The 71,114-nt window shown below is 39.4% G+C and overlaps 5 protein-coding genes across 8 annotated transcripts; 2 read left to right on the forward strand and 3 right to left on the reverse strand.

Moving 5' to 3' along the window:
- Positions 1-22,281: 22,281 nt before the first annotated feature.
- Positions 22,282-23,154, forward strand: LOC122043834 (rac-like GTP-binding protein 2). The gene is made up of 5 exons (XM_042604408.1): positions 22,282-22,372; positions 22,464-22,531; positions 22,615-22,680; positions 22,834-22,940; positions 23,050-23,154. The coding sequence occupies exons 1-5, from the start codon at positions 22,282-22,284 to the stop codon at positions 23,084-23,086; spliced, it is 369 nt and encodes a 122-aa protein (XP_042460342.1). The 3' UTR covers positions 23,087-23,154.
- A 3,681-nt stretch (positions 23,155-26,835) lies between these two features.
- LOC122041670 (transcription repressor OFP13-like) lies at positions 26,836-27,659 on the reverse strand. Its single transcript, XM_042601436.1, has one exon. The coding sequence runs from the start codon at positions 27,652-27,654 to the stop codon at positions 27,028-27,030; it is 627 nt and encodes a 208-aa protein (XP_042457370.1). The 5' UTR covers positions 27,655-27,659; the 3' UTR covers positions 26,836-27,027.
- A 171-nt stretch (positions 27,660-27,830) lies between these two features.
- On the reverse strand, positions 27,831-32,094 carry LOC122041669 (uncharacterized protein At2g39795, mitochondrial-like). Of its 4 annotated transcripts, none has more exons than XR_006129035.1 (4): positions 31,519-32,094; positions 31,280-31,438; positions 28,320-28,443; positions 27,865-28,034 (listed from the first exon to the last, which is right to left on the reverse strand). XR_006129035.1 is itself a non-coding variant. In XM_042601434.1 (3 exons), exons 1-3 carry the CDS (start codon positions 32,034-32,036, stop codon positions 27,846-27,848), a joined length of 840 nt encoding a protein of 279 aa, XP_042457368.1. In that variant the 5' UTR covers positions 32,037-32,094; the 3' UTR covers positions 27,831-27,845. The 4 variants fall into 4 exon arrangements, 2 of the variants coding, with proteins under 2 accessions (XP_042457368.1, XP_042457369.1); XR_006129036.1 differs by having other exon boundaries at positions 27,868-28,008; XM_042601434.1 differs by lacking the exon at positions 28,320-28,443 and having other exon boundaries at positions 27,831-28,008.
- Positions 32,095-32,389: 295 nt separating this feature from the next.
- LOC122041671 (pescadillo homolog) lies at positions 32,390-44,451 on the forward strand. The gene is made up of 14 exons (XM_042601437.1): positions 32,390-32,521; positions 32,610-32,695; positions 32,775-32,903; positions 33,302-33,421; positions 33,499-33,624; positions 34,860-34,944; positions 35,034-35,144; positions 35,547-35,640; positions 35,827-36,116; positions 36,343-36,450; positions 40,841-40,962; positions 42,790-43,009; positions 43,103-43,303; positions 44,147-44,451. The coding sequence occupies exons 1-14, from the start codon at positions 32,498-32,500 to the stop codon at positions 44,225-44,227; spliced, it is 1,797 nt and encodes a 598-aa protein (XP_042457371.1). The 5' UTR covers positions 32,390-32,497; the 3' UTR covers positions 44,228-44,451.
- A 394-nt stretch (positions 44,452-44,845) lies between these two features.
- LOC122039827 (transcription factor MYB83-like) lies at positions 44,846-45,983 on the reverse strand. The gene is made up of 2 exons (XM_042599261.1): positions 45,647-45,983; positions 44,846-45,568 (listed from the first exon to the last, which is right to left on the reverse strand). Exons 1-2 carry the CDS (start codon positions 45,964-45,966, stop codon positions 44,947-44,949), a joined length of 942 nt encoding a protein of 313 aa, XP_042455195.1. The 5' UTR covers positions 45,967-45,983; the 3' UTR covers positions 44,846-44,946.
- Positions 45,984-71,114: the final 25,131 nt, after the last annotated feature.

The following is a 71,114-nucleotide window of genomic DNA, read 5'->3' on the forward strand; positions in this document are numbered from 1 at the left end:
CATCTTGGCTCGAGTTGGAGAATTTCAAGATGCCAAGGAGCTTTGGAGCAAATTGGCAAGCTTCATGAGATCCCCTCCACTGTACAAGATCATGAAGAATCCAAAGAGGGTGACTCTTTGGAGCAAGACCAAAAGGAGGATTCCGAGGTTGATAGATGCTCAACCTCCGAAGAAGAGGAAATCCAAGAAGCTTCATCCTCAAGGGAATGCACCGAAGGGAACAAGGAGGGAGCATACTCCTTGTTTCACATTCAAGATGATGAAGCCTCCACCTCTAGGATTGAGGGGGAGCAATCCTTGGTGACACCGGAGCAAGAAGAAGAAGAAGCTTCTACATCCGGGTCAAGAGAAGAAGAGGAGGAAGAAGCTTCTACCTCCACAAGTCAAGAAAAATCAAATGGAGGAGAATCAAGGTCCGATCAAGAGGAAGCTTCTACCTCCGGATCCAAAGAAAAAGATGCCACCCCTGCAAGCAAAGGTATAAATATTTCAATTAATAATAAAAATCATATAATATGTTTTGAGTGTAGGGAACATGGGCACTATAAGAGCAAGTGTCCCAACTTGGCCAAGAAGAAGGGCCAAGTGGCACAAAAGGGCAAGGCGAAGCTCAAGGAGACCACCCCCGGGACAAAGAAGAGTAAGGAGCACATTGTGTGCTTCTTGTGCAATCAAAAGGGGCATTACCGAAGTCAATGCCCTAAGGGGAAGAAGGTGGTCAAGGCTCATGGAGGAAGCACTAGTCAAGGGGGAGCCTCCAAGGTAAAGAAGAAGGTAACATTTATTGAGCCTACCCCTTTACATTATGGTAAAAAGCATGATAGTTCAAATTTTTATCATTTTAATGCTATTTACCATGAAAATAGAAAGCATGATAGCGTTAAAGAAAAACATATAGCTTTTCATGCTAAAACCACTACTATCCCTAAGGCTAGGAATGTGGGTAAAAACCTAGGCAAGAACACTAAGGATAATAGATACAAGCCCAAGAATAAAAATGCTCATGGATCAAATGAAAAACCAAAAACTAAGGACTTAGTGATAGAAAATCAAGTCTTGAGATCAAGGCTTGATAAAATGGAAAAGACCCTAAAAAGGATGGAAAATATCCTTTTAGGGCAAAATGAGCATAACCTAGGTTTAGGGGTACAAAAGCCATCCAATGGCCATAGAGGTTTGGGATACAAACCAAAGGCTAAGAAGGATGTGCCCTCTTACCATAGAGTTCCATATAGTTATGGAACAAACCCTAGGTCTAGTGGTCAAGCCAAAAATAATAGGGAAGTCATCCCTAAGAGTATTTTTGCAATAAATATGACTAAGACTTCTAAGAAGTCTAAGAAAGTCACAAACAAGGTCACAAGAAAGGTTATCCCTAGAGTTGACCTAGAAAATGTGACCAAGGCTTCTAAGAAGCCCAACAAGGTCACTAGGAAGGTATCTAGGGAAGTTATCCTAGTGAGTACCTAGAGCATCCAAGGAGCACCAATAGGTGTTGGGTTCCTAGGAGCATCTTCTCTACCCCATAGATGGGTTAGAGAGTGTCAACTCCGATTAGAAGGGTAGTTAACCCAACTTTGAGGAAATTGACACTCAAGGAGCATTTTCAAGGTTTTAGTTAACCTTTGAAAATGAAATGGAATTATTATTTACTCCTTGAAAGAGTAAAATGTGCCAAATTGGAGAAGTATTGATTTTATTTTAAAGTGGCACAAATTTGAGAAAACACAAGAACTACCAAGTTGGGATTTTGGTATGTTCTTAGGAAATTAAAGGCAAACTAAGCCTTAATTTAAAAGTGCTACTTTTGAGGAAAAATGGAATATGCCAACATTTGAGGACATGTTTACTTTCAATTGGCATACATTAAATCAAGGAAATTAGAAATGCCAATTTAGGTTTTGGCACTCTCTTGAAGCACTTTAGGGCAATCTAGGTTTAAGTTGTAAGTTTAGCTAAGACTTTAAGGATACTTAGATAGTTAATCTAGGTATATTTTATTTATGCTAAACCTTGCCATGATTGTTTGCCCATCATATGCCATGACATCATGTCTATTTTTGCATTCATGTTTTATTATGAAAAATCCAAAAATACCATGTCATGACATTCATACATCATGTAGTGATAGGATATTTTCTTTTGAAAATTATTTTCTTTTGATGTATGCCATAACATAATCATGCATTTAGTTTAATTTCTTGTAATTAAGGACGAATGGCATTTAACGACACTTATTAACAAGTGACATCCTGGGTGGATGTCTAATATCTCTAAAATGCCTAGATAAATATGCATGATCCCTAGATTAGGGCAAAAACCAAAATCTACATCTCACAAAGACTATAAGGTGACTTTTATGTGTGTTAGTGCATATTATATACAAGTGAGATGTTAGGATGATGAACAAAGCTCAAGATGTTGATTTAGTGCATTCCTTTGAGTTTTAAAATTCATCAAAACACATAGTTATGTGTTTTCCCATCATTGGGAAAGCTAATGTACAAGTCATGTGCATTATGCCCAAGGAACATGATGGGATATTGGTTTTGAAAATGTTTTTAAAATGTTTTTGGAAAACCTTGGTGAAGGCTATCTTTTGATAGTAATCACCATTGAATAGTTAGACACAAACTTGAAGAAAAACACTAAAGTTTTTGCAAGTTTTCAAGTTTGTGTCAATCTTTGAAAATATGATGTATTTTTATAGAAAGCTATTTTTCCATGATTAAGTATGCCCTAAATAATGTCTACACGAAATTTCATAATTTTTGGATTTTTGTAGAATTTTCTAGGGGTTTCTGAAGTTGACTGAAATAGAATTTCAGCAACTATCAGAGCTCCAATCGATCCATGGATCGATTGGAGTTCTGAATCGATCCATGGATCGATTCAAACGGCAATTTCCCGCGAGCAGAAGCTCACTGGATCGATCAGCCGATCGATCCAGGGAGTCTGAATCGATCCGTGGATCGATTCAGAAAGGTTCAATCGATTGGAACCCAACTCAATCGATCCAAGTTGCTGATTTTGGCTGGGAAGGCTGATTTCAGCATCTTTGAACCTCTTTGAGTCTAGGTAACCATTCCAAACCCCTTAAATACATTTGTATACATACAAAGGGTGTTTTCATGTTGAAAACAAGGATGGATTGGTTAACGAAGACTAAGTAGAAGTTTAGGTTGAGGTTGTTTCAAATTTTGAATATTTGAACCTCAAAACTTCCAAATTTGGGTTTCCTAATGTTTTAGGGATTCCAAGTCATTGTTGGTGCAATGACAGAAGTTACCACCATGTCTTTAGGGGGAGGGACTCTTTAAAGACATGAAAATTATTTTTCATGAACCTTGGAAGGTGGTTAACCTTCTGTTGTGAACTTGCTCAAGGTTGAGCATTTAAACTTGAAATGGGGAGAAATGGGGAGTGGATATCCTCATTATTTCAAGTGGACACTCAAGTAGTAGATAATGCTCAAGGTTGGGTAGTTGTCTACATTGAGGGAGAAGTTAAGGATAAATGAAGGGTATGGGACCTTCATTATCGTGTTGATCACAACGAGTGAGCGATGAGCAACTCTTCAGGGGGAGAGTCTTCAACAAATGGATTTGTTGAAGTGTGCCCAGAATTGGAGCATAGGTTGATGTGTGTCCAACGATGGGTTGATGTGTGCCAATAGGGGGAGAATGTATGGTTAAGCTTAGTCCTTCATTACCTATGGGAAGGTCATAGGGGGAGAATGAAAGGACTCATGAAAGGGAGTAAGTTAGGCTTTCATTACCTAGAGGGAGTTTGCCCTCTTAGGGGGAGAATGAAGAGCTTAATTTATGCTTTCATTACCTAGTGGCATGAAGAAGGAGGCTATGGGATTAGCCTAACTTACATATGGGATTGTAAGTGTTATTGTGGTATTGTCAAACATCAAAAAGGGGGAGATTGTTGGTGCAATATCCCTCAGGTCAAGGTTGACCTGGGTAACCAAGCTGAGTCTTGGTTTGGGTTTAGATGTTTGACAATAAGATATTGATTGAAGAAGAGTCAAGTAGGTCAAGGTTGACTGGATACTTGACTGGGAAGTCCTAACTGGGATGTTAGGCAAAATGAAAGTCCTGGTGAGTGAAGCCAGGCAGAAGGAAGTCCTAGTGAGTGAAGCTAGGCAGATGGAAATCCTGGTGAGTGAAGCCAGGTGAAAGTCCTAGTGAGTGAAGCTAGGCAGATGGAAATCCTGGTGAGTGAAGCCAGGTGAAAGTCCTAGTGAGTGAAGCTAGGCAGAGTGAAAACCCTAGTGAGTGAAGCTAGGTGAAAGTCCTAGTGAGTGAAGCTAGGCAGATGGAAAACCCTAGTGAGTGAAGCTAGGTGAAAGCCCCGGTGAGTGAAGCCAGGGAAAATCCAGATGGATCAAGGATGATCGGACATCTGGTGCTGGGAAGTCCAAGTAGGTCAAAGGATTGACTGGATACTTGGCATGAAAGAAAAGTCCAAGTAGGTCAAAGGGAGTGACCGGATACTTGGCACAGAGAAAAGTCCAAGTGGGTTAAAGGGATTGACCGGACACTTGGTAAGGGAGTCCTAGCAGATCAAGGGAGTGACTAGATGCTAGGCATGACATACCAACAGGTCAAGGTTGACCGGATGTTGGTTTGGGAGGTTTAGGACTTGGTTTTGGACAAAAACCAAGTGCTGGATCGATCAGTGGATCGATCCAAACCTGTCCCAGCGAACAGAGAGCTTCTGGATCGATCCGTGGATCGATCCAGAGGTCCCAATCGATCAGTGGATCGATTGGGACGCGGCTGCTTCGCGCGATAAGCGCTGGATCGATCCAGGCGCGTTTCCAGAGCACAGAGGTGCTCTGGATCGATCCGTGGATCGATCCAAAGCCTCCCCGATCGATTGGGAACATTCGAATCGATCGGGATCCGACCGTTGACATCGTTTATAGCTGCAGGCGTTCGATGGCTGCGGCAGAATTTTACCGATTCACTCCAGATTACTCGCCTACTCCTCCACAGCGCTCTCAAAGATCAGGTCGCCAGTTCTTGAAGGATCTTGGAAGCTTTCCAAGTCAAGAGGCGGATCAAAGGCAAGAAGAGAAGCTAGGGTTAGGGTTTTCTGTACTCATTGTAAGCTTTGCGCTTGTATTTTGTTTCCCTTTCCTTTCTTCTTGTACTGAGAGTCTTGTAGGGCTTCTCCGCCCTCGGTAGTTACCGAAAAGGAGTGTTTTCATAGTGGAGGGTGCGTGCGTGGTGTGGATCCTTGGACTAGTCACCTCTTGTGAGGTGGATACCAAGTAAACCAACCGTGTTAGCGTTGTTGCATTTGTTTCTGTATTTTCCGCTGCATATTCTTGAAGAAACAAGCAACGCCAAGCAACGCCGAGCACCGAGAGAACGCGACGAGCTATTCCCCCCCCCCCCCCCCCTCTAGCTACTTTTGGTCCTAACAAAGCCAGGCAAGGGAAATCCAGATAGGTCAAGGTTGACCAGACATCTGGTGAAAAGTCCAAGTATGGAGACTTGGCACGGGAAAAGTCCAAGTATGGAGACTTGGCACGGAAAAGTCCAAGCAGGGAGCTTGGCACGGGAAAAGTCCAAGTATGGAGACTTGGCATGGAAAAGTCCAAGCAGGGAGCTTGGCACGGGAAAAGTCCAAGTAAAGTCCAAGTATGGAGACTTGGCACGGAAAAGTCCAAGCAGGGAGCTTGGCACGGGAAAAGTCCAAGTATGGAGACTTGGCACGGGAGAAGTCCAAGTATGGAAGCTTGGCATGGGAAGTCGGAGAGGGCTCGGCAGCTCGTTCTCCGGACTAGGTCAGAGAGAGCTCGGGAGCTCGTTCTCTGGACCATACGAAGTCGGAGAGGGCTCGGCAGCTCGTTCTCCGGACTAGGTCAGAGAGGGCTCGGTAGCTCGTTCTCTGGACCGGACGAAGTCGGAGAGGGCTCGGTAGCTCGTTCTCCGGACTAGGTAGGGTTTAGGGCTGGGAGCTCTAAACCTGGATCGGTTTGGTGACCGATCCAGTGATACGCTGGTTGACTGATCGGTCTGGTGACCGATTAGTAACTAAACAGTGTGTTTCTATGAATTACCTGATCGGTCTGGTGACCGATCAGAAGCGAAGAAGATCGGGAGAAGAAAGAGGGGGGATCGGTCTGTGGACTGATCCACCTGAGTCCTGATCGGTCCACAGACCGATCAGAGACGAGGCCAACTCTCACAGAGAGTTGGCTGATCGGTCTGGGGACCGATCAGAACACTCCTGGACCGATCAGGAGTGTGCCTGATCGGTCCAGGCCCTAGCCGTTGCGACACAACGGCTAGTTTATCTGTCTTCTTCTTCGCAGGTTATATATCAAGGTCGAGGGCCTCTACAAGAACATCCTCTTCTTCCTCCTAACTGCGACTTGAGCTTTGCTGAGCTCTCGGTTTGCTGAAGCTTCGCGTGAGCTTCGTGCTGGTTTTCTAGCTGCTGGAGCCGTGAAGCTGCTGCTTCATCAACGGACTCTGACGAGAAGGCAAGCAAGTGTGTTTACAATTTCTATTGTTCTTGTTTGTTTCCTCTATTGTTGTACTCCTCTGTTTTGCTGTTGCAAAGACTTTGTGGTGAGGTTTCTCCGCCCAGAAGGAGTTCATATTGTTAGGGTGTATACTAAAAGCCTAGCTTTTGGTATAAACATTTATCTAGTAATAAGAATCACATTGGTCAAATGTCTACATTTATGATAAATGTAGTTGTTCAATTAATTTATATTGTAGATAACATGGTGTGTGGTGTCACACATAGAGGATCATGTTATCAGTACCTTATAAATTATAAACAGTAGCTCACGACCAAAATGGAAAGGAACAAACCATTAGAAGGTCGTAGTGTAATTAGGTATCAGTTTATCTTGACTGTATAATTATACTAGTACACTTAGAGTGTATTGAGTAGGACCATTTGAGGTCGTTTCTTTTATACTGATTTTATAAAGAAACAAAGACCTCGGTTATTATGGAAGTGTGTGCTCTTAATCCTAATATAATAACAAGCACATATATTTGATATTTATTTCTTTAATTTATCAATGGGTGAGATTTAGTTCGATGAATCAATAAGTCCGATAAGTTGGGAAATTGTATCACTTATAGTGTGTGTTGTTGATTATAGAAGAAAATTGTGTCCTAGAGATACTAGGTTGATCATGTCCTCAAGAGGAGCTCATAAGGATTGTCATGTTAAACCCTGCAGGTGGACCTAGTCCGACATGATGATAAGGTTGAGTGGTACTACTCTTGGACTAAGATATTAATTAAATGAGTTGTCAGTAACTCACTTAATTAGTGGACATTCGATATCTTAAACACAGGGAGACTAACACACTCATGATAAGAAGGAGCCCAAAATGTAATTTGGGATTGGTGCGGTAGTTCAATAATAGTTCTCTAGTGGAATGAATTATTATTGATAAAATTAAGTTGTGTGTTCGGGGCGAGCACGGGATGCTTAATTTTATCGGGAGACCAAAACCAATTCCTCCTCTCGGTCCCTATCGTAGCCTCTTGTATATAGAGATTTATACCCACCACATACCCACCTTCTTACCCAACCAATAGGGGCCGGCCAAGCCTAAAGGTTGGCCTTAAGGTGGCCGGCCAATAGCTTGGAGCCCAAGCTTAGGTGGCCGGCCACATCATATTAAAAAGGATTTTTTATTAAAATTATTTCTTATGTGGATATCATAGTTTTAAAAGAGAGTTTAAAAATTAAATCTTTCCTTTTAAAAGCTTTCTACAAAAGATTAAGAAAAGATTTGAAATCTTTCCTTATTTGTAGATTGAAAGGAGATTTTATTTTAAGAAAAACTTTCCTTTTTAACCATGATAATAATTTAAAAGAGAAGTTTAAAAATTAAATATTCTCTTTTATTATTTTCTACAAAATATTAAGAAAAGATTTGATATCTTTCCTTATTTGTAGATTGAAAAGAGATTTTAATTTTTAGAGATAACTTTCCTTTTGGAAATTATCCACATGTTTAAAAGAAGAATTTTAATTTATAAAATTTCCTTTTATTAAACCATGAAAAAATTATTGGAGAAATTTTTATAAATTTCTGGAGACAAATTAGGAAGTTTTAATTAATTAAAACTCTCCTTGTTTATAGCTTGATGGTGGCCGGTCATGTAAATTGAGAATAGGAAAATTGTTTTTAATTAAATAAAATTTTCTTTTTCATGGCAAAAGGGTTAAGGAAGTTTTTAATCTAGTTTCCTTATGTGCCAAGGCCAAGGGTTATAAAAGAGGGGGTGCCTTCATGGGTGATCAACTCTATTATTCTTCTCCTCTCTTTTCCTCCTTGGTGGCCGGCCCTAGCTTCTTCCTTCTCTTCTTCTTATGGCGGCGGCAACCTCTCTTGGAGCTCTTGATGGTGGCGGTTCTAGCTAGGAGAAGAAGGAGAGAAAGGTGGTTTTGTTTCTTGCCACCCTGGGACTTTGGTGGTGGTGGCCGGACCTCTACTTCTCTTGGAGAATTGTGGTGGCCGAAACTTGTAAGGAAGAAGAAGGTGCTTGGTGGTTCTCATCTCGGAAGATCGTTGTCCACACAACGTCCGAGGTTAGAAGAGGAATACGGTAGAAGATCAAGAGGTCTTTTAGAAGGTATAACTAGTAATTTTTCCTTTCCGCATCATGTTAGTTATTTATGGAAATAATACCAAATACAAGAGGCTTACGATTCTAGAATTTCGAATATGTTTTTCGATGTTGTGTTCTTTTGTTTTTTCTTTTCCTTGTGATTTGATTGTTTTTTTCGGTTAACCTAAAGTTATTTTAGGAAATTAAATATTACCTTTCTATAAAAGGTTTTGTCTAGTCGGTGGTGGTTGCTCCCATATCCAAGAAGGTCATGTGCCTCGCCACGTCAGTACTGGGAACCAATTATGGAAATTAATATTTAATGGAATTAATAACTTAAGGTGATTTGGGTCGAATGTGTTAAGTTCCGCAGGAGACCCAAGTCAAAACCTAAAAGAACGAATAGATTAAGTTTTGGATCAAACATGTTAAGTTCCGCAGGCGATCCAAAAATTTAATTTAAAAGAACACATGGTAGCTAGGAAAAGTTTCAGACCTTTGTACAAAATTTTTGTACAGTGGAACCTCTAGGTTTTCCGAGTAGCAACCAACAATTGGTATCAGAGCTAGGGTTTTGCCTCTGTGTATTTGGTATTAGTTTAATTATGCACATGTCATACATAATTTAGGCAGGATAATAGTAGGATGTGCTAACTTTGTGGATGCAGGATCCAACTATTATGGCTTATAATTTTATGTGTGTGATTGGACCCTTGGACATGTCAAGGGCATTTATATGTGTGTGCATGATTGTATTATAAAATACAGCAGGAGCTGTATTTAGTTTTATTAGGATTTTATTTTTGATCTAGATACATGTACATTCCTTTTATGGAATATAGGATCAAAATTGTAAAATTCTATTTATGTCATGGATCAAATCTTGCAAAGCGTTGAACCTTCTAAGGACCAGAGGCGCAGCAGATGGACAGCTAGACCCGGTGGCGGTGGCCAAATATGGCAGCAGCTTGGGATGACAACACACGGAGGACGACTAGAGATAAAAGCCATAATAGTTGAAAATTAGATTTTCTATTTATTGCTTTTATATTGTGCTGTGTGTGCATGTTAGTTTACAAGTTTAGTAGGCTAGCATAGTTAAAATTCCTCATTAATAAATAACTAAGTGGGAGAGGGATTTTAAGTAAATCCCATGGTCTCCATTACTGGTTTGTAAGTGATGCAAACAAGCTTGCGCGTTGGCTCTCAGTGCCTTCCTCCATAACGGATGAGCTTGTTTGCGGATCACTAGAACAGACTTCCATTTTTGGATGACTATAGGAAGTTAATTAAGAGCGTGTGATCTTCCCCAACGGAAGGGGCATAATCTTATTAATGGACTTAGTGTCAAGTAATGGTATACACTTAGACACATCTAATAGTATCCTCCCCATCGGAGTCACTGCTATTATTTGTGTGACCAAATGAAACCAACTATTAATTTGTCATAAAACTAGGTTGACAAGATAATAAAATTAAAGGGTTAAAACCCCTCTTACAAATGATTGATTTTGTATACGTCCACACTAACGTGGCATACAAAATTAACGGTGTTTGAGATAATTTTATTTGTCATAAAGTTACGTTGACAAGATAGTTAATGGGTAAAACCCTCCTCTTACAAATGTTCATTTTGTATACGTCCATACTAACGTGGCATGCAAAATTCACGGTGTTTTGAGGTGTTGGTAAATTTAAATAGTATTGTTAGAGGAATCAATATTATTTTAAATTTAGAGTCTTGACCAAATATTTGATTAAAGATAGACCAACTATTAATTTTATTCGTCATAAAGTAAGGTTGACGAGATAATAAAATTAAATGATAAAATTTCCTCTTTGAATTTGTATACGTCCACACTAACGTGGCATACAAAATTCATGGGGATTTTTAAGGAGTTGGTCTTAACCAAATATTTTTGTGATTCTTAGGAAGATGGTCAATCCCTAGCTGATATACTTTAGGATAGACTTAGTGGTCCCAATTATAATTGATTGGAAATAGAATTTGGACATTAAGGTAGACTGTCCTCTTAGAACTAAGAACAATATAGGTGTATTTTATTCATTAGTTGATACATGTTTAGTGGAGTTATCTACCAGTACCTGGTGTGTAGATATGGGAGCCACTGATCATGTCTGCAATTCATTGCAGGGTTCCAGGAAACCCGACAACTAAATGAAAATAAAAAACATCGTCCACATGGGCACTACTGCAAAAGTAGCAGCTGTTGCAGTGGGAGAGGTTTATTCTCTAATAGGAATAAAATTTGGATTATTAGGAATTGTCTTTGCATACTAAGTTTAGAAAGAACCTGATTTCAGTTTCTAAACTATTATAGAATAGATATTGTGTCTATTTTGATAACAAAGTTGTTATCAAGATAAATAGGCAAGTTATCTATTCTGGTATGTTGGTTGACAATTTATAATCCAATAACTCCCATGATGCAACAAATGGAAATTAATAACACATCTTCTAACTTAAGAGAAAGCAACCTTCGAAAATGAACCAATTATATCTTTGACATCTAAGGCTAGGTTATATTAACTTAAGTAGGATTCATTGGTAGCTGATGAACTTTTGGGTTCATTAGTAGTGGAAATCTTTCCAACCTGCGAGTCTTACTTGGAAGGAAAATAACTAAGAAGCTTTTAAGTCCAAGGGGTATGGAGTCAAAGATATGTTGAAATCGGTTCATTCTGATTTGTGTGATCCTATGACTATCCAGACAAGAGGTAGTATTGAATATTTCATCTATTTTATAGACAACTATTCAAGATACAAATAAATTTACTTAATGTACCGCAAGACTAAGTACTTTGATTAGTTCAAAGAGTACAAGGCTGATGCGGAGAAATGTTAAAATAAATGTCACTATGGTAAGATCGTAGTGGCAAGTACCTCTTGGGAGAATTTAGGAGTCACTTATCAAAAGTAGGGATTCAATCCCAACTAACTGCACCTGGTACACCCCAACAGAATGGTGTAATAGAAAGAAGGTAAAGGACTCTTATGAAATAATTAGATAGATGATGAGTTATTTAGAAAATTACCAAATTTGTTTTAAGGATAAACTCTGATAACGAAAGTGAACATAGTACCTTCCAAGTTAGAACTCTCTACTCATATAGAATTGCTGAATAGGTGAAAACCTATTTTGAAGCATATTCGGATTCGGGTAATCCAGCACATATGTTAAAGAGAGACAATGATAAGTTGGATAGGAGTTCACTTGTTTGTAAGTTATCCTAGATAAACAAAAGGAGGTTTATAGTCTTAAAAATCAGAAGGTCATTGTTAGCATCAATGACTGATTTTTAGAAAAGGACTATATAATGAACCACGTGCTCATAAGTAAATTTGTTCTTAAGGAAATAATAAAGGACATGTCTAACCTAGTACCAACTGTACAAGATGAGATACCACAAGAAAACTGCAACACGTATCACAAATTGATACACAATTACAGAAAGTGTCTTATTGTAGTGGGAGGGTTGTTATGCAACCTAAATAGGTTCATATTTTGGGAGAGTTTTTGGACTCGATCCCTGGAGGGCATGAACCTGATCTCCGGTCATATGATGAAGCACTCCAAGATAAAGATGCAGCATCTTGGCAAAGAGTAATGAATAAAAGAATTAGAATATATGTATTCTAATAAAATCTGGAAGCTTGTAGAATCACCAAATGGTGTAAAAGCCGTTGGGTATAAAAAGGTCTATAATAGGAAAAGAGGGATAGACAGGAAGGTAGTAACTTTCAAAGCAAGGCTTGATGAAAAAGGAAACTTTTTCACTGGTAGTCATGCTTAAGTTTATCCGGATTCTTTTATCTATTTGGCAAGAGGATGTCAAGACAGCATTCCTTAATGGAAGTTTTGAAGAAAGCATCCATATAAAGCAACCAGAAGGGTTCATTGCAAAGGGCTAAGAGCATCTTGTGTGCAAGCTCAATCAGTCTATGGACTGAGGTAAAGCTTCAAGGTCTTGGAACATCCAGTTTATCAAAGTAATCCAGACCTATGGATTTATTGAGTAAATGGATAAGTCTTGTGTATACAAAAGGTGTGATGGAAACGTGGTGGTATTTCTTGTACTATACGTAGATAACATTTTTGGTAGTTGGAAACAATATCAAAATGTTGTCAGAAGTAAGGGTATGGTTGTCCAAATAATTCGATATAAAGGACTTGGGAGAATGTATATATTTTTGAGATCAAAGTAATAAGGGATCGAAAGAAAAAATATATTTTACTTATCCCAAGCTTGATACATCGGAAAATCCTTGCTCGTTTTAAGCATGCAAAACTCCTCGAAAGGTTTCTTACTTTTTAAGGATGGAGTAACTTTATCTAAAGATATGTCTCTGTAGACATCAAAGGAGATAAAGGAAATAAAGGCGGTTCTTCTGCTGTTGGAAGCCTAATGTATGCTATGTACGAGATCAGAAATCTGTTTTGCCAAAGGCATAGTTAGCAGATATCAAAGTAACCCTGGACAAGGACAGTGGACTGCAGTAAAGCATATATTGTAGTACCTTAGAGGCACTAGAGATTATATGCTAGCTTACAAGACAGTTAATTTGGTCCTTGTGGGTTGCATGGATTTTGACTTCCAATCGGATAGGGACAATAATAAGTTAACCTCGGGGTTTTGTGTTTACTTTAGGAGGTAAAATCATAACTATGGAAGAGTGATAAGCATAGGTGTTTTTCTGGACTCCACCATAGAAGCTTAGTATATGGCAAGCCTCTGAGGTAGCTATAAAAGATGAATGACTCAATAATCTCAAGATAGACTTAGATATGATTTCTGGTTTATCCAATATTATTACAATTTATTGTAATAATATTGGTGCAGTAGCAAACTCGAAGAAACCATAAGTCTATAAAGGCAAGTAAACACAATAGAGCGCAAGTACCACCCAATACGAGAAATCGTATAAACGAGGAGAAGTTGTTGCTGCCTAGATTGCATCAGGTGATGACCTATAGATCCTTCCACCGAGGTCCTTAAGGCAAGAGCTTTTGATGGACATGTTGAAGGGTTATGAATCAGATATATGGCAGCAGATATGGCAGCTTAGTCTTTTAGTATAAGTGGGAGATTGTTAGGGTGTATACTAAAAGCCTAGCTTTTGGTATAAACATTTATCTAGTAATAAGAATCACATTGGTCAAATGTCTACATTTATGATAAATGTAGTTGTTCAATTAATTTATATTGTAGATAACATGGTGTGTGGTGTCACACATAGAGGATCATGTTATCAGTACCTTATAAATTATAAACAGTAGCTCACGACCAAAATGGAAAGGAACAAACCATTAGAAGGTCGTAGTGTAATTAGGTATCAGTTTATCTTGACTGTATAATTACACTAGTACACTTAGAGTGTATTGAGTAGGACCATTTGAGGTCGTTTCTTTTATACTGATTTTATAAAGAAACAAAGACCTCGGTTATTATGGAAGTGTGTGCTCTTAATCCTAATATAAAACAAGCACATATATTTGATATTTATTTCTTTAATTTATCAATGGGTGAGATTTAGTTCGATGAATCAATAAGCCCGATAAGTTGGGAAATGGTATCACTTATAGTGTGTGTTGTTGATTATAGAAGGAAACTGTGTCCTAGAGATACTAGGTTGATAATGTCCTCAAGAGGAGCTCATAAGGATTGTCATGTTAAACCCTACAGGTGGACCTAGTCCGACATGATGATAAGGTTGAGTGGTACTACTCTTGGACTAAGATATTAATTAAATGAGTTGTCAGTAACTCACTTAATTAGTGGACATTCGATATCTTAAACACAGGGAGACTAACACACTCATGATAAGAAGGAGCCCAAAATGTAATTTGGGATTGGTGCGGTAGTTCAATAATAGTTCTCTAGTGGAATGAATTATTATTGATAAAATTAAGTTGTGTGTTAGGGGAGCACGGGATGCTTAATTTTATCGGGAGACCAAACCAATTCCTCCTCTCGGTCCCTATCGTAGCCTCTTGTATATAGAGATTTATACCCACCACATACCCACCTTCTTACCCAACCAATAGGGGTCGGCCAAGCTAAGCTTGAAGCTCAAGCTTAGGGCCGGCCAAGCCTAAAGGTTGGCCTTAAGGTGGCCGGCCAATAGCTTAGGTGGCCGGCCACATCATATTAAAAAGGATTTTTTATTAAAATTATTTCTTATGTGGATATCATAGTTTTAAAAGAGAGTTTAAAAATTAAATCTTTCCTTTTAAAAGCTTTCTACAAAAGATTAAGAAAAGATTTGAAATCTTTCCTTATTTGTAGATTGAAAGGAGATTTTATTTTAAGAAAAACTTTCCTTTTTAACCATGATAATAATTTAAAAGAGAAGTTTAAAATTAAATATTCTCTTTTATTAGTTTCTATAAAAGATTAAGAAAAGATTTGATATCTTTCCTTATTTGTAGATTGAAAGAGATTTTAATTTTAAGAGATAACTTTCCTTTTGGAAATTATCCACATGTTTAAAAGAAGAATTTTAATTTATAAAATTTCCTTTTATTAACTCATGAAAAAATTATTGGAGAAATTTTTATAAATTTCTGGAGACAAATTAGGAAGTTTTAATTAATTAAAACTCTCCTTGTTTATAACTTGATGGTGGCCAGCCATGTAAATTGAGAATAGGAAAATTGTTTTAATTAAATAAATTTTTCCTTTTCATGGCAAAAGAATTAAGGAAGTTTTAATTAAATTTCCTTATTTGCCAAGACCAAGGATTATAAAAGAGGGAGGTGCCTTCATGGGTGATCAACTCTATTATTCTTCTCCTCTCTTTTCCTCCTTGGTGGCAGCCTAGCTTCTTCCTCTTCTCTTCTTCTTATGGCCGGCGACAACCTCTCTTGGAGCTCTTGATGGTGGCCGGTTCTAGCTAGGAGAAGAAGGAGAGAAAGGTGGTTTTGTTTCTTGCATCCCTTGGAGCTTGGTGGTGGTGGCCGGACCTCTACTTCTCTTGGAGAATTGTGGTGGCCGAAACTTGTAAGGAAGAAGAAGGTGCTTGGTGGTTCTCATCTCAGAAGATCGTTGTCCACACAACGTCCGAGGTTAGAAGAGGAATACGGTAGAAGATCAAGAGGTCTTTTAGAAGGTATAACTAGTAATTTTTCCTTTCCGCATCATGTTAGTTATTTATGGAAATAATACCAAATACAAGAGGCTTACGATTCTAGAATTTCGAATATGTTTTTCGATGTTGTGTTCTTTTGTTTTTTCTTTTCCTTGTGATTTGATTGTTCTTTTCGGTTAACCTAAAGTTATTTTAGGAAATTAAATATTACCTTTCTATAAAAGGTTTTGTCTAGTCGGTGGTGGTTGCTCCCATATCCAAGAAGGCCATGTGCCTCGCCACGTCAGTACTGGGAACCAATTATGGAAATTAATATTTAATGGAATTAATAACTTAAGGTGATTTGGGTCGAACGTGTTAAGTTCCGCAGGAGACCCAAGTCAAAACCTAAAAGAACGAATAGATTAAGTTTTGGATCAAACGTGTTAAGTTCCGCAGGCGATCCAAAAATTTAATTTAAAAGAACACATGGTAGCTAGGAAAAGGTTCAGACCTTTGTACAAAATTTTTGTACAGTGGAACCTCTAGGTTTTCCGAGTAGCAACCAACACATATTAGCCGGTTATCCGGGGTCTCATCCACCGACGGATTGATAGGCTTCGTCCACCTTACGGACACGCTGAGGAGTAGGAGTATCATCTCCGAACCTCGTTACATCGCTGTGCTTGAGGTTTGATTTCTCCATTTACGTTTCTGTTGTTATTTTTCCGCTGCGCTAACTTGATTTGTAGAAAGAAACGAGAATTTGGGGTCGGCTATTTACACCCCCCCCTCTCTAGCCGCTATCCGAAGGTCCTAACAAGTGGTATCAGAGCAAGGTTGCTTTTCGTCGGATTAACACCCGGGGGAGCACAAGCTAGAGAATGGATCGACTCGGAGAAGACATCACGATTCCACCCTTCTACGAGTGTTGTGACTTCGCGTATTGGAATGTTAGAATGAAGTATTTTCTTATGACTAACCTAGCAAATTGGAATTGTGTACAAGTAGGTTTTATTCCTCCGGTGGATAGAAAGGGAGAACTTCTCAAGGAAAAGAAGTGGACGAAAGAACAAATCCACCAATCCACAATCAACGACGAGGTAACGAAAATCCTTGAATTTTCATTACCTAGTGATATCTTGTGTAAGATAGGTAGATACAACAATGCCAAGGAGTTGTGGAACAACTTGGCTAAGTTCCATGAGGAGAGCTCCAATTCAAGTCATGAAGAGGAGTCAAGTGAGCCAAGTAGCTCACATCATGGAGGTAAGGAATTAGAAGTTGAGGGCTACTCAACATCTATGGAAGAAGAGGAGGAGAGTTCTTCTTCAAGATTGGTGCAAGAAGAAGCTTCTACCTCCGGAAGGGATGAAGAAGAGAGATTACATCCATCCTCAACCCTAGGTAACTCAAGCGATTTAATTTCAAGTAAATTACATATAATGCGCTTTGAGTGTAGGGAATATGGGCATTACAAGAGTAAATGTCCAAAGAGGATTAGGAAGACTCCACCGGCACCAAAGGTCAAGGAAGCCGGAGTCCCGAAATGCAAGGGCAAGGAGCACGTGGTGTGCTTCCAATGCAAGCAAAGGGGACATTATAGAAGTCAATGTCCGAGGGGGAGGCAACCTCACAAGGACAAGAGACCAAGTACATCTATAGGGGGAGCTAAGGCAAACCCTAAGGTATCCTCTAAGGTACATTTTTGCAATTCTAGTAGGATGCATGCTAGTAGCCTTATTGCTATTGTCAATAATAATAAGCATGATAACGATAGTAACCGATACACGTGCTTAGGTGCCAAACATGTTAGCCTAGATAAGGACAATACTAGGAAAACCAACCCTAGAATTAACTCATCTAAGGTTAAGGAAAACCTAGGTAGGAATCCCAAAACAACTAGACATATGCCTAGGTATACCTCAAAGAAAAATGACAAATTAAAACTTGAGGTATTAGAAAAGGAAAATCAAGTCTTGAGGTCAAGACTTGACACCTTAGAAAAGACCCTTAAGAATTTGGAGAAGTCAACTCTAGGGTCTAAGGGTCAAAAGCAAAAGCCCAAGGACATGAGAGGTTTGAGTCACAAACCTAAGTCTCAAGTGGTCAAGCCCACTTATCATAATGTTCCATTCGATTATGGAACAAGACCTAGGGTTAGGAAGACCATCACTAAGGTCACAAGGGAAGTCACCCCTAGAGTTGATCTTGATGAGTCCCAAATGGCCAAGGCTTTAAAGCCTAAGAGGGTCATTAGGAGGGTTGCTAGGGAAGTCATCCCTAGTGAATATTTAGTGAACCCAATGAGCTCAAATAGGTATTGGGTTCCTAAGAGCGTGATTCCATCACGCTAGATGGTTTAGGGTGTGCCAACCTTACTTGAATACGTAGTTAACCTAATCATGGCAAAAGGTGGCACTTTAGGAATTTTCAAGGTGTAATCAAGCCTTGAAAATGAAATTAAAAGTTATTCCTAAGGTGATTAGGATGTGCCAATCACATTTGAGGAGTTTCCTAGAGTCAATCTAATTGGCACATAGTGATCTAAAAATCTTTAGTATATGATTTTAGGTCTATTACACTTAGGAATATGGAATTTATGGCAAAATGATCAAAATTATCAAAAATGGCAACTAAGGCTAGAATTAGGTATTTTCTATACCTTTATATATTATTTGTCATGTATTGTTTGCCATATGCCATGTCATGACATCATATTTAATTTATTATCATTTGAAATGTCATGATAATACTTAGGTTAGCTATATGTCATGCTTTATTTAAGTTTCATACTTTATGACATGACATCATGACATTGGCACATGTTTTCACTTATGATATTATTGTATGCCATGTCATCATCTCTTGCATTAATGATCAATTAAATTGATTTAAGGATAAAAACTCAATTTGATATGGAGATCAAATTGTTGTTTAGAAAATGCATGAGAACTTAGATTAAGATGACCTAAACCATATCTCTTATCAAAATTGACTTGGATGTGTTTGATACATCTTAGATGTGTGTGAGATATTAGGATCATGAGTTAGGATCAAGGTGCATAGTTCTTGTACCTAGATGAGCCTAATTCAAAATGGAGGATCATAGGGAAAGCTTGTGTACAAGTCATGTACACTTAGCCCTAAGATTGTGGTCCTAAATTAAATGGTTTAAAATCATTTCAAAATTGATTTGAAAAACCTTGATGAAGCATTTCTCATTGAGCAAGTTGATACAAAGTTTTTGAAACTTTGAGCTATTTCAAAACTTTTCGAACTTTGTATCAAGATTTGAAAATGGAAGTTATTTTCATAGAAAACTATTTTTCCATGATAGTATATGTTATGAGGAATGTATCCTCAAAATTTTATAATTTTTGGAATTTTCTGTAATTTTGTAGGGGTTTCTGAATTTCGGGAGGAAGAAATTCAGAAATCAGATATGTGACCGATCAAGAGGTTCCCTGATCGGTCCAGGGGATGCTGGATCGGTCACTGGACCGATCCAGGGAGCTCCTGATCGGTCTGGTGACCGATCGGGCGTGCCAAAATGCTGATTTTCGACTGTGTTGTCTGAAATTTCAGCTGTAAGTTAAAACACAGTTTGTGTTTTGGATTTCTAAAGGTTTGAAACTCTCCAAGACATTGTTGGTGCAATGGTCAAGGGGGAGTTGACCTTTAGGGGGAGATTTACCTATTAGTCAAGGGGGAGTTTTTACTCTAAAGACTTGAGTGATATGGGATTATCACTAAGTTGATTGTTGACTTTAGTATCAAGGTGGAAATTAAGGGTTTCAATGAAAGGTATGAGACTTTCATTAGGAATAAACTCTTGACCTTGATTCACTCTTTTTGATGTGTGTCAAAAAGGGGGAGAATGGGAGAATATCCAAAGAATGTTCAAGGAAGAACATTAGAGTTTGGGGAGAATGTTCAAGGAAGAATATTGGGAAACCTAAGTTAGGTTAACCTAACTTGTTTATGGTTTTGTCAAACATCAAAAAGGGGGAGATTGTTGGTGCAACCTTAGGTCAAGGTTGACCTGGTTGACCTGACTCGAGTTGACCTGACTCGAGTTGTATTTTGATATTTGACGAGAATAGAAAAGCTCTATTCTGATGTTTGACGAGAGTAGAAAAGTTGTATTCTGATGTTTGACAGAATACAAACTTGGGAGATTGTGGGTGTAATCTTTGGTCAAGGTTGACCTGGTTGACCCGAGGTGAGTCGACCTGATTCAGAAAATCCTGGTGAGTGAAGCCAGGTGAAAGTCCTGGTGAGTGAAGTCAGGCAAGGGAAATCCAGATAGGTCAAGGTTGACCAGACATCTGGTGAAAATTCCAAGTATGGAGACTTGGCACGGAAAAGTCAAAGCAGGGAGCTTGGCACGGGAAAAGTCCAAGTATGGAGACTTGGCACGGAAAAGTCCAAGCAGGGAGCTTGGCACGGGAAAAGTCCAAGTATGGAGACTTGGCACGGGAGAAGTCCAAGTATGGAAGCTTGGCATGGGAAGTCGGAGAGGGCTCGGCAGCTCGTTCTCCGGACTAGGTCAGAGAGGGCTCGGGAGCTCGTTCTCTGGACCAGACGAAGTCGGAGAGGGCTCGGCAGCTCGTTCTCCGGACTAGGTCAGAGAGGGCTCGGTAGCTCGTTCTCTGGACCGGACGAAGTCGGAGAGGGCTCGGTAGCTCGTTCTCTTGACCGGACGAAGTCGGAGAGGGCTCGGTAGCTCGTTCTCCGGACTAGGTAGGGTTTAGGGCCGGGAGCTCTAAACCTGGATCGGTCTGGTGACCGATCCAGTGATACGCTGGTTGACTGATCGGTCTGGTGACCGATCAGTAACCAAACAGTGTGTTTCTGTGAATTACCTGATCGGTCTGGTGACCGATCAGAAGCGAAGAAGATCGGGAGAAGAAAGAGGGGGCATCGATCTGTGGACCGATCCACCTGAGTCCTGATCGGTCCACAGACCGATAAGAGACAAGGCCAACTCTCACAGAGAGTTGGCTAATCGGTCTGGGGACCGATCAGCCTAAGGCCTGATCGGTCCCAAGACCGATCAGAACACTCCTGGACCGATCAGGAGTGTGCCTGATCGGTCCAGGCCCTAGCCGTTGCGACACAACGGCTAGTTTATCTGTCTTCTTCTTCGCAGGTTATATATCAAGGTCGAGGGCCTCTACAGGAACATCCTCTTCTTCCTCCTAACTGCGACTTGAGCTTTGCTGAGCTCTCGGTTTGCTGAAGCTTCGCGTGAGCTTCGTGCTGGTTTTCTAGCTGCTGGAGCCGTGAAGCTGCTGCTTCATCAACGGACTCTGACGAGAAGGCAAGCAAGTGTGTTTACAATTTCTATTGTTCTTGTTTGTTTCCTCTATTGTTGTACTCCTCTGTTTTGCTGTTGCAAAGACTTTGTGGTGAGGTTTCTCCACCCAGAAGGAGTTCATATTAGCCGGTTATCCGGGGTCTCATCCACCGACGGATTGATAGGCTTCATCTACCTTACGGATACGCCGAGGAGTAGGAGTATCATCTCCGAACCTCGTTACATCGCTGTGCTTGAGGTTTGATTTCTCCATTTACGTTTCTGTTGTTATTTTTCCGCTGCGCTAACTTGATTTGTAGAAAGAAACGAGAATTTGGGGTCGGCTATTCACACCCCCCCTCTCTAGCCGCTATCCGAAGGTCCTAACAGTCCCCCCACAAAGAGAAAACAATCTAAGATTGAACAAATTGTGAAGAAATCAGTTGCAAAGACCCGAAAAGAAGGTAAGTGTTACATATAATAGATACCTAAAATAATTATGCAGTATTGTTTTGTTCAAGAAGATTCATGTGATTGTAGCTAGTCTAACATTTTTTTCTAATCTATCTTGCAGCAGTAAAGATTGGAAAGTCAATGAGTTGATTGTGGAAGAGTCATGGAAAAGTGCAGGCAAGGACTAGAAGGTGAATGAGCATACTATCCTTTAGTTTACTTTTACAAAATTGTATAGGACTTTGGGGGCGATCAATATTAGGTGTTGTTGCAAGGTATCATTTTTTGCTGCATAGTTATTATTGTCATATGTCATTCACTTATCCTTAGTTTTGTTTTTGGTAAAACAACCTTCTTTTTGGAGCAGAAGATTCTCCTATTGCTGGCTTGGTGTTGGATAGTGCCTTCTCAAATTTATTTGATCTTATAATGCTTGTGGGTGTTTTGTAAATTTGTTGGAATCTATCAAATTGAGAACAACTTATGTAATATGACATCTTGTTTTCCTTTTGTTTTTCCTTTTGGTTTTTGACAAGTAGCAGTCTTTGTCATGCATAGGCAGCCATTTGTGGGCACTTCTATTTCATTTCGAGTTAATTATACTTGTATCCGAACTCATTTGTGGAGATTGGAGAGCAGATTCTACAATCTGAACTTGACAGATTCTAGAGATTCCAGAGTAAAGTTAAAGGTACTTAAACATCTTGATAGTCTTGTCTAATTGATCTCCAGACTCAACAATCATGCTTTTATTTATTTTGTCATTATTTTCATTTGCTATTAGTACTGAATTTATGCTTCCTAATCAACAAATCCATTGATGGAAGATGTTGACATTTTTGGTTTATGAACACCAATGGATGCCAGAACTTCGCCGGTTTGTGCCTAATGTTCCTATAGTTTTGGTTGGAACAAAATTAGCTCAGTAATCATTTTGAGAAGGAAAATGTTAACTAGCACAATTTTTCATGTTATCATCATGCTAAACACTTTAATTTTTCTGAATTTATAGATCTCCGTGATGACAAAGCTTATCTTGCTGATCATCATGGTGCAACAACAATAACTCCAGCACAAGTAGCTTCTGTGCAATTTTTGTTCTCTTGTTTTTCTATTTGTAGAATGTTTACAAACTTAGATTGCATTATATTTCTTTATAGAGAGAAAGGCTGAGGAAACAAACTGGTGCTGCAGCATATATTGAATGTACCTCCAAAACCCAACAGGTATAAACTTAGAGGAAATTGTGGTGAACCAACAATGACTCTTGGCTTGCATTTCAATATTGGTTGCATCAAAATCTCTCACCACTTCAGTGGAAATCTTAACGTACCTAAATTCACTCATTTCAAACCGTTTCTTCATTTTGGATTGATTAGAACGTCAAAGCTGTAGTTGATACTGCAATCAAGGTGGTTCTTCAACCCCCACAAACGAAGGAGTCTGCCAAGAAAAAAACCAAAAGAAGCTCTGGCTGTCTAATGGCGTAAGTATCTGATTACATAACCTTACATGGCGATTTTATGTAAGAATGTGGAAGAATAAAAACTTTATTTATTAAAACAAACCCCTTTGATTGCTGGTTGTTTTGGCAGAAATCTCATGTGTGGAGGCGGCACATGCGTGAGCTAGAACTAGCTTCAAACTCTATCGTCATGCTGAAAACTGTGACGGCTTGTCCAAGTTAGCAGAATCTAGTTGAAATTGGCTTTTGCTCAATAGAGAGGGAACATGTGGTTCTCCTGTTTTGTTGTAGGAATTCTCCTGTTTTGTTGTAGGAATCAGTTCCTTTCTGATTTTTGTAGGACGTAATCCTGCTTTATTCTAAACATGTTCAATGTTTGGCTCATGTTATCTATATGGGGATGATGAATTAATGCATTTGTCATTGTCCATGTATGGCTGTTGATGTTTAATAGCAGTAGTCCATTTATCATTGAATGAACTCATTCATAACATAGTGTAAGTTATCTTCCACGTGTTGCTGTCTCCCTGGGGAAAAAAATAGCACTCACATGGTGGTATTTTGCGTCGTCCTTGAAAACGTATCAATTTCTGCCAATAAACTTGGCTATTTACTATGCGAACGCAAAAGAATGTTGTAGTTAATGCAAAAGCATAGTAGGTGAAACTGAACTATGATTGTGATTATTAAAGGGATGGTGAGCAATGTACTCAAGAGGTTTTTGGTTGCTTTCTTCAGATAACTTGATAATCGAAAGGGATTTAAGGGGGTTTTGTCGAGTGTTAAAGAATTATGCTTTTGAAAATGTGGTAAGATCATTTTGTACTGACCCCAAAGTAGGCACAAAAGAATGAAAGACAGTAAGACAAATGCCGACTGCTGATTATTTGGACAATAACAATACCAGTATCATATCCACGATCGTGTTGGCAATCTGACAATTTTTTCTATTCAAGGATATGCCATTTGCTCCAGTTTGCAGTGCGTTGAACAAGTATCATTCCACATCTGTTCAAGAGAAAGAAATCAAATAAAATCACAAAATCCGATAGCATCAAAAAAATTAACAGAAGCCCTAAGCAAGTAGGGTCAAAGACAAGAAAGAACTCCCCTCCTTGATATCGAACACTGAAAAATTAGGAACTCAAACTGGAATGGTTTCCATCATCCAATCTCCACTTAAACTCGCCCAATAAAGACTGAATCATTTGTAGGTTCCCGCAGATGTTTTTCTTTCAACAAAATAACATATAACAAAATGCTTTGAATCATCCAACAGTACTCAATACTAATTATCCTAACACAAGTACAACACCAACATAATTCAAGATTCAAAAGTAGTTAACGATATAAACTAACAAACAAAATTTGTGTCCAGAATTACAAATATTTAGGTAGTTACATTACAACACAACACTATTTAATACTAACTTGCCATATGAACTAACAATCCAATAAGGATTACGGCTAAGAGAATCAAGTTCACCATTACTAATATCCAAATAAATTTGGGTACATTGATTATTCCCAGATAATGACCATGAAATGCATTGTGCTCACTTTCAATTTTGGCCGATGACCTAGTATCGGTCGTCACCCACTTTTGTCATCCATGTTGCTCACATCTGTAATAATGTCTTCCAGGATTCTTGGTTGATCTAGAAACACACATAAATGTTCTTCGTCCGCAGTCCCTACATGTTATAGGTTCAAATCTTGTATTGTCGATGCTGCTATAACTTGAGGTTGCCATGAAATAACAACCTAATAATCAAATTTTCTTTACTTAGAATAAAAATAAATAAATTTATAACATTCATATATTAAACAAACAAACTACAACATTCAGAGATATTGTATGCTAAATCAATTGAGAATTATTTTAAACTTTTTATCACTAAAATGGCATATATCAGCTTGATAATTAAGAAACTGACCATACAACTTTGCAGTTAGGAGTGTTAAATTGGAATTACTCTTTTGCAACAATATTCCAACTCCTCTGAGGAATAGATCCCTGAAACATACGTGATATTAAAACGAACCAAAAAATCATTTAGCCCAACTATTTGATATTGGTTGTTTCTATGGATCTTATTCCTCCATCCAACTACATTAACAGTCGAAAAATTATTTTAATCAAAGTTCTATTGAACGAAACAAAATTCAACAAACTTCAACTGATTCAGTCCAGTGTTAGAACATAGCAACAGAGTTCCAAATTGTTTCAAATTGTTCGCTTGACCATAAATGAAACAATGTAACCAGAAACAAAATTCAACAAAAACATAATCCACTTAGGAACATGAAAAACCCTTCAATTTTTCTGAATTTTACCGTACTTGCTTCTTCCCTCCTTGTTGATGTACTCTGCGATGTCCTTCGCGGACGCCTGATTTCGCACACCAATCCACAAAACTGACGACGAGAGCAGCGCCGGAACAAAAAGAGGGCTTCGATTCTCTGGGAGGGGGAGGGAAGAAGAAGAAGAAGAGGCGCAGCTGAGTTCGCGCGAGGGATGGAGAAGGGGAGTTAGGGCAGTGCACGGGAAGGAGAAGGAGAGCAGCGCCGGAACAAAAAGAGGGTTTCGATTCTCTGGGAGGGGGAGGGAAGAAGAGGCGCAGCTGAGTTCGTGCGAGGGAGGGATGGAGAAGGGGAGTTAGGGCAGGCTTCGATTCTCTGAGAGGGGGAGGGAAGAAGAAGGAGGAGGGAAGAAGAAAAGAAGAGGCGCAGCAGGGAAGGAGAAGGGGAGTTAGGGCAGTGCACGGGAAGGAGAAGGGGAAAACGGAGGCGGCGGAGAGTTAGGGCACGGGTCGAGGTCGCGAATGAGGAAGGCACTGGTTGCGATTGAGGAAGAGCGAGGCATATGCCTCGTCTGCGTTTTTGTCCTACGTGGAGTTGGCCATGAAGGATGCCAGGTCAGTCGCGGCGTAAATTCGCGGAGCAACTTCGCGCCGAGCATCATTACTCTTTTATAATTTTTTCTCTCCTCTATAATGTTTAGAGAATGAAATAAATTTAGAAAAATATTATTTATAAATCTAAAATTTAGGAAATGAATAGAATAGTTGATGTAAAAATATTTTAATTCTCCTATCGAAAATTTAAGATAAAACTTTTAAATAGGATGTGTGCCTAAATTCTAAATAATGATGTAAAAAATAGATGTTTGATTTATTATTAAATTATTATTTAGAACATTAAGTTATAAAAATCAAAAGAGCATTGGATAATATATTTATTATCATGGAAAAATATCCTATTTTAAAAAATATCAAAAGAATATCCTACTTTTGATTTTTATTACTTACTATAATTTACTCGTTATAATAGCTATGTTGTACCAATTATATTTATTATAATCATATTAATTTTTTAATAAGTTAGAATAATTTTAATCAAATTTAAATAATTTTGATGACATTAATATATTTTGATATGTTATATTTATATTTTGATCGATTTAAAATAATATATACAACTGGCCTTGCTTACGCAGTGTCATATACAGCTCATGAGAAAGATACGAGGCCAGTGGCTTGATGTCAACTTGCAGCAAGGCATGAGATATGAAACCATTTAACTGACTGCTAGACAGTGATCGTGGGCGTATGTTTTTGAAAAAAAAATTCCTATTTACGTCCCATAATTTAGAGACTAACGGTAAGGGATATCTAATCGACTAAATCATCTTTTACTCGAATGCGATTTAACTCCTTCCACCTCTTACTCATTTAGCAGACACAAGCAATAAAATGATTGTCATAAAGAATTTGTCTATCATTTTGATGAGATAGTAAACAGTGGGATGAACTTTCTAAGTAATAGGTAATGAAGATTCAAACATATTATTCGAATTATTTGTAATACTTTGTATCTGCTATTCCTAATTTATCCGGTGGCATAGAAAATTACTAAACAAAATGAAGCGATGTCATGCTGTACTCCAAAACAGGGCTGTCCCTGAGCCACTTCATGCACAGCTACACTTCTGCTATCCGGATACTCACACAATCCTTTTGTCCATTGATATTTTGAAGGAAAAATAATTACAGAAATGGAGAAAAATAACATTAAGCCGTAATAAATTCTACGTCGTGGAGAGTAATTAACTGGATGCAGCTGTTTCTCCCTCTTTGTCCTCCGTCTCAAGTGAATTATTGGAGGACGACGACGGGGAGGCGAGTCCGGCAAGGATATCAGCAAAGGCGCCGACGATAAGGCCATGGGTCTTCTCGTTGTTGACCCTCAGATACCAAATTAGCAGCTCCCAGAGCCTCTCCCGGTCCCTGACCCCGTGCACTGCCACCATCTCCTCCATCGACTGCCGGAAGTCACCGTACGGGTTCTCTGTTTCCACTGCCACAGCCACCGCCCCGTCAAAGGGCGGCACCTCAGCAGCCTTCGCGGCCTCCTCCAGCAGTGACCTGGAGCCGGAGCGGCAGCTGGGTTCGAAGAGGAGCCGGCCCATGGACTGCCGCAGCCCCCGCACAACTGTCTCAGGCGAGGCTCCGGTTGAGAACTCCGACACTGTCGAGAAGCTCTCCGGCTCCTCCGACGAGCGGGTGAAGCATGACTCCGACGAGCTGACAGCGGGAACGTGGCTGAAGGATTCAGTCCGGGCAGTGGAGCAAGAGAGCCACGGCCACGAGGAAGACGAGCGGGGGCGACTGACAGCATATTCCTTCGAGCTCGGCTTGAACAGGAAGGAGGTCAAACTCAGCTTCTTTCCCATACGAATCTTCTCATCAACTCAACAATCCGATCGAGGAGGAAGAGATTGAAGGCGAGCAAGAGCGGCACCAGCCATATTAATGGCGGAGGAGGAGGAAAATGCAGCGTGATAGGGAGAGCGGGGCGACCATGTGTGAGCATTAATTATGGAGTTGGCCACTTCGTTGGAATGGAATGCAACATCAAATACTATTATTGTTGTGGGAACGAACAAGAGGCTAACAAAACATCTCCCTCTTGAATTTGTTCGATTCGATCCATTGCGAGTTCTAATGTTCGGTGAGAAGACGACATTTGGGTAGGTATGAACCTTTGTCGCTCTTCCAAATTCAGCACAATTAATGCTCCATAAGATCTACAATCCGATGAACTTTGGTCATTCTAAGAAAAGTCATAAAAAAATAATGTCATTTTCACTTTCCTATCGATGATGTTGGTGTGCCAAAATATTGTATTAGATGATGATTAGGGACACTAATCAAATAAATCAATTGCATAAAAAATCGATTTAACATAAAATTATAAGCAACAAAGAGGTATGATATCAGATGCATTAACTTCAAGTACATCAAATTCAAGACCCATTAAACTAAAGTAAATTCTCAGTAAGTTGATTACGCATGGCAAGAATAAAACAATCAAGTTGAGGTAATGGCAATTACTAACCAAAGTTTTGCACAAGAAACTTTGCCACTCCAGGAGCATTTATAGATCAAGACATGAAGATTTGAATCGACAATAGAAAGTGATTTTCAGTTTACATCCTCGCGGGGAATAACTTCATATATGCCTGTGGAAAATTTTTTCATGTAAAGACAAATTGCAGTCTTACAAACTTAAACAAAGAGATCAATTTCCAGATGCTTCAAAAGTAATAGCAACAACTATGATTTGCTTCTATCATTTAGATAGACTGGCTTATGTTTCATGCTTGTGATAATATTATATTCCATATCGTCAACAATAGCAGGAGCAATATCTACATACTTTAAGGTAAACCATATATGACAAAATTGATGGTTGCCTAAGCCAAACCATGAGATGTTTATGACTAATTAAGATTTTGCTTGGATTGAATATACTTATTTGAAGCAAAAGAAACTTAAATCACATGACATAATGGTGAATTAGGAGAAGTTACAAAAAAAAGACAGCCCGGTGCACGAAGCTCCTGTCATGCGGGATCTCGGGGAAGGATCCATTGTATGCAGCCTTAACCTGTTTTTTGCAAAAAATTATTTTCAAGATTCGAACCCGTGACCTTTTGGTTAGATGACAATAACTTTACCGTTGCGCCAAGACTCCCCTTCTGAATTAGGAGAAGTAAATACTAAAAATAGACTTCCACCAAAACGCAAGCAAAGACACTAGAATAAGAAAGTCATTGTTTCAATGACTCATCATAGAGTAAGTGGGCACCCCATGGGAACTCTACGACTCATCATATAAAAAATGATAACTCAGTTAGCCTCATTAACTATCTCTGGGTGATCGGCTCGGTCCCACGAAAGTTTTCCACTGACCACTAGGGTAAATCGAAAAGTGCACGCGACGGCCAGCCTAGAAGCCCAGTATCCATTGGGTGCGCCCCTCATTTAGAGGAAAAATTCCTATAAATACGTTATAGCTAAGGATCGAACTGCGGGTGCTTGGATGACACTCAGAATGTCCTACCACGACACCATAACCCCGGGACTCATCATATAGCATCTTGTGTTGGTGGAGGAATAAATAAGATTTAAACCTTGAATATTTGGATATGAACTTGTTGTGGTGAGTACCTCAATAGCATTTAGAATAGATCAATAAGATTGTTGATTAAAAGAAATACTAATAAGAAGAAACAAAGTCTATAGCAATCAAAACAAACTGCTCTGGTAATATTTGAACAATAAACACTTTTCTATCAAGATGTTAGTAATTATGGAGGAGACAAAGAAAATACTTGGTAATTATTGTTGATTATAGGAAAGTAAACATCTTGGTTGGTCACAAAATAAGCAAACAGTTTGCATTTTTTCAGTTAGGAAATAGTCGTATCAATCATGAACTCATGAAGCAGGTACTCAAAACAAATTAAATATAATTAAGATGTTTATGACTAATTAAGATTTTGCTTGGATTGAATATACTTATTTGAAGCAAAAAGAAACTTAAATCACATGACATAATGGTGAATTAGGAGAAGTAAAAAAAAAAAAAGGCAGTCTGGTACACGAAGCTCCCGTCATGCGGGATCCCGGGGAAGGATCCATTGTATGCAACCTTACCCTGTTTTTTGCAAAAGGCTGTTTTCAGGATTCGAACCTGTGACCTTTTGGTCACATGACAACAACTTTACCGTTGCGCCAATGCTCCCCTTCTGAATTAGGAAAAGTAAATACTGAAAATAGACTTCCACCAAAACGCAAGCAAAGACACTAGAATAAGAAAGTCATTGTTTCTATGACTCATCATAGAGTAAGTGGGCACCCCGTGGGAACTCTATGACTCATCATATAAAAAATGATAACCCAGTTAGCCTCATTGACTATCCCTGGGTGATCGGCTCGGTCCTACAGAAGTTTTCCACTAACCACTAAGGTAAATCGGAAAGCGCACGCAACGGCAAGCCCAGAAGCCCAGTATCCTTTGGTTGCGCCCCCCATTTAGAGGAAAAATTTCTAAAAATACGTCATAGCTGGGGATCGAACCGCGGGTGCTTGGATGACACTCAGGATGTCCTACCACGACACCATAACCCCGGTACTCATCATATAGCATCTTGTGTTGGTGGAGGAATAAATAAGATTTAAACCTTGAATATTTGGATATGAACTTGTTGTGGTGAGTACCTCAATAGCATTTAGAATAGATCAATAAGATTGTTGATTAAAAGAAATACTAATAAGAAGAAACAAAGTCTATAGCAATCAAAACAAACTGCTCGGTAATATTTGAACAATAAACACTTTTCTATCAAGATGTTAGTAATTATGGAGGAGACAAAGAAAATACTTGGTAATTATTGTTGATTATAGGAAAGTAAACATCTTGGTTGGTCACAAAATAAGCAAACAGTTTGCATTTTTTCAGTTAGGAAATAGTAGTATCAATCACGAACTCATGAAGCAGGTACTCAAAACAATACCACTGCGGATTTACAAAATGTGCACGCATAATGCTAAGACACCATCAGGAGGGATTGGATCACTTCATCAGGACGACCTAAATAGCATGAACTAAACTCTTTTATGATTTTGCTTGGTAAGAACTATTAGTTTAAACATGAATGATCATTTATGGTCTCACTTGTAAAGAAATATTTTTTCAAACAAACACGATGAATAAGAAGTCCAGGATACATAAGTGTTCGGCAAGCAATGCGAAGAAAAAATGGAAAAGGAGAATGAAGGATATGCCCCAAATATCATGAAAACAAAAATCAATGCTAGTATCATCACATAAAACACTTCTGGGTTCTGAGCCTCGGATAAAATAGTAACAATCAATTTGATAATTATATTCACAAGTACACAGGATAACAATAACTCAAATTTGTGAGAAGATGGTTCATGAATCATGAGGTGTATTACGTGCCAACAAAAGAGGGAAAAACCTAAACATAAAGAAACAGTAAGGCTCACTGTTTTTTGACAAAAGTCTCAATGTTACTCAGCCACCGGAGCAGCTCAGTCCTGTCCTTGTTGGCCATATAACCATGCAAAAACACTGCAAGTTCCTCGTTAACCCCTCGCTTCTCCAGGTACTCTCGAACCGCATCTTGCACCTCTTCATCCAACTCCCTACAAACACCATTAAATAATCTCCTTCAGTAACAAAATATAAGTTTGGGCAAAGAAACAAACAAGTTTTTTTTCGTTACCTGAAATTAAGACCCATATACTGCTTAAGTGCAACATTGCCATGGCGGACGGGAAAGAAGTAATCCACCTCAAGATCGTCAGGCCACGCGGAGCAAGAGAACTGGAGGACGAACTCAGATGCATCGCCCTTGGATACCTCGACCATGAGGCTGATGTGGAGGCGGGCGTCGCTGGGGTCAGCCTCCCCTGCTGCCGCAGCCGAGCGAGTGGATGGAGCAGCGCCATCGAACATGGTAGCGTCGATTTTGATATCCTCCCGGCCGTAGCTCCGTCGAAGCTGGATCCACTTCTCGCCGGGACGATGGTCTACATTAAAAGGCCCAAAATCTACCGCTGGATAAAGGGCCGGTCGCGACTCACCCTCGTAGGCAATCTCGGTGCGGAGGATACGGAGGAGTTTCTCCCTGAAGGCGGAGTGGCGCATCTCAGAGATGTAGGATCGAGAGGAGACAGATGAAGAGGAAGCAAGAGACTTGAGGTGGCGGTGGGCACCAGAAGCGAGGAGACGGTGCGCCATAGCCGCCGGAATTAGCTGTGTTGCGTGCTAGTGTTGTCCTTGATCAATTTTTGTTAAACCCTAAAATATAAGCATAAAGAATTTATGCGGGTTCCTGTTTCTAAAATCCAATAATAGACGACGAATTGGCTTAGGACTCGCGGTCGACCGGATTGGACCGCCCTCTACGAGCCAGGTTTCAGTGCCGCCTCGAGTCCGGAACGGGAACCGGGAAACAATCGAGAGCAGGCGCAGCTCTCGATGGCGCACGGCTTACTGGCCACCGACACCAGCCGGTCGAATTGGCCCACCTTGTTGATGGGCCTATAATAAGGCCCAATTGGTAGCGTAGTCCTAAACCATAAAACCCTCGCTCAACTTCTCGTCTTTCCCTCTTAGTTCGTGCCCTTCTCGTGCAAGCCGACCACAACCCGGCGGCGGCGAGGAGAAACACTCTTCCTTTCCGTATCATCTCTGCCGAGATGCCGAAGCACCACAGGCCTGCGGTAACCCATCGGCGATCTCTCTATCTCTCTTTCCTTCTGCGTCAAATCTGTATTCATTTGCTTGCCGTTCTATTTTCTCTGGATTTAGGGCAAGAAAAAAGAAGGAAATGCAGCGAAGTACATCACAAGAACGAGGGCGGTTAACTATCTACAAGTTTCTTTAGCCATTTTCAGGTAAGGCGGATTTCGACGGCTCATTTATGTTTGGGATATGGTTAGTATATCCTAATCCTTACTTTTGCTCCTCCTTCAGGAGGTTATGCATTCTAAAAGGCATATTTCCGCGGGAACCAAAAAAGAAGGTGGAGGGGAACCACAAGACGTACTATCACATGAAGGATATCATGTTCCTCTTCCACGATCCTCTACTTCAGAAATTCAGGTAAAATTATTTACATCTCTAAGAAGAACTATATAGAAAGCTCAGGTAGCAACACTTTGGAAAAGAAGGTAGAAGGTGAAGCAACTATTAGCTTGATTGATGATGTTTCCATCAGGAAAGTTCAGCCTCAATGCGATCCATGATTCCTAATCCACCTTAGTTGGTTCTACATCAAGTTACATGCAACGTTGTCTCTCTTCCTGTGATAGTACATGCGCTTTTCTTTTTGTTACATTATGTAGCTATTGTACTCTGTCTGCGTGGTTATTTTACTTTTTAACTATATTGGAAGATTTGATTTTTGGTTGGTGAGGTGTTGAATTTGTTGATACTAGCTTTTGCTTGAAGTCTTATACATTGATATATTTTATTGATATTGTATTTTAATTATGATCCAGGGACATAAAGGCTCATGCTAAGAAGGTTAAAAAAGCTAAGGCACAGAAAAACAAGGACCTCGAAGATAGATTGCTGGACCGTGCACCAAAATATAAGCTGGATAGGCTTGTCTCAGAAAGGTTTTGAACTCCCAATTTATAACATATTTCCAGCGAACAAATAATAAGTACTTATTTACAGTCCCTGGTTATATTAGGTACCCTACTTTCATTGATGCACTCAGAGACCTCGATGATTGTCTTACCATGGTTCATCTTTTTGCTGCTTTGCCTGCTGCTGAGGGTGAGCGGATTCAGGTGCAGCGTATTCATAATTGTCGAAGGTCTGCCCTTTTAAGTCATTTAATGCATTATAAATATACTTGGCTACTGGGACCATTAACTGTTTTTGAGCTTCTTAATTTACTAACATGATCCACCTTCCTATTGCCCTTGACAGGTTTGTATCATTTTTTATATTATAATGTATAAATAGCTGATTTGGATTTTTGATGTTCTAGTGAAGATAACATTGGTTTGAATTTCTTCTCGGTAATTAGTCTTCTTGTTTTTTCCTAGTTCATCTTTTGCCTATATTTACTATTTAGAATCTTGCACTCCACACTTTATGAATTAGTGCTAGATGGCAAGTATTTAGTAAATTTTGAAATTGTTCTAGGAAAAATTTAACTTTTAAGGTAAGTCAGTAGCCTTTATTTTGATTTGTATGTTCTTTTCAGTTCAAAGTTTTAGTTGGCCTTCCAAGTTAATTGTCTGCAAAGTCAGCTATGGAACTAAATTTCCTAACATGTAGCATTTAGGTAGATGTTTATCTGAAACTGGATCATCCAATCAGTTCATGAATTGCAGAGGTATTCTGTTTGTTCGATCATAACTATCTAGTTGTCTAGAATCTCAGAGATTGTCGTGGGTTGATTTTCAACTCCTTGTAACAAAAAGGGGAAGGAGGAATCAAGGAGAATTATGATAAATTGTTGATTTTAGTATTTGTGATGCAGAATTAACTTGTGGAATTAGTAAGGAAAAAATTTGTAGCAAAAAAAAAGGGCAGCTTTGTGTACGAAGTTCCCGCCATGTGGGATCTCGGGGAAGAATCCATTGTATACAACCTTACTTTGTTTTTTGCAAGAGGCTGTTTTTAGTATTCGAACCCGTGACCTTTACGTCACAAAGCAACAATTTTACTGATGGGCCAAGCTCCCCTTCAAATGCCCACTGTCATCTAGCTTGACTATTATCTATGTGCAACAGAAAAATAGACTAGAATGCCCACTGTCATCTAGTTTGACTATTATCTCTGAAGAAGGCCCATCTGTATATTACAAATTCAGAATGATTAATAAAAATTCTCAAAATTGATCTAAATATGTTTTTTAAAAGTAAATGATCCATACATATATTCTTAGTTGGAATAGTAGTACATTAAAATAAAATGGCATTGATACACTTTGGTTTATTCAAAGCTTTGCCCTTTCATCACGTATGTATATATATTTTTAACAAGTCTGCAATTTTATAACATGAATCATAAAGAAATTTCTTTTCATATGCTAATTAGGTTAAGTCATGAATGGCAAGCATACATATCACGAACTCATAGTCTTAGAAAGACATTTATATCAGTGAAGGGCATTTATTACCAGGTGAGTCATCATGTAGATTTATCGTGCAATTCAGAGGAGCTTTTTTGAGTTTATACATATTTCCAACACATAGATTCTGGATGTCACAGGCCGAGGTCGAAGGTCAAAAGATCACATGGCTAACTCCGCATGCTTTACAACAAGTTTTGACTGATGATGTCGATTTCAATGTGATGATCACTTTTCTGGAATTCTATGAGGTTATACATATTTACCTTTTTATTTCCTATACTTTGTGTAATGTTATGTCATCAGGGCTATGCTGAAAAGTAGATATTGTGTGGATATAAATCTACAGAATTAATAAGGAAATTAATAGCATGTGGTCTTAAACATGCACCTCACAAATAGCTGTTAGTTTTCTTAAGACGGCCACAGTAATTTACTTTTATTTTCTTTCCATCTTTTCTTTCTCTTCCTATTTATAATTAGCCTGGAAGTTAGCTTGATGATATGTCAATTCTTTTATTTTCATTGACTTGTAAGATCTGGTGGCCAATATGAGTAAATACGCATTAGCTACAATAGATACATTTTGTTTTTTTTCACATTATTTCTTGTTTGTTATTCTCAATTTCCCTTTAATTTCTCTTTTTATGCAGACACTTTTAGGTTTTGTAAATTTCAAGCTCTATCATTCCATAAATGTGAAATATCCTCCTATCTTGGACCCTCTTCTTGAAGCTATAGCAGCTGGTAAATCCTTTAATGATGAGCCTTCAGTTTATTTTTTTCTTTAATCTCTTCAATGTCTGTTGGACTGGAGTAAATCATATAATCATGTTCCAATGTTCTATTTTCTCTCTCACACTTTGATTGAGTTTCTATTCTTTTGTTTGATCATTCATCACTAAGCATTAACTGCATTGTTTTGATGTGAAGAATTGTATGCTTTGTGCCGCTATATTGCTGCTCAACCCAGAACGTCATCTGTGGATTCTCTACCAATTACTTCTGGTGAAGATGGGCAACCTGGGCTGGAAAAGTTAGATATGCAAACTGAAGAATCAGAGCTTAGACTCGCACAACTGCAACATCAGCTTCCAACCAATGAACCTGGTGCATTAATGCATCTGGTGGAAGATTCTAAAGCAGAAGATGAAGACATTGATGTGGAAACAAAAGAATGCAAAAACCTTTTTAAAAACTTCAAATTCTTCTTAAGTCGGGAGGTGAGTTTGTCACTTAGATTCTCCATTTATGGGGACTTGGGACAGTATTTCTTGGAATGATATTGTAAAATTCCATCTTCTTTGAAATATGGATCTTAGGTGGTTATGTTTGTTTGACTGTGTGGAGGTCACTTTTGGTTTATTTCCTCTTTTACAGACTGAATATTGATATAATTTATTTTTTCACCAACTATCTCTGTATCTTACCTTAATTGTTGTTCCATAGGTTCCAAGAGAGGCACTACTTTTTGTAATTCCCGCTTTTGGAGGAGCGGTTTCATGGGAGGGTGATGGCTCTCCTTTTAGGGAATCAGATGATGGAATTACCCATCAGGTAAAAACATTTGTTTGTCACTAATTCAATGCTCTAGACCAGGGGAGATTCATACTGATTAGTTTTAGTCAACATGCTGTACTATGATCTTGAAAACATGCCATTGATTATTCTGTATGTAAAATAGATGTGGATCCTATCTGGAATATAACCATCACTTGATTAATATTTATTATGTTGTTTCAATTTTTAGGCAGTATATCAGCTGGCACTGGCCTTCTGAAGGCATATAATTTTGATGATATAACTAATACCTTAGACAAGGTTTGGATGAATATAGCTTCTGTGGATCCATTCTTCTTTTCCAGAAATTAGGTATCTGTAGAGTATCCTCTTAGGCGGTCAGAATATCCATAGAATGGTTTAGGAGAATTACAGATCCTAGATATTGCTTGATTTAGTAATTTCATCTCATTAATGTTTGTTGACAGTACAATATTTGAAAAGTGTAAGGGGGAATAAATCTAACATAGAAGAGGAGAAAGAGGAGGTTGCACACTATTCAGAATTGAACTAAATTCTCGCCCTGTTGGCTTTAATGAATGGCACACATGGACTTTCTTTGCAAGGGAGGAGTGTTTGTTTGTGTTCCTTCCATGGGGCATAGAGCGAATTTTGATAGTTAGGTGCAAATTTTTTATTGTGAGCCACAAGATTGTTGATTTTTTTTTAATTATTTAAATATTAATAACAGTATTGATCATGATTTTAGCTAATAATATTTATTTAATCTAATTACTAATGCTAATGATATATTGATTCTTGTTTCTTTATTGTCTATTAATATGATCATATTAATAATAAAGAATAATAATTTATAAATGTTAAATTATCTAAATATAAATGTATATCAGTAGTCTTGATCATGGTTTAAAGTGTCGTGCCGACGGTCGAAACGGGCGAAACATCTCGTTCCGCTCGGCGACCGACACCGGCACGACCCAGCACCAGACCCACAACAGCTACGACGTGTTGCGCGACCCCGTGGACGCAGCGGAGGGGTCGGCATGATCCCGACACCAGACCCACGACAGTTGTGATGTGTTGCGCGACCTCGTGGCCGCAGTGAAGGGGCCGATTGACCTCACAACAGTAGCAGAGGGGTCGCATGACCACCGTGGTCGTCCCGGAGGAGTCACGTGATCCTCCCGGCCATGGCTGAGGGGTCGCGCATCCCCGCGGCACCGTTGAAGTAGCACGAGCTCGCGAGTGGTGTTGAATTTCAGATTTTTTTTTAATTAAACTTAGGTTAATTATTTTAATCAACTCCTAGTTATGATGAAGATAATTTAAATAGGCTTTATTAAACCCTCATAAAATTTTTATTTATTTATTATCTATTTTCATATCTTTTTCTTTTTTAAAAGATTATTTTTTATATTGTCTATATTGTTTTTTTTAAAATATTTATGTCAAATATTTTATTTTTTAATTAATATATTTTATATTTAAAATACACCGAAACTATATTGGCATGACACGATATGGTACCGAAACTGTATCGTTCCGGTTCAGGACCGAAACTGTATTGTTCCGGTCCAGGACCGAAATCTCGGCGCAGGTCGAAATTTTAAATCTTGGTCTTGATTATTAATCTTTAATAATATGATATCATTTAGTTTGAATATTAATAATAAATTATTTTTCTGATTGCAGATTTGGGATCTTAAAAAATCACTAAGCGAGAATAAAGAAAATGAAAACACATTGAAACTGTAGAAATTTATGGAGAATAAGAGTGACCTTTTTATGTTTGAATAAATTCTTTTATTACAAGTAAAGATACAAACTTTAAATTTCTTAATTTTCTGCATTAACATTCTTAATTGTCATACATAAACAAGTCTATTATTTTTTTCTTTTTTGTTATCCATTCAGAGTTCAAACTGACCGATCCTATGAAATTGATCTTCACTTGGAGATTTTGATTGTTGAAAACTAACACTAATTTTGATGACTATGGATATAACCAAAAAAAGGAATGATTCATACGGAACTATGGCATCTTATCCTAGTCACTATACTGGATCTTTCACATTGATTATTCATTAGAATTGTTTGGTGATGCAAAACCCAATCACAACATAATCAAGTTAAAACCATGGATCTTACCTTGTTATGTTTTGACCAACTTGGTGTATGAACTTTAATTATTGTAATTTTTTACGTGAACATTCATAAGGAATTTTTGCACAGATGTTATTAACTCATACATAAAGAAGCTTATTAATTTCTTCTTTTTTTTTTTTTCTAGTAATTCAAACTGATTGGTCATATAACTTTAATATGCCCTTTAAATTTGGACTTTGATTGCTCATACCAATTTTGACAACCATGGATATAACCAACAAAGAAGGAATGCCTCTCTTTTCTAAAGAGTGATATCGTACTTCTGTCATCTTGAATGTGTCACCGTATTGGATCTTTCATATTGATTTTCCATTGGAGTTGTTTGATGACCCAAAACCTGATCATTTACCTGGTTATATGTTGACCATTCTGAAGCAATCTTCCTCATTGGATCAAAAACCCATGATCAGTGGCTGAACAAGCATTTTTTTCCCAGTTAAGGCACTAATTGGACAAATCATCTTTTCTCTATCCATTCACTTATGTTTCAGCTATAACCTGTTTGTTTTATATGACCGTCTAGCAGTTAGTTGTTTATGGCATCTTGTCCTATTCACTATAATGGATATGACCATCCTCACGGGGTGTTCAGTTGGTTAGAGGGTGATAAATATGCTACAATGGGGCAAGAGATTAGGGCTGTAAACGAGCCGAACAATATTAGGCTCGAGCTCTGCTCGTTTAAGTTATATTCGGGCTCGAGCTCGGCTTGAGCTTGAATCGAGCTTTTATCACAAGGCTCGAGCTCGGCTCGTTTTAGAATTATCAAGCTCACGAACAGTTCGAGCTCGGCTCGTTATTAGCTCGATTATCAAAGTTAACGAGCCTAATTTGTTAAGCAAGCTCGGGCTTGTTTTCGGGCTCGTTTAGAGCTCGTTTTTGGCTTGTTTTAGAGCTAGTTTTTTGGCTCGGTTTAAGGCTCATTTTAAGGCTCGTTTTTTTTGGCTTGCTAGCCTTTAAACGAACATGTTCGCGAGCTCATGAGCCGAATATCATTAAGCTCGAGCTCGGCTCGATAAAACTGTCGAGCTCGAGCTTGGCTCGATAAAATAAACGAACGAACTCGAACGAGTTTTTTACCGAATCGAGCTCCGAAAAGCTCGCGAACCGTTTGTTTCTACATCCCTACAAGAGATGAATTCCCAACGGACGCATGTCCTCGGGAAAAAACTCCGCCCACCCCGTTGCCATTTGATGGTCGGCTATAAGTTGATCTCGTGATTTATCTCGGTTCACATAACTTGGGACGGGCTGTGAAGGCGCTTGGAGTGAGCGTAATCACCCCCGTATAATGAATATTTTATTTTATTAATCATTAGTGAGTTGTTTGTTGACCCAAAAGCTGACCTTTATATAGTTATGTTTTGATGAATTCGGTCTTGACTTCGAGTCACCAAATCATGACCATTTTCTGAACTGACTTTTTTTTTCTGAACCAAGCACTAAATTGTACAAATCATTATCTTTTTATGTGCTCATTCAGCCAAAAAAACCATCCAGCCATCAAACCTATTTGGTCATTCAGTATCATTTGATTCATCTTGTCTACTTGGTTTGTTCAGTTCATTTGACCTTTTTGATCATCTAGCTTGCTTGGTTGTTTACAAATTGTGTAGCATGCTCAACTTGTACATATTTTTCAGTCCTCACACAGTTCATTTGGCTCCTTTGACACACTAGGTTAACTTGGCACTCTAATCTCCATGACCCTTTGTCCATTGCCACAACACTTTCCATCCAATTTGAGTGTCCTGTTCATTTGTTGGGGTACTTACCATCCACTTGTTCTGCCAATTTGACCAGTCTATCTAATCTGCCGACCCAGTCTATCTAACCTCACCCAGATCCATCTGATTCATTTGGCCAGTCCTGCTTAGTGACTTTAACTTGTCGCATTGTCTTGCACGGTGTTTGATAGACTTACCTGACCTCTCCAATTCATTTGATCTGTTATGCTTTGCCCAGTTCATCCATTATAGAATTACTAGCAGACCTGCCCCTACTATATTAAAAGAAAACTTCAAATTAGAGTTTCATATATATCCTTAAATTTTCGAAGAAAAAAGAGTTGGAACCTATATCTCTGGAGTCTCAGAGTGTGGTTTTTCATAGGCTATGATCAATGAGTGCTTCTACTGAAGCACTATTTATGGCAGTTGTGCTGCAAGTTCAATCACCAAATTGTTTTTTATCATTCAATGGCTTTTTGGTCGTGCACCACCACTGTTCTTGTCTAAATTTCTGCTTTGCATTTGTCCAGATTGTTGATAGACCAACACAAGGACACATATTTCTTTCTCGAGAATATGTGCAACCACAATGGATCTTTGATTGTATCAATGCTCGGATTATATTACCTACAGAAGAATATTTAGTTGGGAGGTAAAACTTCAGTTTTACTCTAGTTGCATTTCATTTTTTAGATTTTTAATGTATTCTTCTTTTCCTTAATTTTCTCTTGAGCTTATTAAATTATGCGTTTTTTCAGTGCAATATTAAGTTGTATAATGTTGAAGTTCTATTCTTTCTATACGTAATTAGGTATAGCTTATTGATTTTCAAGGGTTAAGATCTCGATTCAATGCCCAGCTTTTCTGGTTTGCTGGAAAGAGATATCTTAATGACTATTAATGTATCATGTGTAAGTACAAGTGGCTACAATTAGAAGGGGAAGGAAGATATATAAGAAAAAATCATGAAGAAGACGTGGTCCCATCACCAGTGACAGTGAGCCATAGGAGGGGACTGTTCACAGGTCAAACCCTCTTCACTATGTGCTTTTAACAAATGCTCTCTGACATGGTAGTAATCATTAGTCGACTATGCTTCTGTTGAGGTCTACATGTTTGACTGGTGGTGCCATGGATGGAACAGTTGCTTGAGTTATTTTAATTACTGAGTTATTTTGGATACTGACACCATTAGGCACTGATGATTGTAGGGAAAAAAAGGTTTCCAGATTCCCTCTCTGATTGGTCTGAAATTGTGGATAGGACCCAAAATCTGTTTGGTTTTTACTTTCAATTTCCCATGAAACAAAAATTGAAGAAATCTCACCTTGCCGTACTGCAGCTCAATATTTATTTTAGTAGTTTTATCTTTTTCTTTCTATTCACGTTATCACTTGCAATTCAAAAGCAGCACTAATATATTATACTTAGATTATCATCCTATATAGCCAACCCAAGGAATATTATCACTATAAATTATCACATTTATCAAATTATTCAATACAATGTGCAATATTTTATAAAAATAATTGATGGTTTAAGAGACAAAACAAATACATAGGAGTCAAAAAAATTATAAACCTAAAATAATTGATGACAGGAATATTGCATGACTATGGATCAAGAGATATAAAACAAATATATAGGAGTGAATAAAATTATAAACCTAAAATCCCCATTGTTAGGACTTAACACTATATTCAGTCTGTTAAATAGACATGATGGAGCATGGTACTAATGATTTCTTTGATCTTAAATCAACATATTGATAAGGAGAGAGGATATAGTGAGAATGGAGGCATAACCCATCTGATGGATGATGATGAATCAAGCGCAGTAAAGGAATCAATATTGAGGATCAATGATGTCATGTGAAGGAAATCGATGAAGTTTCTGGAGTCTACATTGAAGAGAATTGGCAGAGCTTTTCCGGAGGGATTGGAGATGACAGAGCTTCTCGTGACAGGGGTTGGAGTGATAATTACTTTCTTTGCACTTTGTTGAGTGTAGAAGCACAAGATGCATGAGGAAGGTTGTCAATTATGAAAATGGTCTTGCTGTAGAAGGAATGTTCTAGAAGCTCTAAACTCAGGAAAGAGGAGCTTATGCCCTCTACTTTTTGGGAGATGCCCAATCAAGTTGTTTGGTGAAACGATTGCAGTAATAAATAAATCCGGGGAAAATTTTATGGTTTTCCAAAATTAAATAATTGGTGATAGAATAAAAATAGATAGATATCTTTTCCTTTTTTTTTTTTTTGTTTTTACAAAGGCGATACCCATCTAATTTGGATTGTTAATCAATTTTGATTTAAATAATTCACAAAAGCATATTTTTTAAAATAAATGGCCACTGAATTTTAGACAAATAAAAAGGGAATTTCATTCTATTAAGTTGGAAATGTCAACAAAAATTACAAAGTCAACTTCATAGACCTGTCTATGTTTCTGAAATGACTATTAATTGCCATCCTAATCAGGATTCCACCTCCACATTTATCACCTTTTGTTGACAATGAGGCTGAAGGATATGTCCCTGAGTATGCTGAAACAATCAAGCGCCTGCAAGCTGCAGCTAAAAAAAAAGTGTTACCAATGCCAGGTCTGGAAAATCAAGATCTAAATGATCCTCAAACTCTTTTGGTTAAAGGAATAGTTGATAGGACGGAAGCTAATGAAACTGCTGAAAAGAAACGGAAGGTATTTGCATTATAGTCTTTTGTTTATGAAACACCACAGTTTTTCTATTTAAGGAATGATATAAGCCAGAGTTTTTTATACTGTTTATTACAGCTGATGATGCTTGAGAAGCAGTTCCATGATGAATTGAATATGGAGCTTCAGGGAATAGCATACTCTTCTCTGAAGAATAAGAACCTGGATAGCACAGTTGACAATGCCAAAGAAGATACTATTACTCCAACAGAGGAACCAGAAGACCTTTCACAGCTTACAATGTCACGTAAAAAGAGAAAACTCTATGAAGCAATGAAGGTACTGATTTGTGTTATTGCATATATGCTTCTACCCTTTATAAATACATTTTATCTACTTTCACAAAATATTTGTTTTGCTCTCTGGTTGTGTAGGTATGCCTCTTTAATTGGTTCATATTACAAAATTCTTTATCTACATTGTTTTACTCTTATGTAACTCAAAATACATGTGTTAATTGTCATGTTTCAAATTTGATTTACATCTAATTAGATGGATTCAACTGACTGTTGTATGTTTGTTCACCTTTTAAATTTTTTCTGATATCCCATGTCATTCACCATTATTCAAATTCGACCTTAGCCATCATTGTGTTGTAGATTGGCCTTTCTCCTTTCACGTGGATAAGCTAATTATTTATGTACATGGGGTAAAACTCCACCTAATGTATTTCATGTGACAAATATGCAGATACATGCACAATTCACTTAGAAACTTTAATTTAATTAATTGTATCCAAATAGATATTATTTAAATGATGTTAGCAATTCATAAGAGACTATTTTGCACTGTAAATTTATAGCGTTCATAGAGAACTCAATATGGGTCCACTGTATTAACATTTGGGACTTGAATGTGTGGGCATTCATAAGCTGCCAAAATTTGAGTTCCCAAATGCTAAGCGTGCTTCAATACCAGCCGCTTTGCTACCTGTTATCTGTATACCACTTTTTTCTCTGTAAGTTGGTTGCTTTACTGCACTTTATTTTCTTTCGGTAGTGTCATACATGTTCTCATCGCTTAGTTACTTCATAATTTTATTTTTATTTGTGTTTCCTGGGCTAGAAAAATTACTTGAATTTTGTGGAAATTATATGACTTAACTTTTCCACTTCCTGACAGATCGGTCAAGAACGCAAAAAGGATAAGGTTAAGCTTTTGCACGAGCGGAAGAAAAATGCAGAAGCCAGCAAAAAGGATTAATTTATGCTGTCCCAACACTGCTCGTGGTTCCATGATGAACCCTCACTTTTCACCCTCGGCAAATCATTTAACAGTACTACAAGTTATAGTTTTTCGTGGACATGACTGCTAATGACTGCTACTGTAATTAATGCAATTTTGCACCAACAAAATTCTACTATTCAATTGTCTTTAAAACAACAGAAATTAGATTATATGCCATCCTTCACATGGTGAATTTAGTTGGTCATGGTGTTGTGGCATTCGTTTTCCCAATAATTTTAGATCAATTTTCTAATCAATCTTCCCATCAGCAAGCTTCCTCTCTGAACCAACTTGTCATAATTGCTTCATTAATCATGCATGCCATGCAAAGGCCATCCTCGACGTCCCCACGCTTTACTACTAACAACCACAACGATGCGAATTATCATGTCTCAATTTAATGCAGTGGTCCAACTTGAAGGGACAGAAGCAGCTCAATCAATCTACCTTTCCTTCACGTGGAAATCTGTAATTATAGCTCCTATGAGAGAAGAGAATTGCAAAAAAAAAAAAAAAAAAAAATACAAAAAAAATACAAAATATTCACTCATCTCTTCGCATAACTTCATTTGTATAGTAGGTATAGTGTTACACAATTAAAAATGAGCTTCAATGAATTCAAATCGACTACAATTTGAAGTGTATTTGGGTATCTCTCATCTGTATGTCTGCGGAAGTGATTAATGGAGTCCATATCATTCAGCTTGGAAATCAAGGAAAGGAAAAGAGACATCTCTCATCAATTCTCCCAACTCCCATTCCCCCACTCTAATGCTGCTTTCTCCACCCTCCCAATTCACCACCAGTCCACCTCCATCACCAGCACTGCTCTCACTGCTTTGCTGCACCATGTAATTCCCTTCAATGTTGCCACTGCTCACCATGCAATTCCTTCCAGTACTCCCATCAAGAGGAGGCACAAAGAGATCTTCATATCCTTCCATGATCCCTCCTCCTCCTCCTTCCTCCATCACCATCATCCCTGTGCCGTAGGCCATGGCAACTTGATGAGCCACATTGGTGGGGGCTTCATGGAAGTAGGAGCCGTGGTCCAGTACTTGGGGAGCATTGCACCAGCTGAACTCAGGGAGAGGGAGTAGATCACAGTTCTGGTCGGCTCTCGAGGAAGAGGACGAGGACAAGGAGTCGATGCACATGCTCTGACTCGGCTGGTCATGACCAAGGTTTCCGGCCGTCGCTAATTTGGTCTCCTGTTCTGATCCAGAATTCTTTAGCCTCTTCTTGATGGTGGAGTTCCAAAAGTTCTTGATCTCGTTGTCGGTGCGGCCAGGCAATCGGGCTGCAATTTGTGACCACCTACACGATCGAGAAACATCGTTAGGAATTAATCGAGATGGGTGAATTGAGGTAGAGAAGTTAGCGCTGAATTAGGACCTGTTGCCGAGGATGGAGTGGAGGTGAACAATGAGGTCCTCTTCTTGGACGGAGAAGGTGCCGCGTTTGAGATCCGGGCGCAAGTAGTTGATCCACCGGAGGCGGCAGCTCTTCCCGCACCGCTGCAAACCGGCATTCCTCGCGACGTCACTCCAACACCCTTGCCCATTCCTCATCATGTAGTTAGTCAGCTTCTCGTCCTCCTCCGGCGACCACAACCCTTTCCTCAGCTTGCAACTATTGTTCCTGTTACCACTATTACCGCCGCCGCTGATCATAAGGTCATTGCCCGCCGGCAAGGCGTCGGCTGGCCTCCTCATTCTTCGATCTTAGCAATTGATATGCATGGAGGAGGAGGCGATCGATCGCATATATACGCACAGTTAAGTGGAAAGTTGATGGCGATGTGGCAGGCCATTGCACTGTGAGCTTTGCTTACAACGCGGAGAAGAATTGAAGAGAAGAGAAGAGAAGAGAAGAGATGATCAGCCTCCGTTAGGTGTCGTGTCGATCGACGAAGGAAACAACTCGGAGATCAATGAATAATGATCAATGAATCAACTCTCCAAATAATTGTTCTCTGTTCGTGCGAGAGAGAGAGAGAGAAACAGGTTAGTGTGAATTAAAGGGAGTACGGGTCTACTTGTCTTTGACTCCAGTTCTTGTCTTGTTTTTTTTTTTTTTTTTGTTGCCTTCTTTCAGCTATCTTCACTCACAAGGTAATCATTGAGGATTGGAAAAGAAGAAGAAGAAGAAAAGAGAAAAACAGAATACGATATCGAGAAAGAGAAAGGGATTGTTTTGTTGTGAAGCTAAGCTATTTGCTTCGACTTCACATAACCCCTCTCTCTCTCTCTCTCTTTCTTTCTTTCGCATCATCATGAAGAAGAGATGTATATATTTGGAAGTACAAATATGGTTTTTCTCATCACACTTTCGCTCGCATCACACTTTCTCTCTCCTCAATCTCTCTTGTCACACTCCCTCCTTTTTTTTCCTCAACACACTTTTTCTCTCATCATACTTCTCTCTCATCATACTTTCTCTCTCCTCAATCTCTCCCATCACACTCACTGTTTTTTTTCTCATCATACTTTCTCTCTCCTCAATCTTTCTCATCACACACTCTCTCCTCATTTTTTCTCATTATATTTTCTCTCTCTTCATCCTCTGCCATCATACTTTCTCTTATATCATATTTTCTCTCATCTTCTCTCATCATGCTCTCTCCTATCACACTCTCTTTTCTCATTTTCTCTCATCACACTTTCTCTCTCATCATTCTTTCTCATCATACTTTCTCTCTCATCATTCTCTTTCATCATATTTTTCTCTCACATTCATCTTTCTCTCACATCTATTTTTTTCTCTTATTTTCCTTTAAGGGTAAAAAAAGAAATTTTGATTTATTATGATAGAAAATATGCAACTAACCAAACATTACTTTTAAGAGTGTATGCTCATACCTATTCCCATTTCACAATACAATGATTCTCATTCCGATTCCTTTTCCTAGGAAAGAACCAAACACCCCCTAAATCTTACTACTTACATCTCACCTCCTATGCGCACTTATAATTTTTTATACGTAATGTTATAACTCAACCCTTACTAATAAAATCCTAAACGACATACTTGCAGCAGGTGTATATATATATATATATATATATATATATATATATATATATATATTATATGATCTCGAAAATAATGTAGAGTGGACGGTCAAATTGAAGTGGCAAATAAAGTTAAGGTAAAGTGATAGTCAGCATGCATCAAAGAGATAGTCAGAGTGGACATTCCTAGGGTAGACCATTCACCTTTGAGGCTTAGCTTAACGCCTTTCAAACATAAGACTCTCAACATATAGTTGGTCGGCCAAAGGTGTCGATCAGACCTTCTAGAATTTAGCTCCTCGTTCTTCAAGGACAAGTCTTACAGTATACGACCGGTTGGATAAAGATTTGATTGGGCATCCAGAGTTTAGTGCCTCACTCCTTAGGGTATGACCTCCTGTATATAGTCGGTCGACCCAAGGGCCAGACAAGGTTACGGGGCTCAACTCCCCATCTCTCAATGTTAGGACACTCATCATATAGACGGTCGACCTTAGAGTCGGTCTGACTTATATGGCTCAACTCCCCATTGCTCAACGTCAAGGTACTCAACATTTAACCGGTCGAACTCAACGCTGATTGAACATCCAGAACTCAACTCCTCATTCCTCAAGGGCAAGGCAACTCCTAGCATATGGCCGGCCGATCAAAGAGCCGACCGGACCCATGGGACTTAGCTTTCCCCTTTTTCACGTACAAGTCTCCCAGCATATAGTCGGTCGGCTACAAGGCCGGTCGGATTGCCTCCAAGAGATAACATTGCCAAGGAAATACAACAATCTGACAGAGAATAACAATCAATCATCAAAGAATATTCCGCTACCATAACATATACATGCAATGGAACATTCTTCTAAAGATGATCATACAACTTCCATTACCTGACGTTACTTGACATATTCCGACATTAAATATTCTCAACCACCTCATTAATACAGAGGTTACGAAAGATGGTTCATATACATGTAGCGGAACTTCCTTAAAGGGTGGTCATACATCTTCCATTACTCAATATATTCTGACACTAGACATTTTCTGACACCTCATTATTACGGAGGTTACAAGGGTCAATATAAAAGGGGGGGTCTTCTCCATTGGCCAAGTACGTTTTACCCATTACTACGCGTCCACACATGCATCTACTATTCATCTTCTTCTTCTCGACTCGGTTACTATTCTGACTTGAGAGTAGGAGTATCTATGTCAAGGACCACTTCTCTGATTCTTGCTCTAACATTTCGATTGCTCTCTCTAGTGTGCTCAGAAAGGAGTGCTCAAGGTCATATTCTTCCACCTCAGAGTCTTTTCACGATCAACAACAGCGTCACTTGCCTAACGTGTCATCTCCCTCGATTTCAAACATATATATATACATATATATATAATCCGGATGTAATTGAGGACATGAGGGGAAATAAGGAGAAGAAGGAGGGCATTGGTGCCATTTAGTAGTTGAGGGCTTTTAGGGCTTTGAGTGCTTTTAAGCACTGCTGACAGTAGCATGAAGGAGGGGTTTTTTATTGGTTTCGGGCTCGAGCCCGCCGGCAAGGAGAGGACTTCTTCCTCTCACGCTACAGGCCAGCGCCAAGGCCGGCGCCGGCCACTCATTTCCTCCTCCCATATACTTCTTTCCTTCCGTTCTCTCCATACCAGCGCCGCCACTAGAGGGGCGTTTTGCAGGAGGCGGCCAAGCACAGGAGGGAGATCTGGCCGCCGCACACAGGAAGGACTTTCCTTCCTCATCCTCTCCGGTGCTTCCCACCGCTGGACTTGCACTGCCACCGGCGATAGGCACTCCCAGCTGCCTCCTTCTCCCCGTTGCCATCGGGCTCGAGGGCTTCGTGTGTGATCTTGCCGCCGCTGCTAGGAGAAGGAGAAGATGGACTTCTCCTTAGTCCTTCACCGCTGCTGCCGGACATGTATACCGGCGACGACCGCCCTTAGAGCCACCTCCTCCCTTTTCTTTCGACCCCGGCGCCTCCCGCCATGGCTGCTAGCGTCTCACGCCGTCACCGCCGCCTCCAGCATCTGCTACAGTGACTCCCAGTGACCACCACAGCCGCCTCTAGTGGCTATCGTCACCTCTTCCTACACACACCGCCACCTACAGCTGCTACTATCGCTTCTCGTGGCTACTACCGCATTCGGCGACTTCGGGGGTCGCCGTCGACACTTCCGGGCAGTCGTCGTCCAAGTGCTCAAGTATCATATTATTTGTATACTCCGGCCTGCGAGCCGAGACTGTGTTAGGCCTTTGTGCCGTGGTTATATTCCGGCCTGCGTGCTGCTGTTGTATGCCGACTTGCGAGCCGAGGTTGTAATCGGACCGTGCTTCACCTTATGGATCCATATCACGTCCGGCTTTGAGCCACCGAAGCCGGCTACTCACCAGGCGGACATTCACCTGCTATTCAGGGCCGCGACGACCCGATCAGCACCACGACCAGCTCACTCATCCATCCGAGGGCGCTCCCCTGGGCCAGGGTACGTTCTCGTACTCGGTATCTGTTCATTTTATTGCTATACTATTATGCGGTTACTTATATATCTATGGGATTCGCCTCGAGCACCGAGGTACCAGAGACCGGAGGAACCCGGTCTCTGGATACAGGTACAGTTGACCGGAGGAGGACTTCTGACGATCTGGTCAACGCAGCGGACAGATCATCAACTGGGTCATGGGGATGCGGTCAACCTTCCAGACACGTCATTCCGGCAGGTTCGTCTTCTCAGCTTCCCGACAGGAACAATTTGGCGCCGTCTGTGGGAACGCGCCTGATCTGGAACGTGAAGATGGACGATGCCGGAGAGTTCTGCCATTCTCATGACCCCGGTCAGTTTTCCCGTTATTTATTCTGTCAGTTATATGATTTGCATTAGTTCCTCGGGTGAAGACCCCCGAGCCGATCGGCCGGGCGGATTATATACGAGCTGCATGCTCGATGGAGAAGACCCCCGAGCCGATCGGCCGGGCGGATTATATACGAGCTGCACTCTCGATGGAGAAGACCCCCGAGCCGATCGGCCGGGCGGATTATATACGAGCCACAGGCTCGATGGAGAAGACCCCCGATCCGATCGGCCGGGCTGATTATATACGAGCTGCACGCTCGATGGAGAAGACCCCCCGAGCCGATCGGCCGAGCGGATTATATACGAGCCACAGGCTCAATGGAGAAGACCCCCGAGCCGATCGGCCGGGCGGATTATATACGAGCCACAGGCTCGATGGAGAAGACCCCCGAGCCGATCGGCCGGGCGGATTATATACGAGCCACAGGCTCGATGGAGAAGACCCCCGAGCCGATCGACCAGGTTTGAATTAGCCCTCAGGGCCGTCTAGCCCAGACATTAAACCGTAGAGTCGAACCGGCGACTATAAAAACCCCGGCTTGAAGACCGTCTAGCCCAGACGTTAAACCGTAGAGTCGAACCGGCGACTATAAAAATCCCGGCTTGAAGACCGTCTACCGTAGAGTCGAACCGGCGACTATAAAAACCCCGGCCTGAAGACCGTCTAGCCCAGACGTTAAACCGTAGAGTCGAACCGGCAACTATAAAAACCCCGGCTTGAAGACCGTCTAGCCCAGATGTTAAACCGTAAAGTCGAACCGACGACTATAAAAACCCCGGCTTGAAGACCGTCTAGCCCAGACGTTAAACCGTAGAGTCGAATCGGCGACTATAAAAATCCCGGCTTGAAGACCGTCTAGCCCAGACGTTAAACCGTAGAGTCGAACCGGCGACTATAAAACCCCGGCTTGAAGACCGCTGCATGGACTAGTTATCAGATATTCTATCTCCCCCGTTCGGGGTCGAGCGATTATCACTGGCTTCGAGCCAGCTTATCAGCATATAGTATTTCTTATCTCCCCCGATCGGGGTCGAGCTATCTCCGATGGTCGCGAACAAAGAGTATCTCTACTGGTTTCAAACCAGAATACAGGTTATGCGCCCGTTCGGCTCGTGACTTTCGCCTCCACGAGCCTTCGATTCACGGGCTACACTTCCGATTAACTCACATTTTGGGGCGGCGCAGTCAGCACTTTCATAGCCGTCCGACCGGCATCGCGCGGCATCGCGCGGCATCGTCCGCCCGACATTTATTCGATCGATCGGCATCATTTCGATCGCTCGCACGACAGTGTCCGTCTAGCATCTATCCATCCGATCGGCATCATTTCGATCGCTCGCACGACAGCGTCCGCCTAGCATCTATCCATCCGATCGATAGCACTTCGATCGTCCGATCGGTATCTTCATGGCTGCGCACTCGGCATTGGTCCGATTACAGACTTGGTCCGCTCGGTACCGTTACCATCTCCTACGACACCACTATTATAGCGACCGCTCGAGCGACAGTATATTATTGGTTCAGCGATTTGGCTTTGACATCGAGAGCGGTTCAATTCTTTGCAATAGATTGTCCAGTCAGTCGGACTCACGTCTCCTTCGACTAGACTTGAAGGGGAGGCTTGTGATCCGGATGTAATTGAGGACATGAGGGGAAATAAGGAGAAGAAGGAGGGCATTGGTGTCATTTAGTAGTTGAGGGCTTTTAGGGCTTTGAGTGCTTTTAAGCACTGCTGACAGTAGCATGAAGGAGGGGGTTTTTTATTGGTTTCGGGCTCGAGCCCGCCGCCAAGAAGAGGACTTCTTCCTCTCACGCTACAGGCCAGCGCCAAGGCCGGTGCCGGCCACTCATTTCGTCCTCCCATATACTTCTTTCCTTCCGTTCTCTCCATACCAGCGCCGCCACTAGAGGGGCGTTTTGCAGGAGGCGGCCAAGCACAGGAGGGAGATCTGGCCGCACACAGGAAGGACTTTCCTTCCTCATCCTCTCCGGTGCTTCCCACCGCTGGACTTGCACTGCCACCGACGATAGGTACTCCCAGCTGCCTCCTTCTCCCCGCTGCCATCGGGCTCGAGGGCTTCGTGTGTGATCTTGCCGCCGCTGCTAGGAGAAGGAGAAGATGGACTTCTCCTTAGTCCTTCACCGCTGCTGCCGAACATGTATACCGGCGACGACCGCCCTTAGAGCCACCTCCTCCCTTTTCTTTCGACCCCGGCGCCTCCCGCCATGGCTGCTAGCGTCTCACGCCGTCACCGCCGCCTCCAGCGTCCGCTACAGTGACTCCCAGTGACCACCACAGCCGCCTCTAGTGGCTATCGTCACCTCTTCCTACACACACCGCCACCTACAGCTGCTACTATCGCTTCTCGTGGCTACTACCGCATTCGGCGACTTCGGGGGTCGTCGTCGACACTTCCGGGCAGTCGTCGTCCAAGTGCTCAAGTATCATACTATTTGTATACTCCGGCCTGCGAGCCGAGACTGTGTTCGGCCTTTGTGCCGTGGTTATATTCCGGCCTGCGTGCTGCTGTTGTATGCCGACTTGCGAGCCGAGGTTGTAATCGGACCGTGCTTCACCTTATGGATCCATATCACATCCGGCTTTGAGCCACCGAAGCCGGCTACTCACCAGGCGAACATTCACCTGCTATTCAGGGCCGCGACGACCCGATCAGCACCACAACCAGCTCACTCATCCATCCGAGGGCACCCCCCTGGGCCAGGGTACGTTCTCGTACTCGGTATCTGTTCATTTTATTGCTATACTATTATGCGGTTACTTATATGTCTATGAGATTCCCCTCGAGCATCGAGGTACGAGAGACCGGGGGAACCCGGTCGCTGGATACAGGTACAGTTGACCGGAGGAGGACTTCTGACGATCTGGTCAACGCAGCGGACAGATCATCAACCGGGTCATGGGAATGCGGTCAACCTTCCAGGCACGTCATTCCGGCAGGTTCGTCTTCTCAGCTTCCCGACAGGAACAATTTGGCGCCGGAGGTACGCGTTCAAGACCTTTGGAGCTACTTTTTCCACCACCTGCTTACCTGACTTGAGTATCGGAGGGTCGCCGCCGGGAACCCCTTCCCGGCCCGACTTCTGTGCAGGTTCGCCGGAGCTTCGTGCCACTAGTCGAAGATCCAGTTCAGCAGTCGGAAAGCACCCCGTGCCCAGCGTCCGCTGATTCAGCATTCGGACAGGATCAATATATATATATAGGACTTTTTCAAATTATGTAAGGCTTTTCATTTTAATTTTGTATAAAAAAAACATCCTATTCAGTTATGTACAATTACTCAACTACATTCTAGTAATATTCAGTAATGATCGAACATGTTGTAGTAAGTATGAAATTCTGAGCTATTATTATCTCCTATCTAAATTTTGAACCGATTTAATGTATTATAGTAGCTACGAAATTATAGTTGTTACAGTTTTATTGCTGCTATAGTGTAAACTGTAGGTGAGCATGTTGAATCTGCATAATAGCAATTACAGTTTCATAACTGCTAGCTTGCTACAATGTGAATGGTAAGTCAATAATTTGAATCTACGTTATAGTAGCTATGAAACTATAGCTGGTACAACATGGTAAAAAAATTATTAGAATTATCAAAGGGATTTTTTAATTTATTATCGAAAGTATCCATTTTAGTATATTTTTATTTTTGAAATTATCTTAATTTTTGATGTGGTTATAGTAACTACGGATTCATAATTACTATAACATGGACACTTACTTCAATTCAATTCTGATTGCACAAATAAACTGTGTTATAGTAGCTAAAATTCATAGCTATTGCAACATAAACACTTCAACTTTGATCAATACTAATAAATTGTATTATAACAACTAATTATAACTAGTACAATATGAACACTTCTTCTCCGATCAACGCTTAAATCAATATTATGTTATAGAAACACAACGATATTGTCCTCACCGGATGCCCAATTGGTTAGAGGGTGACAGACAGACTTGCTACAATGGGGCAAGGGATTAATTACTGATGGGTGCATGCCTTGGGGAAAAAGACCCCTCACACCCCAACCAACTTGGCAGTCGACTATAAACCAACCTCATATGATTTATCTTCCTTTACATAACTTGAGGACGAACTATGAAAGCGCCTAGGGTAAGTGTAATCATCTTTTTGTTAAAACATTTCGATATTGATCAACGCTAATAACACTGTAGTATAATGACTATAGTGTATAACTTTTTATTTTGCCCCCATGACATAGCTAAGTTGGTCACCACATGGTATATTTGTAGAATTGAGCAATAGTTGATTCTCGACAAAGCCAGCGTAAAATATCCTCCCATGTTGGTCACCACATGATAGATTTTTTTCTGTATAAAATAAAGATATTATCTATTCTAATTTCTGAAATTTTCTATTTGTTGAATGATTTTTTTAAAAAATAGGTTTTAATGATTAAAAATGTTTAGAAAATTGAGTTTTAAAAAATCTATTTTTTTATGTTATTATGAGTTATGCTTTCTATTAGCAAAAATTTTAAGATTTTTTTGAAAATTATCTAAATTTTATGAAGTTTTTATAAAAAAAATGTAATTTAAATTTTAAAATTCTTTCAGAGATAAATTTTGAAAATTTTAATTTTTGAGAGATTATTTATATATTTTGAGTGTTGAGAAAAATTAGCCAAATTTTTAGATATGGAAAACTATTTTTAAAATTTTAATTTTGAAAATAATTCTATTTATACAAAATGATTTTTACAGTCAAAATTAATATTTTTTTTGCTAAAAATTTTACTCTTAATCAAATTGTTTATTGTTGAATTTAAAAAAATATATAGAATTTTTTTGACACATAAAAAAAAATTTAATTTATTTTTGTCAAAATAGCAAAATAATTGATTAACATATTACTTTTTTGAAAGTTATTTCTAATAATAAAAAAATTAATTTACTGAAACTTTGTTAAAACACCCCCTAGAAAAAGATTTTTCAGATTATTTTTAACTATTTTTATTTGATTATTTCCCTTACATTATTATTATTATTATTTTTGATGTTATCAAAAGGGAAGTAATATAGAGATTAAATTTAGGGGAGGTTTTTTTGTAATTTTTTATTGCAAAATGTATTCTTTAATTGTTATTTTATTTCATCAAATAAAATATCATGTCGTTGTTTACCCTAACTTTAACTCAGGTTGATGCACATTAAAAAAAAAAAGATTATAAGTACCTGTGATAGTTTTGATGTGGTCAACCGAGTCAAGTTAGATCCTATTATGTCTGATCCTTGTGTCTAAGTGTGCAGAAATTTAGGAACACATGAAGTTGAGTGAAAGAAACAGCTAGCGGGAAGGATGACATGGGAAGCGAGCCGATGGACCTGATGCATCTGAGAGACGAGGTGTTATGGAAGAGTACATCGACAGACAAGAATGATGGTGTGATGCTTCTGAGGGATGAGAAGTCAGAGTGGAAGGTTGCTTAAGAGGAAGGTCAGAGTTGAGTTCAGGTGAGCTCAACACTAGATGGCCAGAGAATCATCCAAGTGACTGGAGCAGCAGCTGGACAAGAAAACATGAAGTTGAGTTCTCCAGGCGCCTTGACGAAGTCCAGGTGTTCGAAAGTCTAGGCACTTGGACTAGTCCGAGCGCTCGGACCAGCCTAGGTCAGAACAGGTGCCCTTGTTGACCGTTGCAACGAGGATAACTTTCGGAGTCTACATCACCAATCCAAGCACCCGGACAGGTCTAGGCATCCGAGCAAGGATAAATACCTCATCACAAAGTCATTGCGAAGAGGATTGAAGCGACTAGTGGAGGCGCTAGAATCTGGTCTAGGAGCCCGGAGACGGTTACATCATCAAATGACTATTTTGACCAGTGGGCTATAATAGAGCCCTGATCCTCTTAGTTAAAGACAACACTCGTTCGTAATCTCTAGATCTACTGTTTCTTTATTATTTGTGCTTAATCACTGTAAGATGTTTCTTCGCCTTCATCAAAGGAGTTTGTGAGTGTTTTCAATGCCTTGGATTAACAATCTCCCTAGTTATAACCAAGTAAATCTCTCGTATCTCTTATTCCTCCTTTTTATGTTGTTTATTTCGAATTATCTAATGTGTTTGTCTTTGCTAAAAATGAAGCAAAAGAAAGTTGTAATTTGATTTGCAGGCTATTCACCCCCTTTAGCGGGCCTACACAGGACCGACAAACAACTCTCTTCATATTATATGCGATTAGAAGAAAAGTCTAAAGGTATTCTACTCCAACTAGAGTTCAATTTAGATGAACCTAATAAGGGGTCGAGCTAATGACCTAAAATAAGTACTTCATGGGAGGCAACCCAAGTTCATTCTCATTTTCATTTAAGTTTTTAGTTTTTAGTTCTTTAAGTTACTTTGCCTTTTTTATTACCCTAATCCCTCTACCTAGTTTTTCTTGTTTATCTTATTTTTGTAAGATTTAGAGTTGTGGAGGAATGAGATTCCCATATAGAGAAGTATCAACAACACATTAACGTCTCCAACATTTAAAGCATATTACTTGGTAACTTCTCTAGTTTCAAAACTTCCTCCATATTACATTTCTAGTTTTCATTGGGACAATAAAAAATTTAAGTCTTGGGGATGTATTGGGTTTCGATTAGTTTTTATTATATTTCTTTTTACATAATAAAATTTTAGTTACATCATACATTGTGTCATGATTGTTTGTTCTTTAATATGAAAATCTAGCATTCTTGATTTAGATTTCATGCGGTTTATTGGTTACTTATGTGCTAGTATTGTTGGTGCCTTGACGTCCGCTAGAGGGGGTGAATAATATCTCATCCAAATCATCACTTCCTACACTTGTTAGTACACAGTGGAAAATAAAATACAAACTAACAAGAAGAAAGCTAAATCCTATAACAATAAGGAAAGACAACAAACCAAAACAAACACTAACACAAGGCGTTTACATGGTTCAGAGATTAGGACTCCTACTCCACAGCTGTCCGTAAGGTGGACGATCCTGATCCTGATCCTGATATGTCAGTTGATGACTCCCCGAAAAACCTCCGGCTAGCTCAATCTCCTTATGGGTGGAGAAACCTTGCCACAATCTTGATTACGTACAAACGGATCACACACAGGAGCTTGGAAGACTACTACTAGGGGTTAACCACCTTTATTTTATCAACCTTATCCAAGCACCCTGCGCTCTATTAAATAGAGCTCGGGAGGAAAATACCTATTATTTTCCGCCACCAGTCGACTGATAAAACCACCAGTCGACTGGTCTTAAGTGGAATTCCACTGTTATATGCCAATGGTTGGCTACCAGTCGACTAATGAAAACACCAGTCAACTGTTACAATAATACTATAATAACGCTACAGTAATGCTAGAATAACGCTACAGTAAACTCTGAAAGTTTACCCTAAGTACATTCTCTCATACACTCATCCTTGCTCGCACAACCTCAATTTTACCTTTTAGTCTTCTCAATCAGCCTCACGCCTCTCAAATGCCTCCCCATCCTTCATGCATTGTCTTTAGGAGCTTCCTTCGTCCTTGTCGTTGTTGTGGGTCTTCCATTGCCAAGAGGCTCTTTATCTCCGAGACTTCAATCTTGCCAAGTCACACTTGGACTTACGTTGTCAAGACTACATACTTGGACTTACACCAACAAAACTCACCCTTGGACTTTTCCTTTTGCTAAGATCACACTTGGACTGTCCTTGTCATACCTATATCCTGCACACTCACAATGTATATCAAATACAATAATAAACTTAACTTAAATCTTTACCCAAACATCAAAATCTAGGATACCTAGATTGCTCCAACAAGTATGTTTAGTGATCTATCTTTTTCTATATATGTTAGCATGAAGTGAGCAATATTTTTACCGTAAGAGTTTGAGTGTTAACCTTGTTTTAGGATATATTTTCACTTTGCCTAGTTTTAATGGTAGATAATGCTGAAAATAATCATGATTCATAGAACTAGACTAGTGCTTATGTTTCTAAGGTGACATCTCAATTATATTTTTGTTATTGGATGATCTCGGATCATGGCAACTTACTTGGAAAAATCAAAATCCTTACATCTATATTTATATATTTGTATTTGTGTTACTGCACTTTTAAAGCATAAAAAATCATTTGAATAAGGGATATAAAATAGTTGTTGTGAGTAAAAACTAATAATTTATCCCTTTAAGACCGAGTTTAGTTACTAGAGAAATAAATGCTATGTTTCTCTTGATTCTGAATAATCCTTTAAGACCTTGTCTAGTTTGAGAGATGTGAATCGAGTGTGTGGAAGGTAAGTGTCTATCATTGGGAGCATAAGAAACACAGTTATATGACAACTTGACAAGGCTTAGAGATTGAAATGTGAAAAACTTAACACGAAGAACTATTTTTTAGGTTATACTCGAACAACTTTTATATCTTACTCACTAATAAAATCATTTGATAGGATTAGACTGACTCACTAGGGAATATGATGCACTGTTTAGCCACAGGAGTCTAGATTGTAGATTTTTATATGAGGATAAGTAAAGGTTTAAGTCTGAGGTGTGATGTACGTAGGTTATATATGTTTCTAGGCATTCTTTGACACACATCTAATAATATTTCATGAGTATAATCTATATTTATTATACTCTATTTTATTACTATGTCTTACTTCCATTCTTTTTGTTCGGAGATCTGCTCTTTGCATGTTTTCATTAACAAGACACGATTTTAAGCAAATAATGAGTAGAAATGGACATTGGAGCAACTTCGAAGGAGGCACCAACACAGTCGTGTCACACCAACAACCTCCTTCATATTTTAGCATGGGTAGGTTGTGCCTCACTCCAACCAATACACACGGTCCTATCGTTCCCTGAGTCATGGTCGTTCCTCTTCTTCTAGTAAGTTCCATGGCCCGGTCGTGCCCTAAGGCACGACCGTTCCTGATCTTGGCAGTGTCACCCACGACCTAACCGTACCTCAAGGCACAGTCGTGTCTCTCCTAGTCCATGGCACACATGCCATGGTCGTGGCCCCTAACACAGTCGTGTGGCGGAGAAAATGAAGGGGGCATGCCTCTGTTATAAAAGGGAATTTTCTCTCCTTTTCACTTATCCTTGGTTTAAGGTTCCGTCCTCTTCCTTTGGGAAGGGGTTTCCCCTCTAAAGGAAATCTTAGAGACTTCATCTTCATCTTCTTGACTATCTATCTACCTCTGGAGCAAGGGCTGCAAGTAAGAAGACCGATGACGCATATATAAGCATTCTCCTCTCTTTATCTTGTGTATTGAGTTGTAGATTATTATTTTTCTTGTATCTTGTTTGTAATTCCTTCACAATGGAGCAAATTCTCCAATTCTAGGAGTAGGGAGAAGTTATGATGTAATGTTGATGTGTGAATTATGTATTTGGCCATTTATTTGTTCAATGATATATTTTATAGCCTTGTTCTTATGTGTTGTGTTTTGTATGTGTTTGATGAAATGTGTGTAAGGTTAATACATTTAGATGTAGAGCTTTAGTCATCGTGTAAAGGAGGTGCTTTGGATTGTATAAACATGGGACCTGTGACAAAATGTATACCTTACTTTCTACAATATTTTTTTGAAACGAGAATCAATTTTCTAATAGGGAAGCCAATTAGAGTTTGAAGAGTCTTTTCCAAATAAATGTTAGAAATTGATTGTTGGGACCTTAACGTCGCTAGAGGGGGAGGGGGTGAATAGCTCGTCACTCAAATCATCGCTTTCTATGCTTGTTAGTGCATAACAAAAATACAAAACAAAGCTAACAAATAGAAAGTTAAACCTAGAGGAAATAACCAAGATAATCAAACCTCTAACACGTTTATGTAATGCGGTTCGGAGATCACTTACTCCTACTCCATGGTTGTCCATAAGATGGACGATCCTAATCCGTCAGTGGATGATTCCTCGAAGAACTTTCGGCTAGCTCGCGTAACTCTTGTCGGTGGAGAAACCTCATCACAACTTGCACAAGACCATACTAGATCACTTGAGCATTTAGAGACTCTAATTAGGGTTAACCACCACTAATTTTGTCAACTATGACCAAGTATCCCGAGCTCTATTAAATAGAACTCCGGAGGAAACAACTAGTTGTGTTTCCCGCCACTAGTCAACTGGTAAAGACACCAGTCGACTGGTCCTAAGTAGAATTTGACCGTTACAAGTCAACGGCTCGATATCAGTCGACTGGTATACTGTAGCAGTCGACTGCTGCACTAATAGTTGACTGTTAGAGTAACGGTTGACTGCTAGAATAACAGTTGACTGTTATAGTACCAAACAATTGTTTTCACAATCGACAGACACAGAAACATTTTGTGTCCTGCCCCAGTCAACTAGTCAAACCCTAACTCTAGGATTTGACCCCCGAGTACATTCACTCAGCACTCGTCCTCTCCCGACCAACTTAGACCTACCCTTCTAGCATCCTCCATGATGCCTCCCCATCCTTCATGTCTTACCTTCTAGAGCTTCCTTCGACTTTGTCCTTGTTGTCGGATCTTCCTTTGTCAAGAGACTCTCCACCTCCGGGACTTCAACCATTGTCAAGTCACACTTGGACTTACGTTGTCAAGACTATATGCTTGGACTTACACCGCCAAGATTCTACTTGGACTTTCACCTTTGCCAAGATCACACTTGGACTTTTCCTTGTTGTACCTGTATCTTGCACACTCACAATGCATATCAAATACAATAATAAACCTAACTTAAACCTTTGGCCAAACATCAAAACCTAGGGTCACATAGATTGCTCAAACAATCTCTCCCTTTTTAATATTTGGTAACCCGTTTAAGTTAAGGGAACATAGATGTAATAACAATGCAAATAAATATACAAATAAACTCATGCATAAATAATGGAACCTAAATCCCTAGGCTCCCCCTTACCTAAACTCCCCCTTGACCTAGTATTTTCCACAAAGGTAAACCTTTCCCCCTTTGCCAATAAATGAGCAATCGCTCTCCCTTCACTTAAGCGCCCTCTTTAACTAGGTTTTCTTGCAAGGGTGTGTAGGTTTCCCACTTAAACCCAACATTTCCCCCCTTTTTATACATCAAAAAGAACTCCAACAATATCTCAATTAGTGGACTCTTTAATCTCCAATAACCATAAACATCATGTATTAATCTTCATAAGATTACATATATGTTCACTATTCTTTTGATCATTTTCTATTGGTAAACTATATTTTCAGACTGTATCAGTCGATTGTCATTAATCTCAGTTGACTACCCTCTTTAAAATGAGTTCACATAGATATTCTGTGCTCATAAATAGTATTACTATTTAACTGGTAACTGTATTAGTCGACTGATATACTATTTCAGTCAAAAATAATATTTCTGACCCAACTTCAGAAATGCATCAGAAATTTCACAAACATCTAAAAAATTTCATATTTTATCTAGTGGTCTATTTTACCAATGTCTACTTAGAAAAATATATAAAAAAAAAATATATATTTATCATATATCCCAAGATTGATATAAAATCTAAAACTAGCTAAATTGTTCAATTGAACCTTGACCTAAAGCCCTAGTTTTGGCTTCCTCTTGATGTATCTACTCATATTAAACTATAATGCATTCATAGCATTAGTTTATATGACATCTATAAATCAAAAAACCAATGTTCATGTAATATGACCCCAATGTTATATTTTTATACATGAAACTCAACCCAATTGTGCCAACTTTTTAGATTTGAGACTCAAATTCGTCTCTAAAACACTTTGGCACATTTGATGACCTATCTTGAATCCCAAGCATGGTCCGCTTGAGATCCATTTACCACATGTCCCAAAGACTCTTTGAGCCTCCTAGAGCTCTTAGATTTAGCCATCTCCCTAGGTGACTAATCCATTATGACTAGGTCACTTCTGTGCATCTCAGGTGACACTTGGCCTACAAACTTGACTTTCTTAACCTTAGACAACTTATCTTTGGTTAATTTCTTCTTGTTCTTAACCTTGGATACCTCATCCTTGCTATAATTATATGTCACCCTAGTATATTCCTTCTTATTGGGCTTGGATGACTCTCCCTTGCCATTGTCATTTGTCACCCTAGCATATGATTTTTTCTTGGCCTGGGAGGAATCCAGTTTGACATTTTTTATTTTTTTGACCACCCAAACACATGTCAAGTCCTTTAGGTCCAATAATGAACCTATCTAAAACTTTTTCCAACCTATCAAGCTTTTCCCTTAAAGCTTGATTTATCAATGCTAGGGTTTTAACCCTAGAATCAACATGTCCATCATGGACATTCCTAAACCTATCCTTTCTAGACAGGTGCCTCCCCTTATTGGGATTAATGCCTTGATCATTTACTACTTTCCTCCCCTTAGGCATGATAGTTTAAGTTTGGTTAGGTCTAACTTTAGATGATTTCCTAGAGTTATCTACCGTGTTAACCATATTCCTATCATTGTACCTAAATCCATAATTATGCATGGATACATAATTTTCATTATTTCTAACAAGCATGAAGGAATTTGAAGTTGAATTAAACTTTAAAATAGGGATTACCTTGCCTCTTACCTTTGAAGCTTCTACTTGACTTGAGCTCGTCTTCTTTTCTCATTTTTTCAAGTGCGCTAATTTCTTGAGCTCTCCTCTCCTTGGGCACTTCATGTGATAGTGTCCTCACTCACCACATGTGAAACACCTAATGCACTTCTTCTCCTTGACTCCATCCCTACAACCCATGTTAGTTCTTAAAGCAACTTTACCAGGTTTAGAGATTACTTCCTTTACCTTTTTGATCAAAGGACATCTACTCTTGTAGTGCCTTATCTTACTACACTCAAAGCATTTGATGTAGTCCTTTGTGCTCTTCGTGGTAGTTGAGGTAGAGGGTTGAGCTTTTAAGATCTCCTCTTCCTTGGATTGCTCTTCTTCCTCTTTACTTGAAGATGTGGACGGTTCCACTTCTTCCTCCCTTGAAGATGTGGTTGATACCTCCTCATCTTCCTTCTCCTCCTCGGATATTGAGCACGTGTCAACATCTGATTGGTCCTTTCCTTGGACCAATGAACCCTTCTCCTTGGGTCCTCCACTCCTTGGAATTGTGTAGTATCTTCATGGAGCGCAATCACCTTGCTCCAAAGCTCATGAGCACTCTTGTACTCACCTACATTCAATTTCATATTAGGAGATAATAAATTAATTAAAATTCTAGTTACCTCCTTATCTGCCTCTGATTACTCCCTTTGCTCCTCAGTCTAATACTGAAACCAGAGGCATTTTCCCTTCTTGTCGGTTGGAGTCTTGAATGACTCCTCCAATGGTTATAATCCATTTAGAACCACATCTCCAAGTGTGACTTCCAATAGCTGAAGTCTTCGCGCTCATATGGAGGTGAGATCCGAATGCCCCATCTGAGAGGTCCTCCGACTCCATCTTCTTCTCTAGCAGTTGCTCCTTTGGCGATTAGTCCAACAAAGAGCAATCTAGCTCTGATACCACTTGTTAGGACCTTGACACCGCTAGAAGAGGGTGAATAGTTTGTTACCCAAATCGTCACTTCCTACTCTTGTTAGTGCACAATGGAAATACAAAACAAAACAAATAAATAGAAAGTTAAACCTAAAGCCAATAACCAAGACAATCAAACCTCTAACACGTTTATGTAACGTGATTTGGAGATCACTTACTCCTACTCTACGATTATCCGTAAGGTGGACGATCCCAATCCGTTGGTGGATGATTCCCTGGAGAACTATCGGCTAGCTCGCGTAACTCCTTGTGGGTGGAGAAATCTCACTATAACTCACACAAGACCACACTAAATCACTTGATCACTTGAAAACTCTAATTAGGGTTAACCACTACTAATTTCGTCAACCATGAACAAGAACTCCAAGCTCTATTAAATAGAGCTCAAGAGGAAATAGCTAGCTATGTTTCTCACCACCAGTCGACTGATAAAGACATTAGTTAACTAGTCCTAAGTGAAATTTGATCGTTACAAGCTAACGCTCGATACCAGTTAACTTGTACACTATAGCAGTCAACTGCTATAGTAACAGTAGACTGCTACAGTAACTTCTAGAGTAACGGTTGACTGCTACAGTACCAAACGACTATTTTTGCAACCGCGGGCACAAAAACATTTTGTGTCCTGTCCTAGTCAATTAGTCAAATCCTAACCCTAGGATTTGATCCTCGAGTACATTCACTTATCACTCGTCCTCTCTCGACCAACCTAGACCAAGATTTTAGCCTCCTCCATCAGTCTCACGTCCCTTGGATGCCTCCCCATCCTTCACGCCTTACCTTTTAAAGCTTCATTCGGCCTTATCTTTGTTGTTGGGTCTTCCTTTGCCATGAGGCTCCTCACCTTTAGGACTTCAACCATTGCTAACTCACACTTGGACTTATGTTGCCAAGACAGAATGCTTGGACTTACACCACCAAGATTCCACTTGGACTTTCACGTTTACCAAGATCACACTTGGACTTTTCCTTTTTGTACATGTATCCTGCACACTCACAATGCATATCAAATATAACAATAAACATAACTTAAACCTTTACCCAAATATCTGTTGGTGCAATTGACCTCCAAGGTTTTAATGTCAAACAAATATGTTTAAGTATGTTTAAGTATGGGGCTTGATCTAGGGAAGTCCTAGTTGTAGGCTAGGCAAGGGAAGTCCTATTGGGGCAATTTTCCTAGATCAAGGTTGACTAGTTTGACTAAACTTGAATTGAGTCAAGCTTGAGTCAGGATTTGAGTTTTGATATTTGACAATATAAGGAGATTGTTGGAGCAATCGTCCGATTATGGAGATGGTCAAAGGGTTGACCAGGTTGATGAGAATACAAGTCAAGTAGGTCAAGGTTGACAGGAGACTTGACTGGGAAAGTCCTAACTGGATGGTAGGCATTTTGAAAGTCCTAGTGAGGAGCCAGGCAACGGGAAAGTCCTAGTGAGGAGCTAGGCAGGAGAAACCTAGCGAGGAGTCAGGCAGTTGGAAAGTCCAAGTGTGATCTTGGCAAAGGAGAAAGTCCTGGTGAGGAGCTAGACAACGGGAAAGTCCTAGTGAGGAGTTTGTCAGGAGAAAGTCCTAGTGAGGAGCCAGGCAGTTGGAAAGTCCAAGTGTGATCTTGGCAAAGGAGAAAGTCCTAGTGAGGAGCCAAGCAATTGAAAAGTCTAAGCATGTTGTCTTGGCGAGGTAAGTCCTGGTATGACTTGGCAAGGAAGACCCGACAACTAGGATGAGGTTGAAGGAAGCTCCTGAAGGTAAGGCGTGAATGATGGGGAGATATCCGTGGGACACAAGGCTGATGGAGGAGGCTAGAAGGCTAGTTCAAGGTTGGTCGGGTGTGGCCAAATGCTAGGCATGGAGACCCAATAGGTCACGGTTGACCGGAAGTTGGGTTTGGGACTTTGTACTTGAGTTTGAGTTAAGTTCAGAGTGTTCAATCGATCGGGCGATCGATTGAACAAGGTCCAAATCGATCGGTCGATCGATTTGGACTGTGCTGCGATTGTGGGAAGGCCCAATAGATCGGTCGATCGATTGTGATATGAAATCACGAGTACAGAGACTTTCCCAATTGATCGGGCGATCGATTGGGAGCTGTCAATCGATCGGTCGATCGATTGGGCAGCAGAAGCTCTCACGTGAACGCGAGATCACAGAAAGACGCTGAATCGATCGAGCGATTGATTCAAGAAATCCCAATCGATTGGTCGATCGATTGGGAAGTGACCGTTGCGCAGGATGCAGGTGATGGATGGCTGGGATTGTGCGGAGCTGACGTGACAATCGATTGGGGTTGATTTCAATCGATTGAGAGCACAGGATATAGCCGTTGCGGAGCGTTTTCACCGTAGATTTTTGCAATCTTCTTCTTGCGATTTTTCGGCGATCTTCAATGAGCTTCTCCAACTTTCATCGCCAGTTCTTGAAGGCTCTTGAGAATGTTCTTTCAAGGTTCAAGAGGCAATAACAAGCAACAAGTAAGCAAGAAGAGAGTGTTTTTACTTGTATTTGTAGTTCTTCTTCTTGTGTGAGTTGTTTGTGTGTGTGAGAATTTGTACAAGGCTTCTCCGCCTTCAGCTGCGACTGAGAAGGAGGGTTTTCATAGTGGAGGAGTGTGTCGTGTGTGGATCCTTGGATTAGTCACCTCTTCTTGAGGTGGATACCAAGTAAATCTACTTGTTAGCGTTGTGTGAGTCTTGTATTTTATTTCCGCTGCATATTATCATCAAGACGCAATCGACGAGTGCGCGACGAGACGCTATTCACCCCTCTAGCGAGCACATCGGTCCCAACAATTGGTATAAGAGCAAGGTCGCTCTTCAACGGACTAACTGCCAAGAGAGCAAGAAGCTAGAGGAAGAAGAAGATGGAGTCCAAAGGATCGCTCGGATGGGACATCCGGATTCTACCCCTGTATGACAAAGAGGACTTCAATTTTTGGAGAACTCGGTTGGAGACATGGTTCCAAATGGATTGGAACCAATGAGTTATTTTGGAGGATCCATTTGAAGCTCCAACATACAAGAAGGGTAAGCACCTCCGACCTCGACATTGGACTGAGGAACAAAGGGAGCAAGCGAAGGCGGATAAGGAAGTAACAAAGATTTGGTAAATCTATTACCCTCTAACATAATTTTGAGTGTAGGTGAATGCACGAGTGCAAATGATCTTTGGAAAAAGGTCATTGCCTATCATGAGAACCCCACTCAATTTCAAGGAGTGGATGAGCCTAAGGAGAAGGGTTCATTGGTCCAAGAAAAGAAGGACCAATCCGATGTTGATATAAGGTCAACATTCGAGGAGAAGAAGGAAGAGGAGGAGAAGGAAGAAGATGAGAGATCTTCTACATCTTCAAGAGTTGAAGAGGTGGAAGCACCCACACCCTCAAAAGGAGAAGAAGAAGATGATGATGCAACCTCCATAATGCAAGATAAATCAAATGGAGGATCAAGTGCCACCCCTATAAGCAAAGGTATAGAAATTTTTATTGTAAATAATAAAAATCATATCATTTGCTTTGAGTGTAGGGAACATGGACACTATAAGAGCAAGTGCCCAAAATTGACCAAGAAGAAGGGTCAAGTAGTACCCTAAGGGCAAGGAGAAGCCCAAGGAGACAATCCCCACAACAAAGAAGAGCAATGAACACATTGTGTGTTTCTTGTGCAACCAAAATGGACATTATTGAAGCCAATGTCCAAAGGGGAAGAAAACAACCAAAGTCAAAGGAGGAAGCACAAGTCTAGGGGGAGCTTACAAGGTAAAAACCAAGATATCATTTAATGAATCCATTCCTTTGACACATGATAAAAAGCATGCTAGAAATAATTCTTATCATCTTAATGCTATTTATCATGAGAATAGGAAGCATGATAGCGTTAAGGGAAAATACATTCCTTCTCATACTAGAACTATCACACCTAAGTTTAGGAAGGTAGATAGTATCTTAGGCAATAACTCTAAGAATTATAGATATATGCCAAAATATAGAAATGCTCATAGGGGTCAAGAAAAATCCAAATCTATGGATTTAATGACGGAGAACCAAGTCTTGAGGTTAAGACTTGATAACTTAGAAAGAACCCTAGAAAGAATGGAAAATATTCTTAAGGGTCAAAATGAGAAAACTCTAGGGAGAACTAGGCAAGAGTCATTCAATGGTCATAGAGGGTTGGGATTCAAATCCAAAGCCAAGAGGAGTGAGACTCAATACCATAGGGTTCCATATAGCTATGAGACCAACCCTAAGTTTAGAGGGCAAGTCAAAGATAATAGGGAAGGAATCCCTAAAAATACTTTTGGTAAGACCAATGTGACTAAGGCTCCAAAAAAGCCAAACAAAGTCACAAAGAAAGTTACTAGGGAAGTTATCCCTAGGAGTGACTTAGTAGAAGTGGCCAAGACTTCTAAGAAGCCTAGAAAGGTTCTTAGGAAGGTGACTAGGGAGGTTATCCCTAGTGAGTACCTAGAGTATCCAATGAGCACCAATAGGTATTGGGTTCCTAGGAACATATTCTCTACACCCTAGATGAGTCTAAAGAGTGTCAACTCTAATTGGAAGGGTAGTGAACCCAACCTTAATGAAGTTGGCACCTGGAGAGCATTTTCAAGGTTTTACTAACCTTTGAAAATGAGAAGGATTAAGTGTTACCCCTTGAGAAAAGTAAACGTGCCAAAATTTGAGGAGTTGAACTTAATCTAAAATTGGCATATCTAAGGAAACTATAAGGAATACCAAGTTGGGATTTTGGTATCTTCATAGTGGATTAAGGGAAAATTAAGTCTCAATTTAAATGTTTGATCCTTAAAGAGGGTAAAATGTGCCAAATAAAATGTGAGGATTTAATTTTTAATTTCAATTGGCACAAATAAAAAGAGTAGAAGAAATGTCAAGTTGGGTTTTGACATTTCCTTAAGAAATAGGCAATCTAGGTTAATTTTAAGGTTTGCTAAGAATTAAGGATACTTAAATAGATTATCTAGGTATATTTTACTTATGCTAAAAATATCATGATTGATTGCCTATCATATGTCATGACATCATGTGTTATATTCATTTTTATTATGAAAAACACAAAAACACCATGTCATGCCATACATACATCATGTAGCTATAGCTTGCTTTTCGTTTGGAAAATTACTTATTTTGATGTATGTCATATAACATCATGCATTATTTTAATTTACTTGCTATTAAGGACAAATGACATCTATTACAAATGGTAAATATCTCAACAAGTGGGATGACACCAAGTGACATCCTAGGTGGATGATCATAAGTTTCATAATGTTTAGATAGTTATGCATGATCCCTTAGTTTAGGGTAAAATCAAATATACATCTCACAAAGAACCATAAGGTGACTTGTATGTGTTTTAGTACACATTAGATGTAACAACCTAATTTTCCTCATTAGGAGTTCTAAAAGTTCTTTAAAATATTTAAAAATATTTTAGAAATATTCTAGAGATTTTTAGAAATTTTTAGAGTATTTTTATATAATTTTTGGAGGTCGTTTGGTATTTTTACTAAACGAAGGAAGTTTCGACAAAAAAATATCCAAGCCAAGAATTGAACCCATGACCTTTGACTCGGTCAAAACCCAGCTGACCAGGTGGGCAAATAGATTTTTTCTGTTTAGAAAAGGTAGCGAATTTATTTAAGATAGTTAACAGAATATTATAAAAGGGATAAGTTGATGTTGGATTTGTCTGTTTAGAAAAAGTAGCGAATTTATTTAAGATAGTTAGCAGAATATTGGATTATAAAAGGGATAAGTTGATGCTCTGTTTTCCCGTGACTTAAACCATTCTCACCTTCTCTTCTACGTACGATGGTGGAGCTCGGGCAGAAAACGAAAGGGAGTTAGAGCATCATCTCCGGCGGTCGGCCAAGGTCCTAGAAGCCCTTTTTGTTCGGTTATGAGTCCAAGAAGCAAGGTAAGTGCTTCTCACCTGCAGTAGGAGTAGTTTCGGACCTTTGTTCTTCTTGAATTCGAAGCATAAGAAGCGCTTATAGTGCAGATTTTTATGTAGGCTTATAGTGCAGATTTTAATTAAGCTTATAGTGCAGATTTTTAATTAAGCCTATAGTGCAGATTTTAATTAAGCTTATAGTGCAGATTTTAATTAAGCCTATAGTGCATATTTTAATTAAGTTTATATGTGCAGATTTTTAATTAAGCTTATAGTGCAGATTTTTATGTAGGCTTATAGTGCAGATTTTAATTAAGCTTATAATGTAGATTTTTATGTAAGCTTATAGTGCAGATTTTAATTAAGCTTATAGTGCAGATTTTAATTAAGCCTATAGTGTAAATTTTAATTAAGCTTGTAGTGCAGATTTTAATTAAGCTTGTAGTGCAGATTTCTTAGAGCTTAAAATGCAGATTTCTTTAGAGCAGATTTCTTTAGAGCTTATAGTGCAGATTTCTTAAGAGCTTATGGTGCAGATTTCTTTAAAGTTTATAGTGCAGATTTTTGGTGGAACTTGTAGTGCAGATTTTTGGTAGAATTTATAGTGCAGATTTTTGGTGGAACTTGTAGTGCAGATTTTTGGTGGAACTTATAGTGCAGTTTTTAAAGAAAAAGATTATAATGCAGTTTGGTTAAGTATTATAGTGCAGAATTTATGTTTGCATAGTATGCAGAAATAGTGTAGCATAGAATGCAGAATCTTGATTAGTATAATATGCAGAATTTTGATTAGCATAGTATGCAGATTTTTGTTTATGCATTTCAAAGTTAGAATTTGTTTAAACATTTCAATTTTTAAAGAAGCATTCTTTTATTAGAGGTATTAACAAGTATAAGAAAGATAAAGAAAAGAAAGAAAAAGGCCAAGGCCTTAAGTAGATCCCAAAGTCAAGACTTTAGGGATTTTAGCACACAAGGTGCTAAAGAAAATACCGAGGCATTATATATTAGAAGTATTAAAAGATAACAAATATTTTACTTTTATCAGTGACACTGTACTGGACTCTCAGTGGTCCTTGGGTTGGGCTCCCATAGTCGTCCCTAGATAACCTAGTATGCAGGACTATCAGTTGTCCTTGGGTTGGGCTCCCATAGTCTTCCCTAGGTTTAGATAACCTAGTAAACCCTACTAGATTCGAGACCAGCTATCTCGGGTCTAGTTAGGGATGCGCGCATAGCAAGTACAGTTGTCGGGCCCAAGAAGAAAGTTTATTATTATTTTGAAGTATTATAAGTATAAGTTTTTGAACAAGTAAAATGAGTTTCACACAAGTATAACAGTATTAAAGTAAAAGTTTTAAACAAGTGGAATAAAAGAATAAGTTTAGAACAAATGAAATAAGTTTCATTTTGTTCTAAATCAGCAAGTTTAGTTTTCTTTTATGCTAGCATGTTATTTAGGTTAGCTTACTGTTCTTTGCTATTAGAAGAGCATGAGTAGTTTTACATGTCTAGCATTTCAGTATGTTTCTTTTGCTTGTAGATGAGCATGAGTAG

The sequence above is a fragment of the Zingiber officinale genome, chromosome 2A (assembly GCF_018446385.1).
Source record: "Zingiber officinale cultivar Zhangliang chromosome 2A, Zo_v1.1, whole genome shotgun sequence".
In the NCBI taxonomy this organism is placed as follows: domain Eukaryota; kingdom Viridiplantae; phylum Streptophyta; class Magnoliopsida; order Zingiberales; family Zingiberaceae; genus Zingiber; species Zingiber officinale.

What these genes read in the sequence shown, in the direction of transcription:
- LOC122043834 (XM_042604408.1), top strand. Translation starts at nt 22,282, where the DNA reads ATGTTGACATTTTTGGTTTATGAACACCAATGGATGCCAGAACTTCGC. An exon ending in AGTTTTGGTTGGAACAAAAT is followed by an intron (nt 22,373 to 22,463) that starts TAGCTCAGTAAT and finishes TTTCTGAATTTA; the next exon opens with TAGATCTCCGTGATGACAAA. An exon ending in GTACCTCCAAAACCCAACAG is followed by an intron (nt 22,681 to 22,833) that starts GTATAAACTTAG and finishes TGGATTGATTAG; the next exon opens with AACGTCAAAGCTGTAGTTGA.
- LOC122041670 (XM_042601436.1), bottom strand. Translation starts at nt 27,654, where the DNA reads ATGGGAAAGAAGCTGAGTTTGACCTCCTTCCTGTTCAAGCCGAGCTCG.
- LOC122041669 (XM_042601434.1), bottom strand. Translation starts at nt 32,036, where the DNA reads ATGGCGCACCGTCTCCTCGCTTCTGGTGCCCACCGCCACCTCAAGTCT. An exon ending in TATATGGGTCTTAATTTCAG is followed by an intron (nt 31,439 to 31,518) that starts GTAACGAAAAAA and finishes TGGTGTTTGTAG; the next exon opens with GGAGTTGGATGAAGAGGTGC. An exon ending in GAGACTTTTGTCAAAAAACA is followed by an intron (nt 28,009 to 31,279) that starts GTGAGCCTTACT and finishes ATCGGATTGTAG; the next exon opens with ATCTTATGGAGCATTAATTG.
- LOC122041671 (XM_042601437.1), top strand. Translation starts at nt 32,498, where the DNA reads ATGCCGAAGCACCACAGGCCTGCG. An exon ending in CGTATTCATAATTGTCGAAG is followed by an intron (nt 33,625 to 34,859) that starts GTCTGCCCTTTT and finishes TATGCTAATTAG; the next exon opens with GTTAAGTCATGAATGGCAAG. An exon ending in AATTCTTCTTAAGTCGGGAG is followed by an intron (nt 36,117 to 36,342) that starts GTGAGTTTGTCA and finishes GTTGTTCCATAG; the next exon opens with GTTCCAAGAGAGGCACTACT.
- LOC122039827 (XM_042599261.1), bottom strand. Translation starts at nt 45,966, where the DNA reads ATGAGGAGGCCAGCCGACGCCTTGCCGGCGGGCAATGACCTTATGATC. An exon ending in CACTCCATCCTCGGCAACAG is followed by an intron (nt 45,569 to 45,646) that starts GTCCTAATTCAG and finishes TCGATCGTGTAG; the next exon opens with GTGGTCACAAATTGCAGCCC.